Here is a 55276-nt window from a genome sequence, read left to right as displayed (position 1 = left end):
CAGTCGTCTTCTTCCCTCTTTCGCCCCCACCAGCGGGGACCTATGGACATGGGGTCCCCCTAGCGGGCGTGGACCCCCTCTCCACCCTTGCAGGTGGCACCACAACCACTCTGCTCAGAGTTTGCCCCCCCGTGGTGCCCTCTGTCTGGCCCTTTTTCCTAGCCAAGGCACTCTCCAGTAGCAGTTTCTTGGCGTCCAGAGAAATCTCTACAAGAAAAAATAATAGTACCAAACAACACGAAGAAGACGAGGACGACGGAGATGAAGGCAAGCAACTGAAACCGAGGGCTCTGGGGAAGTAGGAAACTCTTGGAAGCAAACGCACTAGTGAACAAGCGACGGCCGATGCCAAGGCCCCTATTTAAAGAAAAATGGACAGCCTAGATTGTGCGGGATCCAATGACTGACGAACGACCGCCTTTGCTACCCCGTTCGCTGACTGACACGTGTCGCCTGCCTCAGGTAGACAAAATGATATCGGGTGAACCAAAGCACCTCCTCACCACGACTCACTAGTCAGCCCAACTATGCTAACTCAGCAGAAGCGCGATCTAGTTCACCCGCGTCCCGTCCTCCCTACGGTGACGACTCAGCAACCTGTAGAGGGCTCAGCCCCCAACTCGTTGATTCAGGGACCCGCGACCAACGCAACCCGAATCCGGCTCTAGGAACCACTTCATGACCCATGGCACCGAATAAAGAAACTCGCTCACAAAGCGACCAAGTCACCAACTCGGGCACCCTTGCGCTTCCTCCTCGACACCCTCAGCCGAAGCCAAGGTCCCAGAAGACACACCCAACATTCACAAGACTGGGGGGCAAACCTCCCCTTCGCCCACCGCGCGCCACGACAAACTCGAAGCCGAAGCCAAGGCCCCCCTCTGTAGGTGCAGCCGAGCCGAGGCCTTGCATGAGCCTCAACCATCCTCGCAGTTCAAAGGCATACCAACGCCACCGCAGGCCACAACGCGCACAAATCCATCGATGCCTCCTGGTACAAGACAACGCACTCCCTTCGGCCGAAGTCGAGGCCCCTTCTATCTCAAACCCCTACCCCGGCCTCAAGAGTGGGGGGCAAATGATGTAGGTGCATTTGGCAGGGCCAATGGCGAGCGTACACGCATCAGGCGGCAAAGCACAGAGCGGAACCAATCGGGTCGCAGGTAGAGCCGAAGTTAGCACCTCGCGCTGGACCAATTAGGGCACACGCTAGGCTGGGATTAGCAGGCCTCGTGGAGCCAATCGCGCGCCCTCACCTAGCACTCCCAAATGACCGCACCCTCGGTAAGGACTGCATCCAGGCCGTCCGAGATCCCCTACCCCCCGACGGCCTCAAGTATAAATGGGAGGCAACCCCCTCCAGGTAAAGGATCGAGCACTCTAGCTCTCTAGCTCACTCTGGAGATTTCTTGCTGTGACCTCGTCTAGGTGTTTGCACCTAGACCTCGTCCACCTCATATCTTCTTGCTAACTTGATCGTCGGAGTCCTCGCCTCGGGTCTTCACCCGGGGCCTCTGACGTTATCCTCCTTGCAGAGCTGAACTTGGGATCCTTATCTACCTCGAATACCAGACATCGTGGACCTCGAGCCTCGGTTCTCAGATCTCCCCCATTTCGGACTTTGCTCCTTGGTCACGCCAGTCCACGGCTTCCTGCACCTTGGATCCCCTCGGGCTTAGGAGTGAATTGACAACATTGACTCGGCCAATTCGAGCATCAACAATGCCATTTGTTACACACTTGACACACTTGACCAATAGACCAAAAGCACCATTGAAACATGGAACATGTCAACCGAAGCCATATGTGATTTGGCATTGGTGCAACACATGCGCATCAAAACCTATACGAGGTTTGTAAAGGTTTTCCTACCTTTCCCTACTTTTTCCTTCAAAACATACACAGCCTTAATGATTGAGGATAAATTTGCTTTCAAAAAAAAAAGATGGGTTTATTAGGTTTAAATTATAGTTGACGGACCGGGATTTCATCAGTATAGATGCAATGGGAGGGCAAATGGGCTGTGTGCAAATTTAAATCAGACTTTTGTTTCGAGTTTGAATTTCTGTTGTTCATTAGGAAGAGTAAGTTTGCAAGTGAAAACGATGTGATCTCCGTTTGTTTATGAATATAAATGTGAAACAAAAAATATCATCCATCCCCCCTACTTTATACTAGAGACAGGAAGTTGGTGCCAACTACGTTAGACTAAAAATACGAATTTTACATTACGTAGAGCGTGCATCATAAATACAAATACATGCAAATCTGAAGCCTAACAAGTCCCAGAGTCCAAAGGAGTGCAACGACTTATCTCAAAGAGTCGAGCCGTATGAACTTTTTTTTTTTTTGATAGAAACGTATGAACTATGAACTTTACTAATTAATCTCTGATGCAAGTCCTCCGTCCAATATCTGATCAAAAGGTGAAATTTACTAGTGCTCTGCTAATAATTCAGTGCAGATTTTATTTAAGTGACCCATCCATCAATTGAACGTCACAAATGTCACATTGCGAGGAAAGAGTTAAAAAGAGTCCACGGTGCCACAAGGAAACACATATGAAGCACTTAACCTACTCCCAAACTTACATATGGATAGATATGGCCAACACAAATAGAAACTTAATCACAGCAAAGTAGAATTTAATTTGCAAATCTACTAGGTGAGGTTCCAGGTCCAAATCTTGAAGACACTGTTGCTGAAGAACCATTTCGAGTAAAAAATATACAAATTGACCAAAAACTGTCCTGCTAGATGATTTTCTCGCCAAGTTTTTGACCGATACATACTGGCACTAGTTGTCGTATCCTAGTCATTTCACCGCCACCGCCACCATCAACCAGACTTGAATAACAAAATTGCTTTTTGATCCAGATAGAAGTAGACAAAATGGTTCGTCTCATGAGTCACGTATGAACCTGCACAAATCAGACGGTTACAAATTCAGACAAAGAACTAGCCAGAAATTGGGTTTATTTTCTTAGCAAATAATGGCGTCTCGTCGATCTAAAATAAAGCATACACTATTAATACGGCCAACAGATATGTGAAAAATCTATATACATTATGTTCAGCAAGTTGTCCTTTTGCAGTCCCAGAAGGCCAGAAATCTTTCTTGATTTGGAACTTTCGAAGGGGGCTGCTCTAATAGGATTGGAGCCACCTCCAATCTCACCCTACATAAAGGATGTTTCCAGGACCTTTTATTTATTTTTGTTTATAATCTCCAATCATTAACATAAAATTCTAGTAACGACGCAAAGCTTGACATTATAAATTGTATGAACTTGGTAATTTCTACTACCAAGAAGTTTTGGTATTTTAAGTTCCTACCAGTAGTTAGTTATCAAAAAAAAAAAATCTCATCAATAAGTCATCAAACAAGTTAATTGTTATATATTTTGAAATCTAAGTATATGTTGCGAATTCTTGTCTTATAGATATAAACAGATTTCGACACACTACATAGGTTTTCAATATGATCAGTTCTTTGCATCCACTTCGCAACAAAGACTTGTGCAGGTAAACTCAAAATGAAGATGATTGGGGGAAATGGAGAAGGATGTTTTATTAGCCTGCAAAGGTCAGGAAAGGGCCAGGGCATTTCAATGAATCAGAACTTATAACAGATGAGTAAGGATTTGCAGTATTATTGGTGTCTGGTGATAATGGTGATGAAATGCACAACTCAATGAAGAGATTCTGATTGTTGCTCTGGAGGAAAGGCATTTTGGTTAGGTGGTCCATATCCTGAATTTGTTGGAGTCTCTTCGCTCATGGGCAGGTAGTGATTACAAACCCCCAATTCCCAAACAGAACCATAATCAACCTTCGGTGTCAACTCTTGAGTTATAACAACCTTTCATGGTAATCAGAAATTCAGAATAGGGGAAGAGGAAGTTAATTTCTTGCCGTCCAACTTAAATACAAAGGGAAATGGAGTAACACCAGGATGGAAACAAGCATTCATGTCTAAATATTGATAAAAAAATTCATGACCAAAAGAAACAAAAATAAGGCAAACCTACATATACTAAATTGCACAATAAACAACCTCCAGAGAAAGCCTTGACTGCAAGAAAAAAGTAAACAGGAAAAAACGGGAAAATATCTCACAAAAGGTAGCACTTAATAACTCCAACCCTTGCAACTCCTCCCCCCTGTGCAAAAAAAAATAAAGAAAGAAAAGGGGCACACAAGGATGGATCTTATTCATGGGTGCGTGGAAGGTCCATGGGCCTGATTTTCTGACAGAAGTGAAGGAAAACTGCCCTACATAAAGAATGGATCTGTGCCAAGAGAATGGACTTGTGGCTTTGCATTAGGCCTGGGAGACTTGGGGGCCATTAGATAATGGCTGAAGTGGCTGAAGTGAATGACATATCTGATAACCAGATTGTATCATGAGATTAACATTTAAGTGATCCATTATGTGGTACTTCTATGCTATCCATATTCAAGGGAACCTGAACCCTAGCTCTCCATTTGGTCAAAGCTCAAAAGAAGGCGTAAATGTGTAATTTATCTATGCCTTTCAAACATAATTACCAAAACCACTGTCTTTGGGAACTTTATAACTATTTAATTACTATAATAGATTTGCTCATTATTTAGATTCATAGAAGCAAAGAAATTTATTTGGTTCTATTGTTTTGGTGCCTTTTTAGGCCTATCCATCGTCTCTACTATGCAGTGATGGGTGGAAAAGCAAATTACCATAATTTTGCCTCTTCTTGCTAATCATTTTCAATAAATTATCATCTAGTTGATAAAAAATACAAGAAAAGAAAAAAGAGATAACATTCTAAAAAAGAGATGCACATAGGCATTCTTACCATGAACCTAAACATGCTCAATGTCCTCTTGGATGATAACTCTATTGAATACAATAAAAGATCCCTTTAAGTTGTTTTATGCTATGGAATGATTATAAGCAAAAAAGAACTAAGGCCCTGTTTGGTTCACGGGAATAGGGGTCTGGTATCGGAATCGGAATGGGCTATTCCGATTCCAACTGTTTGGTTGAGTGGAATCGGAATCCCATTCCCATTCCTGCTGGAATGGCATTCCCCATTTGAGGGAATGGCCATTCCCTGCCCCTCCCTTGGGAATGCAATCCCATTCCTGCTGATTCCAATTTCCATTCCCATTCCTGTCTGAACCAAACAGACTATGGGAATAGACGATTCCAATTCTGATTCCGATTCCAGATGCAAACCAAACGGACCCTAAGAATCATATTTATACAATACTTCTAGCCATGAGATAAAAGTTGAAACATATCTTGTCCAATCAGAAATTAACTGGATCTCACTTCAAGCAAATACAAAACTTAGTATATCCTAGAATAATTCATACAGGGTAAACCTTCACATGTTATCAGCCATTTTCCCCAACAAAAGTACAATCTTAGATCACTTACATCCAAGATACAAGAGGATGATAAAAGCACATTCTCAAGTTGTAATTGAGCAATTGAGGACCAAGGAATAAGGCCTATGGATGCACCTTCACAGTAACAGTGAGGAACAGCATTATGCATCCAACATATATGCCCCCATTTAGATGGGTCAGATATGCTCTGTAGCAGATTCACTAGCTAGAAAAGGGGTTAATGGGAATGACCCCCAGGAAGAAGGATGTTAGACAGCAGGGGACATTGTATCTGTTGTTCCGTACAATAAACTGATTCTTGAGCATAGCTGGCTAGTTTCAGTCTACCTATGCTTACATCTTTTATACTTTATACTCCTCTTTAGGTCGCAAAAGGTTTAGAAAGTAGAAAGCATTGGTCTTGAATGTTATACCAGTACAAATACAACTTACCCACCTAGGGCAGCAAATGGTTTCCATTTACCCAAATTTAAATTTGACCCGCTTATGATTTGATCAAATACGAATCCACCCCCATCCAGTCTGATATGATCCAATTCATTTTGATTTAAATGTATATGCTTATATATACTTAAAATTTATACTTTATCTATTACTAGGAATAGCAATGTCATGGGTTTGGGTCGGGGATCATATTCCCCGTCCCCGACCCCAATCCCCATCGGGGTTAAAATTTGTCCTCCATCCACGAACCCTGACAGAGTCGGGTTCCTTGTGGGGACCTGAATCCCCAAAATTTTTTAATTAACAGTATTTCTTGAAAAATAAATTTACTTAGTATAAAAGAAAATTTTTAAATATAAATAATATTATATATATAATTGGGGTCGGGGCAGGGCAGGGACTTCATTCCCCACCCCCGTCCCCGACCCACCAAAGCAATCCCCATCCCCAACCCCACCAGGTCAGGGAAGTCGGGTACCTGTAGGGGATGGGAAAATTGGCATTCCTATCAAGTTTCATAAAACTTATTTTCAATATGTTTGTTAATGATGTCCCATTCGTTTTATTAATAGCATATAATATTTTGATCATTTTTAGTTTAATTTATTAATACCATTCAATATCCAATTGCAACGCTACTTAGATTAGAATCCAATATACATCTGACAGGTAAGATTTGATTCAAATCTGAATATAAAGGATAAGATTTGGACCTACCTTATATACGATTCAAACCTGATCCATTTACAGTCCTATACCCAGGTATTTATGAAGTGAGTACATCTAGATACTATCTGCTGCTTACTAAGATATGTTCCTTGTACATAAGCAGCGGTCTAGCTCCATTAAATTTTCTTGCTTGATTCTTTCTATGACTCCACTTTGGAACAAAATTGCAAGCTGCAAGGTTTTGCTATGCCATCCCGTTCCTACTTTATTAAGTTCTTTTGCTTTTAGGAAGTCATATTGGAACAACTAGGAGTCCCTAATAAGCCCTGTCACTACCATCAAGCCTTAGTTCTTCATATTAATGGATCAAAGGCAATGTGAATGGCCATCTCTTCAAGTGTACACATTACATCCATCATCAAACCCAGGCTTCCAATTCTTTTGCTTTTAGGAAGTCATATTGCAACAACTAGGAGTCCCTAATAAGCCCTGTCACTACCATCAAGCCTTAGTTCTTCATATTAATGGACCAAAAGCAATGTGAATGGCCATCTCTTCAAGTGTACACATTACATCCATCATCAAACCCAGGCTTCCAAAAAACCAAAATTTTCCCTTAAACCAAACAATTTGTCTAGCCCTGCAAAGTTGCAACTAGCTCTAAACCCTGAATCATGACCTAACTCAGCCTACTCTAATTATTTTTGCCCCAACACTTAACCCGCATGTCAGTGCTAGGCACTTACTCTGCTCCTTTATATACATTCAATCACTACCCCACAACTCACTTTATTTCACAATGAAAATCAGTAGCGCCATTTTCACAAAGTAATCCAGAAATTGAATATCGTAATCTCAATCTTTTAATACTTGGTCTATTTTATATAACTTGGACATTGGAAAAGTTCGGATCCTGACATATGCCAATCACCAACAATATACTCACCATGTCACAGACTCAACTGAATGGTGAATGCAGGTCCTAGTGAATCGAAATAAATAATATCCCTTAAATTTCATCATCCCCTTTTATTTCTTATCTCGACGCAATTACTCTAGCGCTCGTCATTTTGGATATAGAACCAGAAATGTACTTTCTGCTACTACCTGGAAGAGAGGAGGAAAGGAAAAAAATGCGAGAATCTCTTCCTGTTACCGCAGAAAGAAAATTAGAAAGTGCAGGAAAATTTAATTCAAAGCGGCAAGTCCAAGCAAACCCAATATATCACCATCTACATCTAGCCTGTGACCACAATAGAAACTACGCAAAGGATGTGTTACTGCAATACACGAAACTAAAAACAAAGAGCATTATCGATTTCCACATCAACCTCGCCTCCACCGAAACTCAATTGAGGCATTATAAAAAATCATTACGAGCCACCCCAAGTGCCACGAGAACCTAAATGGAAAGAATGGCTTGTTCAAAAAATAAAAAAAAAAGCATAACTCAATTCCTGATACTCTCTGATAAACAACTTAATTATTACGCAGACGAAAAGATGGGAAACAGTAAAGACTGAAGAGAGAGGGAGTAGATGGGATACCAAAATTGCGACCGACGATACAATGCCAGGTCGGTCCATGCTTTTTATCGAACTCCTTCTTGATGTGCTCCGCAATGTCCTTCTCGACACCGTGCTTCTCAAAAGCCTAATCAATCAAAATTCGACGGAAAGATTAGACCAACACGATATACAGAACAAAAGTTAATGATATCAGGGAAAAAAACGAGAAGAGGAAGAAGGTTCCGGAATTTTTGAGGGAGAAAAGAAAAAGAACTAACAGCTAGAGCAGAATCAATCGCCTCCTTCTGCATGTCCTCCTTCATGTCGGCACTCTTGACGATGACTTTCCTGACAACCCCCGTCGCAGATGCCGCCGGCGACTTCTTCTCATCGGAGGAGGGCTTGACGAAGCTAACCCCTCTCCTAGCCTCATCCGTCATTTCACTTTTTCCTTTCTCTGAAACTCTTCCGTGAGGCAGATCAGCCGAGTGCTAGCGGAGCCGAACTCTCTCTCTCTCTCTCTCTCTCTCTCTCTCCCACTTGCCGTGTGTCTGTGTTTATTCTTGAAGACTGTAATGTATGGACGGACCGTCAACAGTAGTGTAGGGCCTGGCTTGACAAGTGACCACATTACTTTAGAATCTGATACAATAGATCTGGATCTAACGACATGACAGTGAGTGTGAATCATTAATAACCGTTGAATTAGAATCTTTTATTTTTTTTTCCATTTTAGAGAGGCTGAGGTATTTGCATCGACCATCCGGATGGAATTTTCTGAAACTCAACCCCAGTTTTTCATCTTTCATTTTCCACAAAGAATGCGAGAAAATTGGTCACTGCTGTGTTTGGTTTGAAGGAAAATGCTTTGCATGCATGGGTGATGGATTTTCCCACATTTTCTTATCAATCTTTTCTTTCAAATCAAACACAGAATAAAGTACGGAGAAGAAAAAGAAAATAAAAAAAATTGCAGAGAAGCTTTCATGATGGGCTACTTTTACCAATTAGTGAATTAGCCAATAAGATGGGGGGGCCCAAACCTTTTTTTTTTCTTGTTCTTGTCGAGGAAAAGAGGGCCCTCTCCTCTCTTAAAGCGTTAGAATATCATATATTGGTCGCAGTAGAACTTATGTCTTTAAAAAACTAAGGCTTCTTTGTTTGCAAATGTATATTTATCCATTTTTTGTTCATGAATGTAAATACGGTTGATACATCTTAACTTTGGTCAAAAATTTAATTATCAAAAAAACATAAAATTGTATTCAAAAAATAACTATAGTAATGCTCTCCTTTTAGAGTGTAAAGTATCAAAAAATACATTTTTGATCTACTAATCATTATTTTTTTATATATCAAACAAACATAAATACTAACCGAGATACATAAATACCCTGATTCAGTGTTTGTATCACAAACAAATGGAGCCTAAATATCAATTATAATTGGGTCTATGCTAAAATCAGCACCTTTCTTTAATCACCAATTTCGTAAAAGAATTTAAAATCGTCACCGTGAGGAGTGCTTGGCAATAGTTTACCATCCATGTGGTGATACAACCCTCCTTTATTCATGTTTGATACAACTTTACCCTTTATCTTTAATTGCATATTCATTGCATTAATTAATCAACATGGTGGTTCTTGGCACTATCATCATTTCTTATGATTAAAATTGTGCGTGTGTCTTCTAAGTGGTAAAGTTATGCACATCTATTTAAGCCTCTTTGTTTACAAATTGTTTATTGATTCGGGTAAGTCTATTTATTCAAGTAAATGTTTAGTGGGTAATACTCACCTGTGTAAATTATTTATCTATGTTCTTTTGGTTTCATAAGTAATATAATCATCTTTTTACTTATAAAAAGCTAATTTTAATTAGGATAAAAATTATTCTATTATATTTTATAAGTATTTCTCCATATAAAAAAGTTATTTATCCATCTCGCACGTAATAGATGAGTAAGTTTTACTTGGACAAATGAAATTCTATTTACCATGGGACTTTCTACTTAATGCAAAAAGCACATCGTAAAGTTGGTAAATGGAAAAGAGACACTCATTGACCAATTTTCCCCTCTTATTTACCGGAATCCAAATAGGGTTCTATTATCATTTAGTATATGTGTGTGGATCGTTGAGCCATGCACAACATTACTGCCATATATACTATAAATCTTGCCCAAGTTCGGGAAAAGCTCTTTGAACAAAAAACACCAATTTTTGCCAATCATACCCCAACTCTTATGATAAAAAAAATTACAAATAAACCATCTAGACCTGGGGCCTTGACAGGCCCAATTCTAAATAACATATTTTTGAATATATAAAAGGAGTCACAGAGGTAGGGTTATCAATAGACATCAAAAAGTCACTCAACCTTGACATCCAATCTGATTATTTTCGATTGGAATGATACTCCATATTTAATTGGATCAGATTTGAAATTTAGAGCTTATATCTATTGAATGATTGGAGTAGACAATATCCGTTCAACAAATATAAATTTTATACTATTGAGGCTCGGTTTGGAAGGAGTACAAATACAAATATGTACAGTACAAATACATACAAAATAATACAAAATATAAGGTTTTGTACTCTACATATTTGTATTTGTACTCCTTCCAAACTAAGCCTGAGTGTTTTACATTTATGTAAAGTTTATTTTTTATGTATTAATTTAAAATTGTTTATTTTATTTATCAATGTAACAGACTGCAATAAAATCTGAATCCAATCTGATACCATGGATCTGATCGGATTTCGGATTGGGTTGAGCTCTAGGCTTTCAATCATGGGATGAGATTTGATCCGATTACCTGTGCAAAGCAATGTTTTTTAACTGTCATTAATCCGAACGGTCAGACCATTCAGATCGAAAACTGTCCAGGCAACCGGTTCCGTTTTACCTCAAACTCGGTCCCTAGTCAAATACCGTTGAATTAGTCAATGAACCATTGACTTGGATGGTTTGACCGTTGAACCTTTCAACCCGGAAAACGTTTTGCTGTTTATTACTTCTGACAAGTTAGAACAAGAATGAAAAGAGAAGAATATCTCTTAGATCTGAGATCTACTAGAGAGAGATATCAGTTGAGGGATGTGTGAGACAGTGAAAGAGATCTGAGAGATCTCACATTTAGAGATCTAGGAGAGCAGTCTAGATGACATATCTACGAGAGAAAGAGAGAGAGAGAGAGGAGACTGAGAGAAATCTTAGATTTACTTTCATCGCCAATTTTCCACCATCGCCGTCGCTATTGCTATTGTAGTTCACCATCACCATCGCCGTCGCCGCTGCAGCCTGCAAGTGACCTCCTCCTCCTCCTCCTCCTCCTCCCCCTCCTCCTCCTCTTCTTCTTCTTCTAAACTCTCTCAACCGTCAACAACTTCTCAAATCTCTCTCATTCTCAAACGGTCAAACCTTATTTCTCTTATATTTATATGCATCTTACCCTAATATTCCAATCTAATAGGTAAGATGACATATCACCTATTAAAATATTTAAACCATTCGAACCATTTGCCTACCCAGAAACCAGTGGCCATAATAGTTCCGTTTCCATGTCAGTTTTTAAAACCTTGGTGCAATGGCTTTAAATCATTGATATTTCTCTGTTCCTTTCTCCAATCTCCGATGTAATGAACAGATTGGTGTCATTTTCGTCAATACCACAAATCAAAAATAATAGAATGCAACACTGTCACTGTTCACCGAATGTAGACAAGGAAGAAATAAGAATTTAAGAAGAAAAAGAAGGGAAAATGCAGGGATGGGGAATGTATATGGCCCTTCAGCAATATTGAAACATGTTTTACTTTGTAGGTGTTCTATGGATGCAAATGGGTTGGATTGATCCGATTGGAATATGAATTCGACTCCATTTTGCCAGTTTCGAATTGGTCTTATAAAATTATTGGACCAAATTGGTTCAGAAAATACAATCTGTCTAGGAAAGAATTCGGATCACCCCCCAACTCTAATCCAAAAAATCTGATTGAATCCATCAATTATATAACATATTTTATAATATTTTTTAAATTCATTTATCAAAATATCTCATGGATTTACTAAAAGCTACCTATAGTTTCTCTTTTACTAAAACACCCCATATAGTTTACAATTAATTTACTTTACCTAATCAATCATTTATTAGATAGGGCTGCTCATGGTTCGGTTAGGGGCTTATTTTTCAAACGGGATCAGTATTATCGGTTTTTGGAAAATTTGTAACTAAAACCGAACCGAAGCTGATCGATTAACCACTTGACCATTTCGGTTAATCATTAGTTTGGTTCGTTGGTTTTTCGATTTTTACATTTATAATCTATATTGTAAAAATATATATAAATATATAGTAAAAAACTGAAAATACATATAAAATATTATATTATAAATAATATATTATATATTATAAATATATATAATGCATATAAATTAATTTATATTATATAGACAATATAAAATATATAAATATATAATATACATAAATATGCATAATATATATGTATACTGATCGGTTCGATTAACCGCCAGTTTTTTTACATTGATTAACCAAAACCAAATTGGAACCTTTGATTTTTTGAAAATACTAAATCAAAAACGAATCGACCAGTTCGATAACCGGAATTTTTTATATGGTTCAGTTTTTTAGATTTTTGATGATCACCCTTACCATTAGATGACAACAAAAATTGAAAGTTTTGACCCTAATGTCTATTTTAATAAATTTACCGAAAGAAAATGAAAATACCATTTTTGCTCCTAATAAGATACAAGTAACCACTCTATTTGGCTCTATTTGTTTTTTTTTTTGTATGAAGAAGTGTTAAGGGTAATTTTGGAATAAACAATCATGGGCCCATGCCCTTAAACACTTTCCACTCAGTTTAAGTGATAATGTTACTATTTTCATATGGCAAAACAAACACTTCTTATTGAAAGGTCGGTTAAGTAAATAGGTTGTAAATTATATGGGTTTTAGTAAAATGAAAACTATATGGTAGGTTTAAGTAAATCCATGAAACTATAGGGATGTTCTTGTAAATATGACCCTATTTTTTATACATTATATATATTTTTTATTTGAAAGACGTTTATGACCCTTTAGAAAACAAACTCATTACAACTTAAAATTGTAATTTCAACTTATAAAATGTAAAATTCTCAACAATACTAGGGGTAAATTGTTGAAACCTCCCCTGAAGTTTGATAATTGCATTCACCTATCCTGAACTTTTTTTGAAATAGTTACAAGTAGACCCCCTCTATAAGAATTCTCTAACAAAGAGGCTGAAAATATCCAAAATACCCATGCTGTTATTTTTTACCAAAATGTTCATTTTCCAAAATTTCTCTTCATGTCAATTATTGCCCCAAGCCATTTCAGTCTCTTTTCCAAAATTGATTTATTTTCTTAATTTGTCCTTCATATCAATCGCTCAAAGGCAAAATTGTAACTTTAAACATTATTTTTTGTCGTTCATAAAATTTGTATTTTTTTTTTTGAAGAAATTAGCCTCAGTAGTAACTGCATGGGTATTTTGGAAATTTTCATGCCTCTTATTGGAGGATTTTAACAAAGGTCTATTTGCAACTGTCACAAAGTTCATGAGAGATGATTGCAATTTCCAAACTTGAGGGGAGGTTTTTGCAACTGCCAGAAACTTAACCAGTCATTCTTGTATGCAATCACATGGTCATCAAAATCCCTTATCTCTTTTACCAATCAAACCTAAGAGCCTCCAACAGATTTTGTTGTGCTCTCTTATCTTTTTGCTACCAGTGACCGACGTTTGTTGCATATTGTAAGTACATAGATTTAAACCCTATGGAGATGGTGTTGTAGACACTGAAGTAAGTGATCACAACTAAATTACATCGCATCACAAGTCTAAATCCCCACACTCAAATATCAGGTAAGCTATGCTAAAGAATACATAACTACAACCGATAGTCTTAAGATAACCCATACAGCATAGTCTCACCCAACAATGAAAATACAACGAGCTGGTGCTCTTGCACTGAGATGCAACGGACCATTACCATAAGCCCATAACGTAAGAATTAGTTGAACTTCAAATGTTAGCACACATATGATTTAATACACTAAAAAAGAAAGCAAAACTCTATTCGTAAAGGAAAAACTAGCTTTTGTTCTATGGGTGGTCTAGAAAAATAGGAACTCCAAAACTTTTAATGATGGTACTACTCCCATTCCAATAATGTTAGATATAGCTCTAAATTTGTTTATGGAAACTTTTGATGGGAATAAATTTAGTACCTCTACCACATCTCAAGTTTTGGAAACAAATTAGGTGGAATGCTCCAAAATATGGTTATATTAAAATAAATTTTGATGCCTCTCGCAATAGTGATGGAAAATGTTCAGTGACCTAAAGTCTAGGGCCATCTTGGTAAGGTTTCAGTGGTCAAAGCATATAAACTTGGTACATGTTCCATGAACCAGGCTTAAGATTGGGCTGCATGGGAAGCCCATGCCCAAACTACAAACTATAGGGAGTTTCCTATCACCATAGAGGGAGATTCGTCTCTTGTCATCTCCTGCCTCAAAAGAAATGTGGATATTCCTTGGAAGCTGAAAGGTAATATCTCAAGCTGCTAGCAGAGGAGAGATCTGTTCGAAGGAGATCTTCATTATCAACATATTTTCAGAGAAGCAAATTAGGCGGTTGACTGGCTGGCTTTGGGAGGCTCTTTCTTCCCTCTTCTTCTTCTTCTTCTTATCTAGATTTTAGCATCTTATCTCTTCCCTCTTCTCTTCTTCTTATTTGTTCTGCTGACTTTTGGGGACATACTACCCCCTGTTGTGTGTAGTACATTTTTGTTTCTCTTCAAAAAAAAAAAATACACTAGCACAATAACTCTCTGTGCTGCAATGATGCATCACCAAAAGTAATATAGACTAGCATTACACAGGCCAGTAGTAATGCATTATTTGAATGTTACAACACAATTATGTAATATGCATCAAGAACTGTGACAATGAACTAGTGCACTGCATTCAATGCCAAGCCCCTGCTCGATTGTGCCCTCAACCTCCATTAAAGCTTCCTTATAGCTCCTTGCAACCGCTCCTCTCCTTCCTTTTTTTTTTCCAAATCCATCAATTTTCTTTTAGGTTGAACTATATTATTGTCTTACCTCCCTACTCACACATATAGGTGTCATTCGGTAGCATGTATATATTCTGGACGGGACCGTTTTGGGCCTGTCCAAGGTAAGATATGGCGTTCTACTATGTGTGGACGGTCCCTGTCCACAAAATAGCGCGGACAGGGACGGGTGGTCGCACCCCAATTTATCGTCCATAGTATTTTCTCATGGATGGTCCACACTATGATGTGGACAGTTTGTGGGAATGTTTCAGTGTAACGCACCTACGTTATATTGGTCAAATTACTCTCATTTATTTAATCTTTTAATAATTTTTAATTTTTAAATTTTTAATATTTTATCAATAAAATAATAATTTTTAATGTTAATTCTAGCACAAGTCCGACAGTTCTCCTTCTCAACTCTTTTTTCATTATTTAAATATTAATTTTTTTATATTTTTATCAATAAAATAATATTTAAAATATTAATTTTTTTATTTTTTTAATATTTAAAATAATATTTTTAATCATTTAAAAAATGCAATTGTTATCTACATATTGATGCCTTTTTTTCAATTTATTTTACCATATAAAATGCAAAACTCATACATTTATGATCAACTGTGTGGATCGCCCATGAAATGTATATGAGATACATGGCATCAAAAAGTCTACACCATACCTACAGAACACCACTATAGATGTGGACTACTTCAGTCCACACAATCTATCCACAATTCAGAACAACTGTGGACTATGGTGTGGTGTGGATTAGTCCCTGCCACAGGGTGTGGTGTGGATCAATCTACTCTCATCAATTTCTCATCCACACTATAGAACATCCCCATAATCTTCATGTTCAAACCACAAAGATTCAGTATAGGTACTTTATTCCTCGTCTCTTTCCTCTTCAACATTTTCTAGGGCTGCAAAGCTTAAATGCTAAAACGCATCTTCAAATAATCACGAGTTCTTAATTTCTAGGGCTTTAAATGCTGAAATGCACCTTATCCGACTCGTGTCTATGGAAATGTTGCCAATTAATGAGGTTGTTGCTAGGCTGCCCTAAACCATTACCATTGATTGCTATTTGCAAAACTTTGAAGGCATAATAGGTAAGTCTACTTTTCCTTCTTCATGCGATGACTTGAATGGGATAGAATAGGGTAGATTTTTAGGGATTAACAGGGTAGCTAGGGTTGTATTTTTTTTTCCCGTTCTATTTAACTTGAATCGAATCAAATTTGAATTGGTCATTAACCTTATTGAATTGAATTCGAATAGGGCAACTCAAATATCCGACAGGTTTGAATCAAATTCAGATAAAGTGAGTTTCTTTTTTTAATCGAATTTGAACATACACCTATCCTAATTCGGTTCGATTCATTTGCATCCCTAGGTGTTTGGTAGCAGAAATGTCTTTCCAACGCATTATTGTGAGGTCATTCATTGCCATGCATGCGTTGAATCTGAATCTCCTACCAACAAAACACATCTCATACATCGTAGGCCCTAGCTTTATGGTGGATTCCAATCTCTTGATGACATGTGCAAGATCGCATCTCCACCCCACAAGGGGCCACCCCATAGCGCATCTCCACCGCGTATTGGGAGCATCTCCTGATGATATACCAGAACCGATAATATCATCATTGGGAGGTGTTCCCAATACATGGTGGGGATGCGCTGTGGGGCATTATGGGGCGGAGATGTGAACTCAAGTTGTGCAGCATCAAATCATGCATTCATTTGCATCCCTATATGGCATATAATGGCACCTAAGTGACATTAAATATTAATATAAAATATGCATTAAATCTGAAACAATTTTATATTGAACCCAAAGAGTAGTCACTCGGAGGGAAAATGGCATTGATACCAAACATAAGAGTCCGGATTGGCACCCTATAGTGATTCCATACCAACCTTTCATCGAGATCGGCTTCAGTCAGTGCAAGGCCTGTTTGAATACCATTCGAACATCCTTTACAGTCTTGCATTGGGAATATCTCCATACTTATGTGCTTTATTTCATGAGGAGATATTCTCAATGCAAGGTTATAATGGTTATTCGAAGGGGCTTTGTATTGACTGAATCCGGTTTCCCCTACATCATATTTGTATCCAATTCCAATAATGTCCCAAGTGGTCACTGCAGCCTCATATTGAGTTCACGGGGAGACCGGATCTGCTCTTCACACCTGACAACCTCACAGCATCTCCCGTATTTATTAATTATTATTCAGGGAGATGTTCCGAATGCACGGTAGATGCGCCTGTGAGACGCCCATGTGTGAGGAGCAGATCCCGCTTCATGTTTGGGATGCACGACTGTAAGAGTTGGTGTGGGGGGAACCAATCCTAACTCCAAACATACACCAACCGCTGGCGCTGTTTGAGAACCTCCGGTGTATTAAACCAAAGAAATAAACATAACAACACGTCCGAATACCGGCAAACACTCATGACTCATCTCGTTTGCAGACGCACACTGAAACCAGCAGAATTGGCTTTTTTTTTTTCCTTTACTTAAGTGCTGTTATGGACATGTTTGCTGGTGCGTGACTCCAAAGTTCCAAATCCCAAAACGCATCACAAGCCAAATGATCATCTTACCTGTTCTGATAACAACTGTCGTAGAGAGGCAGAGACCAGAGAGCCGTATATCCTTCCTGGAAGGGAAATCTTGCGAGTATTTGGGTACAGACAGCTGAGACCGAGAGAGGTTCAACTCCTTTGCCACGTGGCCAATATTTGTGGGAAGCGGGAAGAGGGCAGCGGTACGTAACTTCTTCAGCCTGCAGTGCTCTGCAGTCTGCACTTACCAAAATCCAAAATGATAATGGAGAATAAAATGCTTCGTCTACACGTCAGAGTACACACACTCAAACTCTGGTGGATGGAAGTACGGTCTTACCATATCTCCCGTTTGTGCTGGCGTGGCGTCTGACATGTTTCCCATCCCATGAAAGGTTATGTCAGTTGAGACTTGAGAGAAAAATCCAATTAAAGGAAGGGACCCACCTCGGAGCAGATCCCAATTCGACGGAGGAGGGAGGAGATGGAGAATGAGTGAATTCCTTAGACCATGTGTGCCTCTGTTTGCATGTGACAGCCTCTGGCCAATTATTATTTATTGGTGCATGTGCATCTTTCCAACGCCAACGTGAACTGATTCTCGTTTTTCCATGTGGATATGCATTGCACATTACATCAGCAATGGTCGATTTATTCTCAACTAAAAAAATAAATAAGTGAATAGTGATAGATTCAGAGTGGGACCCATGCACACCGACGTTCTTTGGTTGCTCCATTTAAAATTTTAAATTTTAAAAGAAGCAACTTTTTAACAAGAGAAAACTGAAAAGTAAACAAAAAGAATTGGGCGGTGTTTGTTAGTGTTGCCGGTTTTAAATCGATGCCATATATCATAGTCACAATCACAAATGATGAATTTGCTGTTTGGTAGTAAATCATTTAGAAAATGATTATCAAAATTGGACGTAAAAGAAGAATCATTATTTTTTGTTATTCCTCTTTTGAGGCCAATTCCTATTTTTTTAATGACGTGGTAAGGGAGATAATTACCATAAAATAAAAAACTCCTATCAAACAAATTTATTACAAAATTTTCAGAAATCAGCTGACATGATATTAATGGTATAACAAACAGTTCTTTTGATTTCTGAGAAATCAATTATCTCAAAAAATCAGTGATTTATGAGAAAAGAAGAATTGGCAATGGTACCAAACATCACCTACTGTGCTTTAAAATTAGTTCCAGAAATCACATAATGGTGAAGGGGATTTCTTTTTGCTGATTTTGGAACGATTCTCATCTTGTAAATTGGGGTATTTTTGGCAATGATAATGATTTCTCCTTGCCGATTATTCAGAAATCAGTGATTTCTGAAATCGTAATTTTTGAAAACATCATCAAAATTTGTTGTTTGGTTATGTTTATGCCATGTAAGCTGATTTTTGAGGAATTGACTTTGAGTTTGGAACTGATTTTCAAGGGCCAATTTTTTTTTTTTTTGTATTAGAGTTATTATTCAATGTCATATTGGATGCCATGTCATCCTCAAAAAGTCAGAATCAGAGAAAAAGCAAGAAATCACCAGAAAAGGTGATCTCTGAAAAGGGATGATTTCAATAACCAATTATTGGCTTATTTTCCAGAAATCGACATGATTGGCCAAACAAACAAGAAAAAAATCACTGATTATTCAAATTCTGATATGGATCTTACATGGCTCAGATTCCTGAAAAATCATCATCAATGCCAAACATCACCTGGAATTCCCTAATCAGAATCCAATGTTTATGAATATGCTCTTGGTAACTCACAAAACACCAACCCCCAAATGCCTCTTGAAGATTCAATTAAACTGGTTCAGCTGTTTTGAAATCACTATGGCGATAATTAAGGTAATGTTTGGCATTCATGATGATTTCTTGAAAATCACTACCATGTCAAAGCCACATCAACATTAGAGGAATCGGTGTCGAAATTTCTATTTGGTTGGCTGATTTTGATGATTTTCGGTAAATTGGACAAAAATAGATTCTTGAAATCAACCCTTTTTGGGGATCACCTTTTTTGGTGATTTTCTGGTTTCTAGCTGATCCCAATTTTCTGAGGATGACATAGCATCCAACATGACATTGAATAATAACTCTAATACAAAAAAAAAGAAAGAAAAATCGGCCCTTAAAAATCAGTACCAAACAAACTAAAGTCAATTTCTCAAAAATCAGCTTACATGGCAAAAGTGATACCAAATAACAAATTTAACCAATTTTTGACAAATCGATAAAGAAAAATTATCACTGATGCCAAATATCACCTAAGGTTATATGAAGAGGCAAAGCAGACAGCCGTTCTTGATGTTCAAATTTGGATGACAAACCGAAAACCAAACCAAATAAGCTAGTTTGGTTCAATTAATTCATGTGTCAATTCGGTATGGTTTTTTGTTTCTTTAAAAAATCGGTTTTCAGTTTCAGTTCGGTTTGGTTAAGATTTTCAACCAAATCAAACTAGTGGTTGTATCTAATTAAGTATATTAAATATATAATATTCTATATAAAACTTTATACTTATCAATTCATAATTATTATCTTTTCCAACGGCAAATTCACTAATCCCCATTGTGCTTTACAGCTTTAGGCATATTCTAGTTTTTAATTAATAATAGTAAATTAATTGTCTAAAGACTCTAAACAACCAAAGTATTAAAACCTAGATCAATTATTAATTATTCATTAATTGTTTGTGAAGAATGGGTATAGTCGTTTTAATAATTAATCACCAAATGAGTGTAGTTATAATTGTATTAATTGTTCATTAAGACCTAGATTCATTATTTAAACCTAGAGACTAACAATTAATTATTAAAACCGAACCAAAAACCAAAAGAAATTCAGTAAGGATCGGTTTGGTTCTAAACTCAATTCGGTTGGGAGAGATAGTAAAATCGAATAGTCAATTAGATCATTAGTTCTAACCAAACCAAACCGACCAATTGTACACCCCTAATTGACGATAATTCTTGGGCTAGCCAGATTTTTCGTGAAACATAATTTTTTTTCTAACATAGCAGCTACTTTTTTTCTTTCAAAAATAAACCATTCATATTGAAGACCACCCCCTAGTTAGGTAGGCAAAAGAACTTCATGTATGAAAACCATAATTAACTACAGAAAATGAACTGCCGTCAAGGACATGAACCACCCCTAGAGGAAATGAAAAAAGGAAGTAATCAAGGTCACTAGCTGGAGAAAAATTCAAATACACACACAAAGGTTCAGTAAATAGATTAATTAAAACTGTGCTTAACATGTTATATCTTATAAATACAGAATTGAAGGTGAAGGTTTTACATATTTAGGGGTGTTCTACAACATGAAAAGCCCTTTGTACGATTGACAAGGAACATAGTTTGTGCAACACAAAGCCGCTAGCAGCCATGCTACAGTATTAAATAGTTTGTGTGATAATGAGCAGGTAAATTAATTTAATACAATTCACAAATTCCATTCCAGCACAAGTAATTATGAGATGAAGAACCTTTTTAGAACAACCATGCAAGGTATGTAAAATGAAGCATATTCTCAATCACCCGGTTCAGTTTTGCATCTTTTATTTGCAATTACGATTTGTACTCCTATCCAATACAAATTTGTCTCATTTACACTTATTGACCACAAATTTTGCATCCCAAAAACTGAATCAAAATCTTCACCACCTACCTCTTACCTCAATTTTCCCTAGTGGATACCATCTTGCTTACTACCTCACTCCCAAACAAATAACCCTGCTACCTCTATTCATTCCTCTTTTACTTATCACAAACAAACAAGACAAAGTCAAATCTAAAGCAAAAGTAAACCAGAATTTACACTCAACCTATTTATACTCCCATGCACTTATGCGAGAGCAAGTGAAAGTTGCACTGCAAATAAGGCATAACTTGGGAAGAGTGCAAGTACAAATATATACATTACAAATACAAGGTTTAGTAGGTATTTTCACTCTCTAGTAGATGGAGTTGAGTTAGTACAGCAAGAGGAATTGCCAGGGCCTGTGGGGAGCACTTCAAATCTATTCTAAGAAGGCCTGTGAGTAGAAGGGTGTGGGTAAAAGGTTTGGATTGGCCAGATGTAGGGGTGGAGAACAGGAGAATGATGGAAAGAAACTTTAATATAGAAGAGATTAAGGAGGTTGTGTTTTCTATGGATAGTACAAAAGCTCCAGGGCCGGATGGGTTTACAATGGCATTTTATCAGGATTGTTGGGATATTTTGAAAGATGATCTCTTGCGGGTGTTTGAGGAGTTTTCAGGAGAAGAATTGTCAATCCGGGTGTGAACTCTACATTTATAGCCTTAATTCCCAAAAAGAAAGATGCATCCCACCCGAAGGATTTTAGGCCAATAAGCTTGGTGAATAGCTTGTACAAGATCATTGCAAAAGTGTTGTCTTTGAGGCTGAAAAAGCTAATTCCGGATATCATTGAACACTATCAATGAGCTTTTGTGAGTGGAAGACAAATTATAGATCATATTTTAACTGCTAATGAGAGTATGGAGAACTTTAAGAGGGATAAGAAGAAGGGAGTGATCTGTAAGCAGGACTTGGAAAAGGCTTATGACCTGGTGGACTGGGAGTTCTTGAGTAAAGTTTTAACCAAATTCGGGTTTGGGGCTAGATGGTGCAAGTGGATCATGGGCTGTGTCCGAAATTGTCATTATTCAGTGTTAGTGAATGAGACAGTGGTAGATTTCTTTCTAGCCAGTAGGGGTATAAGACAATGAGACCCCCTTTCTCCTTTCTTGTTCATTTTAATTGCGGAGGTTTGGAGAAATTGATTCACAAAGCAAATTCTAGGGGGCTCATTAGAGACTGGAGGGTTGGGAGGATGGAAACCCCCCTCATACATTTACAATTTGCTGATGACACGATTCTGTTTTGTGAAGGTGGTAATATGAGGTTTATTAGGAATTTAAAGTAGGTGATACAACTGTTTGAGCAACTGTCCAATTTGAAGGTTAACCTTGGGAAAAGCTGTGTAGTGGGGGTGAATTTGGAGGAGGGAGAGATCAGGGAGAGTGCTGAAGTTCTGGGGTGTGAAGTCACGGGGTGGCCTCTGAACTATTTAGGATTACCATTAGGTGATAATCCCAAGAGAGAGAGCTTCTAGAATCCGGTGATGGAAAGGTTTGAAAAAAGATTGGTATCTTGGAAAAAGATTACCTCTCTCTTGGCGGGAGAATTACATTAATTAAGGCCACGCTTGCTAAATTACCCATCTTCTTCATGTCGATGTTTAAAATCCCAGTGAAGATTGCTAACAGATTAGAGAAGTTAATGAGAGATTTCCTATGGGAGCCGGGAGAAGAGAAGAGGGATCATAGAGTTAGCTGGGAAATAGTGTGCAAAAGTAAGTCGTGTGGTGGTTTGGGGCTGGGGAGTATTAGGAGAAGAAATATGACTCTGCTGGGAAAGTGGTTGTGGAGGTTTCCTATGGAGAAGGAGAAACTATGGGCTAGAATAGTGGCAAGTATTCATGGGCTGGAGCACAACGGATGGGACGCCGGAATCAGAGCTAAGATCACAAGCAATTCTCCTTGGAAAGCCATTCATGACCTGCTACCAGTTTTCATTCCTAATATCAGGTATGACTTGAATTCCGGTAACTCCATAAAATTTTGGGAACAAACCTGGGTGGGGAGCGCTCCTCTAAAAGATCAGTTTCCGTCTTTGTACGCTCTTTCTGATTTGAAAAATGAGCTGATCTCGTCTTTCACCACCTCGTCCTCTTCCACTTCTGGGATTGGGTGGAACTTGGGTATAAGAAGGGATTTGAGGGATTCAGACTTCGACTATATTTCGAGCCTTCTTGCACTTCTTGATAATGTTGTCTTAGACCCCACTAGGGCAGATTCTAGAATTTGGACACCTAACCCCAATGACATTTTCTCATGTGCTTCGTTCTTCAAAGTCTTAAGCCAGTCCACCAGTCCTACCTAGTTCCCTTTTCCTGTTGGTGAGGTTTGGTGCAAAGCTATACCTCCTAAGGTTGGTAGTTTTTGTTGGGAAGCCTATCTGGAAAGAATCAACACTGGTGATCTACTCCAAAAGAAGAGACCCAATACTTGCTTGTCACCTCAGTGGTGTGTTCTATGTAAAGCAGATGGGGAGACTGGTTTTCACCAAATGGTGTCGTGCCACTTCGCGAGGTCATTGTGGGATTGGGCTTTCTCCTTATTTGGATGCAGCTGGAATCCCCCATCAGACATGCAGGGCCTTTTTGCCCCCTCCTTCAGGTGGCGGTTAAAAAGGGGAAGGACAATGTGGAGAAGACTAAGGGCTGCAATATGTTGGACACTATGGGAAGAAAGGAACTTCAAGATATTCTCAGAAACTCAGAGAGGGACAGCAGATTTGAGGGCTATCATACAGTTTAGGGCGGTATAGTGGTTGAAATCTCTGGAAATATTCACAGATTACACTGTGGATGACATGTTGAAGAAGTGGGGTGAAATTGCAAGTTGCACACAGACCAAGTCAGTAATGAGCGTGACTTGAACAACCCCCCCCCCCCACCTAGTGGATTCTTGAAATTAAACTTTGATGGATGCAGTAGGGGAAACCCAGGACAATCAGGGATCGGGGGTGTTTTAGAAATGAAAATGGGGTCATCTCTGCTATGTTCTCAGGCCCAATTGGAGTGGGTGACTCCCTTAGAGCTGAGATATGTGCAGTTATGAAAGGAGCCCGAAAAACGAAGGAATTGAACATCAAGAAACTTATAATTAAAGGGGATTCAGAGGTGGTGATAGGGTGGCTGACCAAACAACAAAATGATCTTTGGAAGTATAACAATGAGAAGCGGAAATTCAAATGGCTGGTGCGGGAAATGGAAGTTAAGACATTGGATTAAGAGATCAACTAATTCCCTAGCTGACAGTTTAGCAAAACAAGGGGCAGAAAGGGATTCCTTGTTTTGGGCTAAGTTGTAATGTTAGTGTCATTGTATCTTTGTATTTTCTTCTTTCCTTTCTTGAAGTTCTTTGTGACTCTTGAAAGATAAGTGTGTTTGTCTTCCACTTGTAAATTTTTTTGATGAATTAATAAAAGTATTATTGATCAAAAAAAATATAAGGTTTACAAATACCATATGAAGTTTTGCACTAACATATTTGTATTTGCACTATTCCCAAATACAACTGGGTACAAAACCAAAAGCAAAAAGAAAAAAGCCACTTCTTTTGCACAATTTATTAGCAATGCAAAGAATATATTACAACTGGGTTCAGTTTTTCAGTTTTGGCAGAGCAATGCTCACCTCTAGTGCTAAATATGCTGGATGTAAAATCCTTATCCAGTTCCTTCCAAGTCCACCAAATGTCAGGACCAGCATTGGGAAATGGTCTCTTTTCAAGGAAAGCTAATTCTTTGTATCATTGCATGATTCACGAATACAAATAAAAAAGGAAAATGGAAAATGAATTGGAGAGAATGGAGATGCATAGTCTGCAGGGTGCCTTATTGGTCTTGGTCAAATTCCTAACTTAAAAAAAAAAATGTATACATCAATATTATAATACACAATTGGTAATTTTGCTCCAGCCAAGCAACTTGTATGATAATGAAGTTCTTGTAATACAAGAAAACAGAAACCACTTTTTAAATTATAGTCATACACAAAAAATAGGTATAAAAATATCATCCCATATTTTTATTATATATACCTAAATATAAATTACTTAGCAAATATGCACAATTAGAAGGTTCTGTAAGATCCTTATCAGAAGACAAGCTTTCTTTAGCTTCTACTTCAAATTAAAATTAAAGATCAATATACCTGCCACAGATTGGTACTGCATCAAACCAGAATTAGGGGTGCAACTTGGGTGGGCCCAACCCAAGCCCAAGCTGGTCCAACTATACACGTGTGTATATATATATGTGTGTAAATAAAAGTATAAAGTGGGTTCATCGACTAGCCTGAGCCCGGCCCGGGTCTGAGCCCAAGTGCATCATATTATAGTGTGGGTTGGGTCGAGTTGGGAAAGTCAGGCTTGACCTCAGGCTCGGTCCAGGCTCAGGCTTTAAGCCCAAATTTTAGGGCCAGGCCTGGGTTGACCATAAACCCGGCCCAACCCGCCCAACTTGCACCCCGAACCGGGATAACCACCTAGAAACTTCTTTCTCCAAGCATAATAAAAAAGATACACAAGGATAAAAAAATCGGACTCTTCAAATAGAACAATGGCCTAGGTGGGTACTTCACAATTTTCGTTGCCATGCCATCATCAAACTCTTTCCCCCATGTATTTGCTGCCTAAAAATCACTTTACATATGATTGTAAGTGAGAATTTAGTATAAACTAGAAGTTCATAAGATCTATGTTTTCTTCTGGCTATGCTTCATCATCAGAATCCCGCACAACCTTGTTCATTTTTGCCCGCTTGGTTTTAAGACTGATATTTTGATCTTCATCAGATGCAGAATCTTCAGGAGCCATAGAACTATTAGATTCAGGTGATAAAGCCTTCTTAGACCCATTTTCTTCATCAGACGATACATTCTGGGACTCGGTGGAAATAGCAGGATTAGGCTCAGGTTCCAGTGCATCTTGTTCTTTAGTTATCTTCTTTGTATATAGTATCTTAAAGTCTCTTGCAGTGCTCCGCTTAGCGTGTCTCAACAAATTAACTTTGCTCACCTTGCTGAGTTGGATGAGATATTTCTCATAATCCTCTATCTGGAAAATCAGGTCAGGAATGCATCTATTCTCTCTTTTAATCTTACTGATAATTCCTTTGTTGCGTTCATTCTCTTGTTGATTCTGCAAGTTAATAATAACAAACTCAATAACAAAGAAAACTTTGAAAATTGAGATGATATAAAAATGTGTGTAGTTGATAATTGATAAAGGTTAGCAATGCCTGAAATTTGCAATGTCCATACCCTTTGTATTAGTGCAACAAAGTCATACAGTGGACCTGTGAGCTTTTTGCAAGTTACTTCTGCGTGTTTCTGGAATTTAAGCCCAGGTGGAAGCTGCTTGCAACCTTTAGGAGCAATTCGTAGTTTTGACATACGAGCCAAATGCTTGTAAAACCTTGCAGCCAATCTTAATAACTGCTCTGCTTGAGAATCTACATATTAAAGCAATGCATTTATAAACATCTGATATATCTACAATCTATCTAGGAACAAACTGTTTAATGGCCATTTTTATATTTATTAAGAGAAAATTAGGATGTCTTTGTAGATAAAAATAAACATATATTTAATAAATTGTGGGTACACATGATGATTGCTAAAAAGGAATTCTTGGTGGGAACTGGTAACAGAAATTTCCAATACAAACCATATCAGGAGACGATTGCTCGAGAATATTAGTGTAAAAGGAAATGTAAAAAATGTTACAAGGGTCAAGGGGCAGGGAGTTCGCACTAGCCCAAGTGAGATGATTGGCTCATTTTGGAAAACTCATTCTTTTTTCTTTCATCATAATTAATAAAATTTATGGTTGTTACTGATTAAAAAAATCTATACAATCAATGGCTCGTATTCTAAAAAGATATATATAAATGTTTATCTAGAATGATTCTCTTTATAAGTAGAATAAATGACAGTCTCTAGTAAATGAATTATATGTTAACTCATACTAGCTTCTCCAATCATAACGTACATTTTTTAGGAATTTTAAAGAATGTTGCACACAAATTATGTATAATAACTTGATTCCTGGTACATTTTAAGTGATGAAGAGGATGTAGAGAACATAAATAGAGCTGTAAGTGACTAGGCATGGGCAAATGTATACCTAAAAGTAGCTTCCGAAAAAGGCTGTAACAAGGAAGACAAAATATGTGGAAAAAAATATAGAGAAACAATAGTAATATCTCAAGCTGAAAAAATAAAAATCAGCAGTCTTGGGACTGGCCTATGCCATACCCTGTCATATGATGCTCAAATGCAAGGGGATTTTATATGCAAACATACCATTGAGGTTCATTGCCACAAAACAAGAAAATAAATTCACCAGAGCTTCAGATCTTGAGTATATAGCTTCTTCCAATATTAGACCAGGTGCCTTCTGCCCTTGCTGAACAAGGCAAGTGCTTCCTTGAGTTCTGTCATAGAGTGCCTTCAGTTTCATTACAGCACAATCCAAGTCAGCAATGGTTGAATCAATTAGCTGTAGTAAGAGAGAAGCTATTGTAGTTCTTGTTGAATGGTTTATGATAGGATAAGCATCAGATGTCTCCACTGGATCACACTCTTCTGATCCCATGACTTTTAAGAGTTCAGAAGCCATCTCCTGGGCTAAAATGAAATCATTTGGTGGCGAGTTTAAACAGATGGCAAGTGTAAATAAAGCTTTTGCAGCTCCAGAGTGCACTATAGTATTGCTTTTGCAGATAGAAATAGCCCAAGCTGCATGATAGTCCCTTAGCTTGCATGGTAGTTTCTTCCCAATCATCAATATCATATCAAAGAGAACCTACCATGAAAGATGGATTTTGTTCTAGAAATGAAAAGAAATAAAGAGGAAAACTCCAGCAACAAGTAGACAACTACCATTTGTGACAGAGATGGAGCTTTTTTTAACATTTACCTCAGATGTTCGAAAAAGTGAAAGTGCAAGAAACTCAGAGCACAGTGGCTTTATCTTTTCCTCAATCAACAATTCTCTGCTTTTGGTTTGTTGATCTTCAATGCCTGAGGCTAGCTTAGAGTCATTATTAGGGTCATCGTGCATGCAATTTTCCAAATCATCCTTAGGTGTGGATACAGACACCAAGTCCTCAAATAAACCAGTCAATGAATGTCCCTGCAAACTTAACATGATCAACTCCTTCAAGCAAATCAAGGCTAAGTAGATCTGTTCCTCTCTATCTTCTGCAACTTTCCTTCCCTTGGTTTCTTTTTTTGGATCCATACCCAACTTTCTCCCTGACTTGAGCAACCATACCAATTTCAGCAATGGAGGTCCCAGCACCTTGATGTCCCCATAGATCAAAGTTTTTAATTGATCATCCTTTGCAATGGAAGTTAAAGATTGTATTTGACAAAGAGAAGTCTTCAACACAAAGTGTATCAGTTTAGAACAGCTATTTAATGTCTTGCATGATGACTGACTGTGGCTCTGGGAAACTTCACTAGCATTGGAGCCTTCAATATTATATAACTTCAGTGCTGTTAGTAACAGCTGGTAGATACTTGAAGTTGCCAAGAAAGGTTTTCTTTCTAGAGACAACTTTAAGGGGCCAAAACGACACCCTTTAGCATCAGTCCTATCTGCAGCATCATTAGCAGTGGTCCTTGGTGTACCCTTTTTAATACCATTACCTTGCTTTGTTGCACATACATCCTTTTCCAGGGAGTCGTACAAATCAACAAACTCAATCACTTCCTTTTCAAGATCCAGTTTTTCGGCATCTGTTGCACTCTCCACCTCTGTTGCAATGGCATTTAGCACCACTTCCATGATTCCTAATAAAATCAAAGCACATTGCCTACCATTCTCTTCTTCAAGACATTTAGAGCCCGTATCCTGGATCTGACCTAAAATATCTGATCTGACATGAAAAGTAACAGATGTTAATAAAAAGTAGCAAGATTATGAAAATGCATGTCCGACATTTTACAATAATCTTTTGTACAAGTTCCATCATTCACAATATCTGTCAACAATTTTTACCTATTTAAATAAAATAGCTAAGAAATTCTTATTTTTATCAGAACTAGGTATATGGCAAACAATCAAAGGTTATTGTTCTCAAAAAAAAAAAAACTCCAAATAATATTTCCCTTGCTTTTTCATTTGCTTCCTAGGTTTCCCTAATGAAACCTCAACATAAAGAAAAGAAAGGTTCAGGACCTCCTCAAGCTGCTTTTACCAGAAACTTCTAACAACTGCAATTAGACTTCAAATAAACTTAAAATAAGGGAATAGACAATGTAAGATTGATGGATTCTCAAACCTTCCAAATGGCCATTTCTCAAAAGCTTCCGGATCTTTGATAAAGCAATACGAAATGATTCGGCTGGCAAAGTTCTTCCTGCCTGCAGTAGTTCAAAAGATTGGTTCGGGTACAAAAAATTGTATTGACATTTTTTTCGCATAGTTAGAATGAATAGCTCCTTTCAATTAAATGACAAAAATACCTCATGCTCTTGAGAAAGGGAGAAGCCAAAACAAGTCCATGACCTCTCTGATTGGCAATCAATTTTACCATGTGGCTGAAACAGAAGAATCCAAGAGATACAAGAGAGAAGACAATCCAGAGGTTCTTCAAGGAAAACTTTGCCACCCTCTGATTTAAAACAACTGCTAATACTTAGTTTGATTTCTGTTTCCTGCCAATACCATGCTTCAATTTCAAGTGTCAGGAAATTTATGGAAGAAGGAAATCAGAACTTAATACCCAAAAAGGCTAGGTATGTTTTTTAATCTTTTTCTTTTCTTTTCCTTTTTTCGGGATTCTTTTAAAGATCAAGGAAGCTATACTGCCACAATGAATTTTCAGGAAAATGGCTTAGCTAGTGAACTTGATACCTCACTGTAAAAGCGAAGGAAGTGGGGCAAAAGAAAATCAAAGACAGGCCCTGACATGACTGGGTCCATCAACACAAGCTTCACAAGCCCCTGGTACATGACCTCTTTAATTGTTGCCTGGTTACAACAACCCAACAATAATAAGCACGAACAAAGAGTACCAATCTAGACGAATATAGAAGAATGGAAATAAGATAACAGCCAACCTCCTGAGAAAGGCATCTCCTAAGCAAACCACTCAGCTCTTGAAATAGACCTGCTCCCATCCCATGAGAAATTTCAGCCTGCTGACTGCAACTGGCTTGGCTGGATGACTCTTGAAAAGGATCCAAGCCATCTCTCTTTGTTTGAGTAGCCACCAAAATCAAACCGATGATGGCATTAGTAGCAGCAATACGAACTGCATCTTCCCGTCTAAACATAGCCTTCCGCACAACCAAAATAGTATAGTCCTGTAGCATGTGCATCCAAGAAACAAACATCAACAGCCTTTGCAAGGCAGGAAAAACCATCAACTTGGAAATTGAAATGTTCATGGAACAGACAAGTTTGTTCATAAATTTTGAATTAAATATTGAAACTTGTATCTTATCTTTGCAATCCATTATCCATCAACATTGAAGGGGTATCCCATGATCCATCCTTTTTTTTGGTGGGGGAGACAAGGTCTTTTTACAGGTTCAAACTGAAATTCAAGATATATTTAACTAGCAGTATGTTAACATTTTGGGCATTGTATTTATAACAATGTCATATAAAGGAAAGTTTAGGTTGGAAATAATTGCAACTTACAAGGGATGCAATAAAAATATTCAAAAAGGATTGCCTAAACTTGTAAGGTTTTCTTTTTTTATTTTTTTTTCCTTTCTCCTCTCTTGTCAATCAGTAACAAACAATATGACTTTATTGAAAACAAAAAAAAAATTAAAAATCAAAATAACCACAAGTCAAAAAATAAGTAGCATCTAATTCCAGGATATACACTTCTGTTTCACCCCTCAGTGAAGAAGGTTGACCTTAGTTGCCAAGGCATCTATGCGGTTTTGGACAACAGCAGGGCACCTGGGTGATTAGAATTTCATAAAATAAAAATAGTAATTTCATATCCAAAACTAACTAAATTTTGGATGGTTAGTTTTATATACCATTCAGCATGCATATTAATTGAAAAAAAAAATAGCAATTTTCTTTATTAAGAACATTAAGTTTCCACTCAATAGATGGAAAATCATATCTAGGATAATAGTATTTAAAATTTGTTAATTCCAATGTTTTCAAAAATAATACTAATACAATAAGTATTTACTGAAATGATTTCATATCAAATTAGCAACTAAAGAAGGCTATAATTTTTTTCATAAGTATAATTTCATTTCTCAAAAGGAAAAAAGAGATACTCTCAAGGATCCATTGTTTTGTTTGATGTAAGAGAAAGAGAGAGAGGGGGGATAGAGGAAAAAAATGAAGCATCTTTATGCTCCTTTTTTTCTTTCTTTTTCTCTTCTAAAGACCCTTGGATCTTTTAAATTTCAACAGTACAACTTTAAAACAAAATATTAATGAAAATTGTGGTTTATAATAGAATGTATGAATACATGTATTAGTAAGATGTAGCAATATGAATGATATTATAATAGGGTACCTGCCTTACCATTTCTGTTGCCTAAGCGTGCAGCTAGTTGACAAGGCAGGTGCATTGTTGCTACAAGTCAAGACATTCAGGCAAGGCACACAATCAAGGGTGCCTAATCACAAATATGCCCTGACAACTTGACCATACAATTTGCTGACCCCAAATGGGAGTATTCTAAGTCACCTTTTATTGTAATGCTCCTAAGACTCAATCTTTTTTTTATCAGCAAAAGATAATTATTTTATTAAAATTAATTAAAGCTGTAGCATTACAATATGTGACTATGATGTCATCCCCAAGATTTTTCAAGCTACAGTTACAGAGGATTCCAAAACAATGCTAATAGGTTCTCAGCAGCCCAAAGTACCTCAGTTTACAATTTTGCCCAAAACAAGCCAGGTCTATCAACTCCTTGCTTTCCCAATGTATCTGCCATTATGTTTGGAGCCCTTCTGATCCACCCAAAAGAAGAGTTGAATTTCTTTGCCAAGGTATTAATCTCCCTGAAAGCATATCTGTATTTCCATGGAACTGATCTGAAGTTCTTGGACCAAGAGATTACTAACTGAGAATCTCCTTCAACTTCCAATTCCCTTACTCCAACTTGTACTGCAAATCTTAACCCATGTAAGAGAGCCATCACTTAAGCCTGTACTGAATCTCCAAAACCAATTGGTCCTGAAAATTATGCCACCACCACTCCTTCATGGTTTCTAAAAACACCTCCTATTCCTGCCCTTCCTGGATTACCCAGTGAGCTACCATCGAAATTCAGCTTCAGTTTATTAAGGAGGTTTCCAAATCATTCTTACACTTTTTAAACCTAGAAAGAGAGATAAAAATTCAGCCTGTCTCACTGATCTTCATGTGTAACCAAGAACAATAGAACAATCATCCCCCCGCCCCCAATAGGGCATCCCAAAAGATGCCACTGTTACTGGACCTAGATTACAAGAGCATATACTGAAATAGAATTTGATAAACTTACCAATTGAAAGGAAACTTTAGCTTGTGAATTGATTCTAGGTACTCTCAAGATTTCTTTAATTTTCATATCTTTTCCTTTAAATAGTCAACTTTCCAAAGGAGATATATATCACCACTTCCAAAGAGCTCTCCAATCCATTGAATCATCAAAAAACAAAGGTAACATGGAAAAAAAACCAGCGATGCAAGTAATATCCTTATTGTGATTTAATTTTTCACAAAAGCTCCTTTTTACTCCATAAAATGAAATTTGCAACTTAATAAGCTTGCTTAAATCATAAAATGATAACTTCCTCTTGCTATTGCAAACCACTATCATATTTAGCTTTTGAAGGATCAAAAAATTAAAGAACTATTACCTGAAGCTCACGGCTAAGTTTGATGAGAGGCAATAATGCAACAATGAGAGAAGTTGCAACTTTTCCATGCATGAAGGTAAAATAGTCCAGCAGTTCCTTAAGACGTGCAACATGTTCCAACATGGGGTAAGGGTAGCTTTGAACCAGACATCTGAGCAATCTGCATAGAATGATACAGACTTGTAATATCAATTAATATAGTAACCACAATGAGCACGAAACTCGAATAAAACATGCATTAACTTAAAATGCAATTACTTGATGATTGCCATGCTTTGTTCAGGCTTCGAAGAAAGGATACGGAATTTGCATTGCTCAATAATCTGCAAAACATTAACTAAATTAAACACCAGAAGTTTACTTTAACATAAATACTACATGATATCTAACCTCAACAGGAAAAGTAGAAATCATAGTCCCTTTTCTACAAGATGCATGTGTGTTAATTTCTAACTTGATTTGTCATGTAAGGAATCAATCTTAGTTGTCAAGGCATTGTCTAGGTGAAAGGGCATTTTTTTTGGATAGCCTTGTGTAATTGCCTTATTTCTATATATTGGGAGTGCAAAAGGGCATCAAAAAAAGACTAATGTTTATTATAGAGCCATTAAATGGACTTTACTCCTTTTGTCCTTTTCTTAAATCATTTGTAATTACCCCTTTGTCTTTTTAACTGTGACCAAATCTGCCCCTTCATTTTTGTCTCATTGCAACTAATACGATTGCATATTCTCTCCTTGCATTCAAAATTAAAGGGCTATATCCCTCCATATGTTTGCTTTCTCTTGATCTTTGGTTTAGAACACATGCATATTCTCTTTATATCTACCTCTTGTGTTAACAAAATAGAGACTATTTCCTAGTTTTTCATGAGCTATGTAATGTGATTTTAGTTCTACTTCTAATTTCCGATCCTTTCATTTTAGACCACTTATAATGTTTTCTGGTTGCTATGCCAAATAGGGAAACAAATTAATTCATAAAAAGGGAAACAACTAAAACCGCCCAAATTTGTATATAGAAAAATATCACCTAGGCCACACCTGGGAAGGTGGGCAGGTACTTAGTTGATTATGCAACAATACACTCCCTTGTTGTCCAACCTTAACTTAGCACCTTGACAACTAAGATATCAATTGTCAAAGTTTTTCACCTTTCTGCAATAGAAATCACCCAGAAACCTGTACCTCAATCACCATATTGATCAAGAAGAAGAAATTGAAGAATGGAAGATCATTTTACACAAGGAAAGAGAATAAGAAACCAACAACCATGCTATCATAATATTTATGTATGAGATGGGCCTTATCAATAAAATATGGGTCAAGATCCAAGAGGAGGTACCTAAGCATATGGGTGTGCAGTCTGGAAAGGGATTGAGAAAGCCTATGAGGAGTTTTAAAAGGAATCAGCTATAACATAGGGGAGGGATCAAGAGTTCGTTTTTGGAGGGGTAAATGATTTGATGACCTTCCACTGATGGAGAAGTTTCCAAGCTTCCAGCGTTATTTTGGGGGCAGACCAAAAAAAAGAAGAATGTTGCTGAATAGCACTAACTGTATATTTTTTTTGATAGGCCAAAACTTTTAAATTGCTGGATAACTTAAAAGTTAAAACTAAATGCAAGTTAATTTAACCAAAGGAGAAGAAGAAGAGGGAGAAAAGAAGGAAAAGCAAACCAATTTTTCAACCCTTGACAATGTACTTGTACATATTTTCAGTCATTTCAGGATGTTATACCAACCAAGGTTCAAAATTTTGATGCAATATGCTCTGTATTGGGCGTATTGTATCGTTGGGGTCCCAATACACCTGTTTACAGGTGTTTCAAGAACCCCCTTTTTTAATAAAAAAAATATCCTTAAAAACCAATTTTTGAAAAAAAAAACACAAACATGCATGGTTTTTAGTACCGATACACCTCTGCCAATACAGAAGGGCGTATCGATACTTTGAACCTTGATACCAACCTCATTCCGTGCCATGTCATGGACCTCAAACAGAGTCTTTAGTATCTGAATACTAAGCTCCTCAATGCCCATCAAACCATTCAAATCACCAGCTTCATTGTGACTCTCTTCCACTGATTCCAGCAAAACAAAGCCAAATTCTACAATGCTAGGTACAATGTGCTCCCTTCCATAGTTGCTCTCATTAATCTACAATACAGGAAAGAACAATGCATGCAAAGTTTTAATGGTCATGTATAGAAATTAGGACTGCATTGTTTTTTGAATGCATTAAGTCAGAAAACATTATGTATGCAAAGTTAATGGTCATATAAATAAATCAGGTAAACATTGTTAAATGCAATTATTCAGAAAACATGTAATGCAACCATGGCATGTAATATAGGGAACCACCCCATTTAGTTCATGTGGTTAACAATTCATTATTTTAAGGTTATCCAATAGGTAATATTACATTATTATGTGGCATCAGCAGTTTATCACCAAGTATTCAAGTCTGCAAAAGTGCACTATAATGCCAACTTCTAGCAACCAAGGCCAGGATAAAATCATGAATAAATATTAAGTTACATGAGGTAATATAAATTAGGGTAGAAGAAGATAATTAAGGAATAAATTTGGATATTTAAGCCTTGCCACTTGGAGCATCATCAGCATGTTACAGTAAGTTCAATACCATCAAGGATTGCATGGTGTCCAACTGCTGGAGCGGCTAGAGAACTCAACCCAACAGTTTGACCCAACCGATTCAACCTTTCAAACCATCACCCAGCCATGATTCTGGGTCCAATTCTAGTAAAACCTGGAATTTGTTCTGTTAGAGTTAGCGGAATAAGGGTAGATTAATCAACTCACCTTTGTTAAGTTATGTGCTTATGTGGCAATCTTATTAGAGACTTTCTATCCCATACTTAAGTGGGGGCAGTTTAGTCTTTGTACAATTAATTAGAGCCTAATCACTATTAAGAGGTCGACTGATAGGATTTAGTCTATCAGGTTCGACAGTTCTTTCATCTTCTTCTTCTTCTTCTTCTCTTCTTCTTCTTCTCCTCTTTCTTCTTCTCCTTACTGGCTTGGACTACTGTAGCAGCAGTAGAAACATGGTATCAGAGCGGGGTTCGTGACCTGCTTCAGTTCGTGACAACTTCAGTTCGTGCTTCAGTTCTCTCCTTTTCTTTTCTGGGCTGTCAATGGAGAAAACTGGTTCGTCCTAGGCCTGAAACATCTCAGCTCTTCTTTCTCTTTGGTGCGCAGAACCTCCTTTCTTAGGAAAACGACTTCAGCAGTGAATGATTGGCTGAAGCTCTCAAAAAAGGTTGGTTATCTCTTCTCTTTATGCTGTTGGTATTTCTGGGTTGAAAATCTTCAAGAACCTGCGATGACTGATCAGAACCTAGAGAACTAGGTTGGTTGTTGCCCTGGTTCTTGGAAAAAATTCCAAGAACAGGCTGTGTTTACAGTGACCGAATGGTGTAAGGGCTGCTGCAGGTGGCCGAATGGTGTAGGGGCTACTGTAGGTGGCCAAATGGTGCAAGGTGTAATGCAGTGGCACTAGTTGAGTTCTCTTTGGTCTTGTAGTGCCCTCTTAAAAGTGTTAGACAGGTCTGTACCGTGTGTGACAGCTATGGCTGTGTGGTGGTGTTTCTGATGCACAATCTCTGTTGAGTAAGTTGTAAGAGAACTTGCATGTGGTTAATAAGTGCTGAATTAATATCGGTGTGGTTTGTGGTTTTGTGAAATCAGTAGTGGTGTGGACAAGAACAAAGGCTTGTCATCTATCATTGTGTTTATGGACTGCTATAGGTTCTGGAACATCAAACTCCTGACAGCAGCACTTAGTTGGTGACTGGGAATTCAGATTAGAGGCAACATTGAAAGAGTATCATGGCAGCAATGGGAGATGGTTGTAGTGATCAGAAACCTAGTGTGGTGGTTTCCTCTAACTATCTAGGTGTACAGATGACCTCAATTAAACTGAATGGTGAGAACTATGTTCCATGGACCAAGTCAGTGGAAGTTTTTCTCAAGGCAAAGAGGAAAGTGAAGCATGTGAAAGAAGATAAACCACCGGCTGACTCTCCAAGGTTTGATGATTGGGAACAGGAAGATGCTCAAATCATGATATGGCTATGGAATAGTATGGAACCCAAAATAAGTGCCAACTTCATGTTCTTGGATACAGCTAAGGACATATGGGAATATGCCAAGAAGTTGTATTATGGGCAAGATAATACTACAAGGATATATCAGCTCTATCAGGAGTACTTTGATCTGCAACAAGGAAATAAAACCCTAGAAGAGTACTATGCTAGTATGAAGAACCTCAGAAATGAACTCAACGTCTATCATCCTCTCACTCCAGATGTTAAGGTTCAACAACAACAAAGGGAACAACTAGATGTCACAAGGTTCTTAGTGGGGTTGAAATCAGAGCATGAACCAATTAGGGCCCAAATATTGGGGGGCTCTACCCTTCCTACACTTGAGGAAGTGTTTGCACGGCTTCGTAGGATTTCTTTGGGACAGACAGAGAATCCCACACAGTCTGATAGATCAGCATTTGTGACAGCCAGAGGAGGTGGACGTGGTACAAAAGGGGGAAGACATGCCTCCCGAGGAGGTAGTGGTGGTTCCATATTTGGTCGTGGTGGTGGTCGTGACTCAGGGGGAGGCTGTGGCAAAGGAAAAAGCAACTCTACAAGGAAATGTATCCATTGTGGCAGGGAAGGACATTCGGCAAATTTCTGTTATGATCTCCATGGCCCTCCCTCTACATGGGCCAATCATGCTATAGCTAGTGGGGTTGATGTTAGTGATAATCAACAGGCAGACCTAACTCCTTCCACATCTACATCTGTTTCCGGGAGGGAGATGGTGAGTGTACCGCGTGATGAGTATGAGCGGTTCCTTTAGTCTACTTCACAGCACACTACTGCTACTCTTGCCCACTCAGGTATAGCTTGCCTGTCATCTAAAACCTCTCCCTGGATTATTGACTCTGGAGCCTTTGATCACATGACCGGGACTCCAGGTGTGTTCTCTTCTCTCTCTGAAACTTCCACATCTAAAATTGTTACCCTTGTCAATGGTTCCTCCTCTCCCATCTGTGGTGTTGGCAATGTTGACATGGCTTCTCTTTCTTTATCATTTGTTCTATATGTCCCTAAGTTTCCATTCAATCTTATGTCTGTTAGTAAATTAACCAAGACTCTTAACTGTCCTGTTACTTTTTTCCCTTTCTCTTGTGTTTTTCAGGATCTCAAGACGGGGAAGAAGATTGGTGGGGGGCATGAAGCTGGTGGATTGTATTATCTTGACGGTGGTGGATCGTCAGTTGCACTTCAGACTTCACTCACTCATCTACAGTGGCATTGTCGACTAGGACATCCTTCTCTCAAGGCACTCAAGATACTAGTTCCGTCTTTGAGTCATTTGTCGGTGTTACAGTGTGAGTCATGTCAGTTTGGGAAACATCGTTGTGTTTCCTTCAGTCCTAGAGTTGAAAGTCGTATGTTGAGTCATTTTGCTTTAGTTCATTCAGATGTTTGGGGCCCAGTCAAAATAGAGTCTTATAATGGTTACAAGTATTTTGCCACTTTTATTGATGATTGTTCAAGGATGACATGGATTTACTTAATGAAAGAAAGAAGTGAATTATTTTCCATTTTTCAAAATTTCATGCTGAAATACGTACACAATTTGATGTTCCAATCAAAGTTCTTCGTTCAGATAATGGTCGGGAATACTTTCTTACTTCGTTTCAACATAATGGCATCATTCATCAAACCTCATGTGCATCCACTCCTCAACAAAATGGGGTGGCTGAACGAAAGAACCGTCAGCTCCTTGAAACTGCTCGATCCATTCTTCATTATATGAGTGTTCCTAAACAGTTTTGGAGTGATGATGTCCTTACAGCGTGTTTCCTCATTAATCGGATGCCCTCCTTCATTCTTCATGGTCAGTCTCCCTTCTCTATCTTGTTCCCTACTTTGTCTCCATTTCCATTAACACCTCGTATCTTTGGCTGTGTGTGCTTTGTTCACAATCTGAGTCCTGGAATAGACAAGCTAGATGCACGCTCCATTAAATGTGTCTTTCTTGGATACTCTCGAACTCAAAAAGGGTACAAGTGTTATAATCCCATTACTCGAAAGTGCTATGGCTGTCCTGATGTCACCTTATTTTAGTTTGTCCCCTTCTTCTCAGGAACTGAAGCATCTTCGTCTCCACCTTTACTTCCTCTTCCTCTTCCGGTCAGTGATCCCATTCCGGGTGTTCCTATTGGAGTTGACTCGTCACCTCATCCAGTGCAGATCCCTACTAAACAGCCACCAATTAGCAAGTGTATACACATCGAACGACACCGGCCCCTCCTCCAGCTTCTACCTTGTCCGCGGATCCTGTCGTTGCTCCTGTTGCTGAACCCTCATTACTTGATCTACCCATTGCCTTACGGAAAGGTAAACGTAGTTCTACTCTCCATCCCATTTCCAATTGTGTTTCAGTATCTCGCCTTTCCGCCTCACATCGCCAGTTTGTTTCAATATTTTCATCTATTTCCATACCTAACAATGTCCAAGAAGCTCTTAGTTCACCTGGGTGGAGGCAGGCAATGGAGGAGGAACTCTCTACTCTTCAGCATACTCACACGTGCATGTGCATACATGAATTGATACGTGCATGTGCATGCATGCACTAGGCGCACAACAGACAAAGACCCGGTCAAAGTGGATAGCAAAAGGAGACCCGGTCATATTAGCCCTTAGTTTGTGGATAAGCCATAGCCATTCGGTTTTAGTTCTATTAAAATAGATAGGTCTTCAATTCTGTTTTCTAGATAAGTGCATTCTATTTTTTTGTTGATAAGCTCCTAAGATTATGGGGCGGCAGTTCCTATTCCTACTCCTAGTTTCTAGCACAATAAGGCTATAAATATAGCCTGAATGAATAGAATAAGGCATTGGCTTTTCCTACAACCGAACTCTCTCTCTCTCTCTCTCTCTCCTTATTCTAGATTCCTTCTTCCCCTTGCTAGAGAACTTGTACGTATCATTGGTATTAGAGCCGGTTCGACCATGGACACCCGTGGAAAGACCAACGCGGAATTCCGCAATGAAGTCAATGAAACCTTAACACGACATGAGTCGAGCTTCGACCAAGTGAACACTGTCTTACAAGCAGTGTTAACCGAACTCCAAGACCTTTGAGCCTCACGAACCACTCCCAATACCACTCCCGAGACCAACCCTTTCGCCCATGAAGAATCCTCACACCCCCATACTTCCCGTTCCAGCTCCACCCATGACCACCCTCATCAACACGTCAAGCTGTCATTCCCAAAATTTAATGGGGATGATCCGAGCGGTTGGATTTACAAGGCGGAGCAGTATTTTGAATTTCAAAATATTATCCCGGACCAACAAGTGCAGCTAGCTTCCTTCCATTTGGAAGGCATCGCCTTGCAATGGCAGAGGTGGTTGACAAAGTATCGCGGACCGCTCACATGGGAAGAATTCTCCAAGGCTATGTTACAACGGTTCGGCCCCACTGACTACGAGGACCCATCGGAAGCGTTAACTCGCCTGAAGCAAACCATCACTGTGACAGCTTATCAAGAAGCCTTCGAAAGGCTCTCCCACCGAGTGGACGGCCTGCCCGAGAGTTTTCTCATTGGCTGTTTCATTGCAGGACTTCGTGATGACATCCGTTTAGATGTGAAGATCAAGCAGCGCCGAACCTTGATAGAGGCGATTGGGGTGGCCCGATTAATTGAGGAACGAAATCACTTGCAGCGGAAAGCTAACCAGCCGGTTCGATCCCCATCAGCCATGATATCCCAAAAAGGGTCACCCAGTCCCATGGCCGGTGTACTCGGGCCTCTACCTACCTCGCACACGAACCAGGTTTCCAGTGCTCCTCCCTCAACATTCCAGCGACTCACCAACCAGGAGGCGCGAGAACGTCGTGAGAAAGGGTTGTGTTACTACTGTGATGAGAAGTTCACCCCCGGCTACCGTTGTGCACACCCACAACTATTCATGATCGAGGATCCAGAACCGGTGGACGTGGAGACTGTCGAACCAGAGGAAGAAAACCAAGAAGCCATCCCTGAAATCTCCTTCCATGCTATTGCAGGGGCTGAGCACCCGCAAACCATACGTGTTCTTGGTAAGCTGAAAAACAAGAACGTGACAGTACTAATTGATGGCGGCAGCACCCACAACTTCATTGACCAGGCCATCGTCTCCAAGTTCGGGTTGCCAGTGAACCGAGACAAGAAATTTCAAGTTATGGTGGCCAACCGTGAAAAGATCAAGTGCATGGGGCAGTGTCGAGCTCTCACTCTCGCCATTCAAGGACACCCCATTACCGCTGACTACCATGTTCTTCCAGTCGCGGCATGCCAGTTGGTATTGGGAGTACAATGGCTAGAGATGCTTGGACCCGTCGAGATGGATTAAAAACAACTGACCTTGAAATTCAAGAAGGAGGGACTCTCTTGCACCTTCCAAGGATTGGGACGAGCCAGGATCGAAGCCTTAACCAACAAGGAATGCAACGGGTTACAAGGTACGGGATTTTTTTTTCAAATAGTTCCTTCACACAGCAGCGGCCAACCAAGTTTCTTCCCACCTGAGATGGACCAACTCCTAACCGAGTTTTCCCATGTGTTTGAGCTGCCCACAAACCTGCCTCCTAAACAACTTCATGACCATCGGATTGCACTGCTTCCCGACAAAGGACCGGTTAGTGTGAGGCCATATCAATACCCGTATTACCAGAAGACCGAAATAGAGAAGATGGTGAAGGAGCTTCTGCAGTCAGGGCTGATAAGGCCAAGCAACAGACCATTCTCATCACCGGTTTTGCTAGTGAAGAAGGCTGATGGAGCTTGGCGGTTTTGCGTGGATTACGGAGCACTGAACGACATCACTGTTAAAAACAAGTACCCCATTCCTGTGATTGATGAATTATTAGATGAGCTCCACGGGACCAAATTCTACTCCAAACTGGATCTACGGTCGAGATACCATCAGATTCGAGTACAAGAAGAAGACGTTCCCAAAACGGCTTTCCGGACACATGAAGGGCATTATGAGTTCTTAGTGATGCCGTTCGGCTTGACGAATGCACCTGCAACTTTTCAAAGCCTCATGAACGACCTCTTCCGCCCATATCTCCGAAAATTTATTTTGGTCTTCTTCGATGACATTCTGGTTTATTCAAAATCATGGGAAGACCACCTATCTCATTTGAGAATTGTTCTAACAATATTATCATCTAACAAATTATTTGCAAAAATGTCAAAATGTCAATTTGGTGTTTCGCAGGTCGAGTACTTGGGTCATGTGATTTCAGAGCAAGGAGTGTCAGTTGATCCAGCCAAAATACAAGCTGTTCTCGCATCGCCTACACCGACATCGGCAAAGGGGGTCCGTGGCTTTCTCGGGTTAGCAGGATACTACCGAAAGTTCATCCGCAACTTCAGAAGCATTGCAGCTCCCCTGACCCAACTGTTGACCAAGGGAGGATTTCAATGGAACAAGGCAGCAGAGCTGGCTTTTCAGCAGTTGAAGGCACTCACTTCACCGCCAATCCTATGTCTCCCGGATTTTTCCCAACGTTTTGTGATTGAATGCGATGCGAGTGGAACTGGGATTGGTGCAATCCTCACCCAGCAAAACCGACTGGTGGCCTACTTCAGTGAAGCATTGAAAGGTTCAAGCCTTGGCGTTATCCACCTATGAGAAAAAGATGTTAGCTATTGTCAAAGCAATTAAGAAATGGCGCCCATATCTGCTTGGAAAACCTTTCACAGTCCGCACCGACCAAAAAAGTCTTAAATATTTACTCGAGCAGAGGATAACCACATTGGCACAAACGCGGTGGTTGCCAAAGATACTGGGGTACGACTATGAAATCGAGTATAAGAAAGGAGCTGAGAATCAAGGTGCGGATTCCTTGTCGCGTATGGCTGAATTTCAATTTTTGTCCATCTCTATACCACATGCGGACTGGTGGCCGACGCTACAGGAAGAGGTCAAACAAGACACCTTTTATGAAGAATTGATGAAGAAGCGACCCTCCCACAAGTTGCTTCAACGAGATGGAGTATGGTTCAAGGGGGACAAAATTTATTTGAGCCCCGCCTCCACCTTGATTTCAAAGGTGATGGCGGACTGCCACTCATCCCCAATAGAGGAGCACTTTGGGTTTCATAAGACCCTCTCTCGCATCAAGCACAGCTTCCTTTGGCCTCACATGCGTCGAACGGTGAAGGAATTTTTGCAGCAATGTGACGTATGTCAGTGCTTCAAAACAGATTGCATGAGACCAACGGGATTGCTTCAGCCGCTACCGATACCTACTCAAATGTGGACAGACACCATGGACTTTATCGAAGGATTGCCTCCTTCCAACGGGTATACGGTTATCATGGTAATTGTGGATCGGTTGACAAAATATGCCCACTTCATTCCCTTAAAACACCCATTCAATGCCACGACAGTCGCTAAGGCATTTGTTGCCAACGTTGTCCGCCTACACGAAGTTCCAACATCCATTGTTAGCGACCGTGACAAGGTATTCATCAGCTCATTTTGGCAGACACTTTTTCAGATGCATGGGACGAAATTGTGTATGAGCTCAAGTTACCACCCCCAAACCGACGAGCAAACCAAAGTTGTTAACCGAACGTTGGAGCAATATCTACGATGCTTTGCAGGTGACTAGCCGCGGAAATGGTTAGAGTGGATTCCTTGGGCAGAATACAGCTACAACACCTCCACTCACTCTTCCACCAAAATGACACCCTTCAAAGCAATCTACGGAATCCCACCCCCAAGTCTGCTGACCTCTGTACCAGGTACTGCTCGAGTAGGGGCAGTTGATGAATACTTGCGTGACTGGAACATCATCCTGCGCGAGTTACAACATAACCTCCAGGTAGCTCGAAACCGGATGAAATGTCAAGCGGACCAGCACCGACATGAAGCCTCGTTCGTCGCAGGTGATTTCGTGTATGTGAAATTGCAGCCTTACTAGCAGACTTCGGTGGCGTTTCAATGTTCCATGAAGCTCGCCCCACGTTACTTTGGGCCATACCAAATCATTGAGAAGATCGGTCCAGTGGCCTATCGGTTAGCCTTACCTCCCGGCTCTCAAATCCACAATGTGTTTCATGTCAGTTTGCTACGGAAGCACTTGGGACCAATCACCCCAACTTCCACCCAGCTTCCCCCAATCTCGGATACTTTGACCATCCTACCCCAACCGGAAGCAATCTTGGATCGTCGTATTATTCACAAGGGCAAATACCGTCCAAAATCCGAAATCTTGGTCAAATGGGTTGGGGCACCTGTCGAGGACGCAACCTGGGAAAATGAATGGCGCTTCACCAAATCATATCCCGACTTCCTTGTGGACAAGGATCCTTCAGGGGGGGAGGAAATGATACGTGCATGTGCATACATGAAATGATACGTGCATGTGCATGCATGCACTAGGTGCACAGCAGCCGAAGACCCGGTCAAAGTGGATAGCAGCAGGAGACCCGGTAATATTAGCCCTTAGTTTGTGGATAAGCCTTAGCCATTCGGTTTTAATTCTGTTAAAATAGATAAGTCTTCAATTCTGTTTTCTAGATAAGTGCATTCTGTTTTTTTGTTGATAAGCTCCTAAGATTATGGGGCGGCAGTTCCTATTCCTACTCCTAGTTTCTAGCACAATAAGGCTATAAATATAGCCTGAATGAATGGAATAAGGCATTGGCTTTTCCTACAACCGAACTCTCTCTCTCTCTCTCTCTTCTCCTTATTCTAGATCCTTCTTCCCCTTGCTAGAGAACTTGTACGTATCATACGCTTGATAGTCTATAAGCACAGGTGGAATTTCCACAATCATGTCCAATCCACCTGTGCCACATGCCCATGCCTTTGGATACCAAAATGATGTGTCCATGTGGGCATATCATGTTCATATTTTGAACCTTGTTTGCCCCTTATAAAGAAGTCTATTTTGCTGGCGTACACAGGCATCAACAAACATAATCTTTTTCCCTCTATACTAAAATACCAATGTGGTAAACCGTAAACTATTTAAAGTTTAAATGCAATGGTAGAAAACATATCCATGTCAAACACACTGTGGGTGGAGCAAATTACCGTATAAGGGAAACATTTATTATGCAGGGCTTAGAATTGCTTGAGTGCAAAGAAAGGGAAAAGCAAGTGGAAATTACAGCTCTTGTCACTGCTTTTTGTACTCTGTTAACAGTATGGAGGCTTTCTTCCTTCAAATTATCCGGTAGCCATTTACAATCTCTGCAAGTTTAAGGGTGGAGTTACAACTTACAAAATATACCATAAAGAGGAAAAGTCCTTCCAGAAATAAATCGATGAACTACAATACCACATGTAGAAAGTCATGACGAATAATTTATATACCCATTAATCAATTAGTTCTCTGAGCTTAAACCAAAGTAACGCAAACGAAACACAGGATTATCAAATCCAGATGCCAGAGTCCTTAACTATTACCTGGAGAACTTGTATTCACGGTAAGATGAAAGCACGGCCGTTTTCAGAATTCCAATGGAACTCGCATTAAACCTCCGTACCCTTGCAACCGAAAGAAGAACAATGACTGTAAAATGGTTAACAGCTCTGAGATCCGACTTTACAAGTCCCAAAACCTCCTGTCCCAGTGAAGGATCCTGCTTCACTGCAAAATTTACATGTAACAGGACTGTCCCTTCAACCTGCCTAACTATGGAATTTACATTTGAACCCATTTTGGTCCCGAAGAACCCTACAATCCCTTGTATAACGTCCTTCTTACTAAACCCTTTGGAAGCCAATACAAGGAGCTGGTAAATAAGTGATGGCAAGTCTTGCAAATCCACTCCCTTCATTCCAGCAAAAACTTTTCCGAAAAACTCCATTGCCTGAACCTTGACTAGAAATGAAAATTCACGGAGGAGAGAAACAATCTTTACCAGCAAGACCTTTGACCAGTCAGTTGTGAGGATGCGGTCAAGTACTGAATTGACATAACCAGGAGCGATTTCAATCTCATTTGACGATCGAATCAAGTCAAGGGATTGAGGAAGGAGATCGAGAAGTTGCGCATCGTCGGGATCAGCAATTTGGGGTAAACCGGAAACAATTACATCCACGATGGAAGTGAGATCTTTCCTTGGAATGCTCTCGATGTGGAGAGCAAAGAGACTAATGATCTTCGATGAGTTCCGGTCCCGAGGAATCTTACGGGAGTCGAAAAGACGGACATATGCTAGGATGAGAGATGAGAGGAGGGAAGAGAGAGAGGAGCTATGAGGAGCTGAAGAGATGAGAGACACGACGGAAGAGACGTACTCGGTAACGGAGACAGAAGGAGAAGGGGAGTTGCAGCGTGAGTGGAGGAAAGAGACGATTATAGGATGAGAAGTGGAACATTGGAAGAAAGGCGGTAGGGGTGCGCAGGTTTGGTGATATTGTTGCGCCAGGCGCACGATATCGTCATCGGTTAGCGGTAGTCGTCGGTTGGAGGGATCTTCTTCTCCGGTGATGGTCATATTAGAGAAAAAGGAAGGTATGGAGTGAGGGCGCCGGGCGGGGTTGCAGAAATGCCGTGCAGAGAGGCTGGCGCCTTCATTTAAATTAAATGGGTCGTAAACATTTTCGTCGCGCAATCGCGCGGGAGAACTTCGAGGGAAATTGGGATTTGCTCCTCACATAGAGCACCTCACAGACCTGTCCCACCGTGTTTTGGAGACATCTCCCCACGAATAACAACACAAATTACGGGAGAAATGTTCCCGATGTGCGACTGGAGGCGCTGTGAGGTTGGTGCGAGTAGCAAATCCGGATTCCCTCGAACTTCAGACGACCCAGATTTCCTATTCACTTTTCCCATCCACTCTCTTCTTTATTTTTTTTTGGGTCCGAGTCCGACTATGATATGAAAAATAAAATCTGTACTGCTGCCACGTATACATATTTAAAAGTCTTTAACTTATCTGTTACCCGAATACTCTGTTACATTCTTATCTTCTTCCGGTAATTCAAGATATAAATTGTGGGAATCAGATTCAGGACACAGTAAACAATTTGTTATAGACTTCCAAACACAAGAGAACCTTCTCCTGTTCTATTTCATGACAAAACTAGCGTAGTTGAGACAACTATTAAGGTGATGCGAAGCCTTAGATCCTTGAAGGACCCATTATTAATTCCCATCTTTTGTTATCTCCTTCCCAACGACAATTAGATCTAAAATACAAGAATTTAGACCTAGACTAGAATCTAGTAATGATCATGCTCTTGCAAATAATACAGATGTATTTCTCCTGTATCCTCTTAGAGCACTTGTCTGACAGACAAGAGCCCAGCAAGAAAAACGAAAAAAAAAAAAATCTCAAAGCCAATTCTTTGAATCATTGAACTACCAGGCGGAGAGAGAGAGAGAGAGTAACACTGCAGAACATGATACCCAGTCAAATGGATATTTGCAACATGCATTTTTCTCCCCATATCCAAGTCCCTTTTCAGACACAATGCGCTCAGATCGTCACCTAATGACGCTTTAGTTCCTCCCAACCAAACGAATGTTATTCTATCAGAAAAATCCCATTAATCAGCAAACTCAGACTTGCAATGCAGCCACTGAGGATAAAGAGATCCCATATGCTTGGAACTTGAAATGAAGATCCGAATCACGCAAGAATGAAAGAATAATGAACATATATAAATTGATAGAGAAATAAAACCAAACAGGATAAACCCATCAAAGTAAAAGATCTGCAAGAGCAAAATTAAGAAAAGAAAGGAAGAGAGACAATGCTTACCATTAGATTTGACAGGGTGAGGGAGCAAGAGGATGAGGATCACTTGAAGAAGCACAAGGGTGACGAGGTGACACCGAAGAGAAACCATCGTTATCAGCGATGATTCAACAGGGGTAGTGAGCTAAAAGATATCAGGGAGAATGATGATTAGTACTTTTTCATAAGTTAACGTCTTTCTTATAATGAATTTCTTTTTTCAAATGTGATTTTAATTATTGCTTTTGAAACCGGTTACTTGCGATAACCCATATTCACGTAAACGAAAAATCGAAATTTGATTGGGCCATCTCATCTGATGTGATATGGAAAAGTTACTTTTTCCATATCATAGATTTTCCCTTTTTTTTGATAAAAATAATAAATCAATAACGAAAAAGAAGTGGCAACAGACAACGAGAGTATTACATCCCCAAATGCTAGCACAAGAAATACACTTTAAAAAGAAAGGCAAAGAAGTAAGAAAAGAAAGGTTGGAATGAGCATAATTAGTAAGCCAATTTTTCCTTTCCCGATAGGTATGCCCGCATTCAACATTGCTATCCATCATCTCGATCAAAGACCTGTAGCTTTCAATGATCCTTCTCAGTCTCCATGGAAGATCCACTTGGTTCTTCAAATTGTCAATAACTAATTTTGAATCGCCCTCAATGATGATGGATTTTTCATGGAAATTGAGAACAAGATTGTGAACTTCCCAAGCAGCCCAAGCTTCAGCTAGATTAATAGTTGTAACTCCTATTCCAAAGGCTTTGAAATCCAAAATCTGGCCAATGTGGTTTTTGGCCACACAAGCAATGGTGCATCGGTTGTTAATGCAAGAAGCATCAAAGTTTAATTTGATAACATCCTCTTTTGGATTTACCCACTTGACATGGATGATCTGTTTACTGGGTTCAATCATTGAGTCCCAACCAAAACTTTAAATTGATTCCATAAACAAGTTTTTAGCTCTCTCTCAATGATTATAAGAGGGGGGATTGCATTATTATTGAAAGTCTTGTTATTTTGGTTCTTCCAAATATGCCACAGTAAAACAACAATTTTTTTTCTTTCACAAATGGACTCTTAGGACACTCAACATTAGCATCCAAAGAATTTCACCATTCAATCACCGAATTGTTGTTCTCTGAAGGAATTGGAATAAAATCTCTCGTGATGAGCCATATTTGTCTAATAAAATGGCACTTAAGGAAAATATGAACAAAATTCTCTTCATCCCCACAAAACCCACAGCAACAGTCAATATCAAAACCTCTTTTTCTAAGAACTACCTTGGAAGGAAGTTTGTTGTTGAGCAATAGGTATAAAAAGACTTTAATCTTGGGAGCAATTTTCAGACTCCAAACCTTATTGATTTCCTTTGTCACCCTAGTAGAGTTACCATACATCCAGCAGGCCTCATTGTATACCGATTTGATTGAGAAGTTTCCATTTGAGTTAGGTCTCCATATTAGCCTACCCACTCTATACCCGTCATGAATTAGCCACACATCTCCCAATTCATAATAGAAATGTGTGACTCCAATTCACGGCGGGTAGAGAGTGGATAAGAAATCTCGAGTGACGGCAATCGAAATGTCAATTACAAAAATATCCTCTATATTTTGTGTATAACAAAGATACCCCTAATTTGCAACCGCTTTACTTGAGAGACCATCACCCATCACTGAGTAATAAGGTGAACGTCATCGTCAAAGCCAGGAAGCTTAAGAATATTTTCATTTGATACAATATGGTATTTGATATAGAACCAAAGACCCCTAAGTCAGTGATAAATACCTCGGCCTGAACTTTCATTTGTGGCAAAGGTCTCATGAATCAATTAGCTAAACAGTAGAGGTAATTTAAGAAAGTTGCCCTATATTAAAATAAGGAAGTCTATAATTTATCCTTATTTTATTTTATTTTTTTAATTTTTTTAATCTATGTCATTTTCAAAACTACCAAGTAGAAACTCTACTTTTCCCAAAAGAAATCTTCATAAAATCTCTCTCCCTCTCTTTCTTCCACATGTTCCAATAACCCAAATAATCTAATATCCTAAACAACCTCCCCACTATCCCCAATTTTATCATAAGTTATTTCTAATTTAGTAAAGAATTTATGTCCTAAATTATCTCTAATTCTCCCCCACTTTGTTATCTAAATCTATCTAAAGAAAGTTTGAATTAAAAAATTTAAGAATTATTTGAATATCTTAACAAAATTATATAATAACTTTAAAATATTTATTAAAAAGACAACAAATAATTATAATCAATTTAATAACATTTATATTAATAATAACTAGCAAAGGGGCCCCTGCGTTGTAGGGGTTTGTGAAAGATAAAGTATTTTCTTGCTAAGTTTCCAGGTAATTTGACGTACAATTTAGGTGTAGCCTTCCTTTATTTTATATTTTATTTGATGTTTATAAAATGGAAAATTTGGTTTTCACTTATTAATAAATTAAAGTTGTTGGGCGCCAACTCTTTTGCAATCGTAGACTAATTTTCAAGTTATTTTGTGAAATAAAATAACACAAAATCACATTAATATTTGATATAAGATAAATTTCTTGTTATGAAACCTCTGAACTGAACCCATAATCCCATAAATACACAAAGAATTTTATGGTTTCTTTCTTCATTAATATGCTGAATTTGTTCATCGATGTGAAAATCTTGGATATTTCTTCTCCTGTGAAAACTAGTAAGGTAACTTAAGGGCTTTTATAGCTTGATTTCTTAAATCTCTATGTGAGATTTCAGTGACGAAGTCCAGTGTTTCAAGGAAGTGGTTGTGTGGAGCACGACCCTCTGTTTTGCTTTTCTTCACTTATCAAATGGGTTGTAAAGAAATAGGGTTACGTGTTATCAGATTTCTTTCCCATGCTTCCCTAATCTACATAAAAAGGTTTTTCTAGGTTTGTTTATATAGATGGCTTCGGCTGGATCTTCGTACTGGTGCTATAGATGCAATCGATTTGTTAGGATTTCGACTTGAGAAACTATTGTTTGCCCTGATTGTGATGAGGGATTTATTGGGGAAATCATTGAGCCCCTTGATCTGCACAAGAAACCGATAGGTGCTGGCGTTCAGAGTACGAATCTAGGGTTCCACCGCAAACGAAGGAACACTGGTGGATCGTTTACCTTTTAACCCCGTTATTGTCCACCGAGGTTTCCATGGCGACACTGAAGGCGGTGGTGGAAAGAGGGGAAACTTTGAGCTTTACTACGATGATGGCTCTAGTTAAGGACTCCATATACTACCCGTAAGCATTTCGGATTTCTTGATGGGTTCAAGCTTTAACTGTTTTCTCAAACAGCTGGCTTAGATTGAGATCAACAGAGTAGGGCACTGTGAACATCCCTTGCTGTCAAAGGTTGTCATTGAGTCCATGCCAACCATTGAGATTATCAACAACCATGCTGTCACTGAGTCTCACTGTGTTGTCTGCATGTAGCCCTTTGAACTTGCACAAGTGACGGCAAGAACCACCCGCCATTAGTGCAAGCAAGCAAAACTGAAGCGAAACCCATGGCAAGAGGACCAAAGACCGAATATTAATCCCCCAAAGCTCTGCTAAACCAAACACAAACTGCAAAGAGAATAGAAACAAATAGAAACCCTAACCCTCTGCAAGACCAAGAAACAAAGAGAATGAGAGGGGGAGAGAGGGAGAGCGGGAGAGCGGGAGAAACAAAGAGAAGAGAGAGAGAGAGGGTGCAAATTTTTGCATCCTAAATGCAGAGGATGTGAATTGTTTCTGAGAAGCTGAATCTCCTCACACGTTGGAAGGGGAGTCACGTGCAAAATAATAAATTATCCTCACACGCTCACTTTATAATCCGCACGTGGAGATACCATTCGCTCAACGCTGAATGCATTCACGTATCTCCATTCCGTATTAATATATAGATATAAGATTATATATTTTTACAAAATTTATCACAAAATGATGTACAAACAATACAAATTATGATTTTCTAGATTATTCAATCTAAATATTATTCAAATAATAAAATATAACATAAAAAATGAAATATTATTTAAACATTTCAATACCAAAAAATTAATTTAATATTTCAAATCAATTAATAATATAATTTAAATAGTTACTGGATAACTTTTAATTATAATAAATAGATTAAGATTTTAAATATATAGTTAAATAACTAAGTATTTTAAATAATTAAATGTTTAACATAATTAGATTTTAAATAATTAAAATAACAAAATTATGTATTAATAGCCCTACAATTTTATGGATTATTGAATTCAACAAGTAATTAATGTTTTAAAATTTAAATAATGATATTATTTTAATAAATAAATAAATAAATAAATAATATTGTACATAACTAATTTCATTTATACCAATTAATAATTCTAGAAAACAACTTTCAAAAAATATTGTTTATTAATAATAATTTCAAAAACCTAACCTTTATTTATTATATATTTATCCATACTAAAATTAATATTTATTGTATTTCAGTAATTATTTATTGTTTTTTGTGATAAACATATTTTCAATAGTTATGTGTAAATATATTTTTGTTTTGTTATTTAATATAAATTTTTCAATAATTATTGGAGTTTAAAATATTATTATTTAACTTATAAAATTAATTTATTATGTATTTTTGCTATAAATATTTTAATAATTATTGGAGATTAAACTATTGTTCACGGGTTGGTTCGGTTCAGGTGTAGGTTGTTTGGCCAACCAAATCAACCTAGTCAGGTTGGGGGGTTGGTCACTCATGTTATATTGGTTTGAGTCAATTTTGGGTTCGGTCGGTCAGTTCAAAAGATTTAAACTTAAAAAAATTAAATTTAACAATTAAGTTTAAATTTTAAAAAATTACAATGGCATTATTAAAAAAATAAATTTATGATATAAACTATTTTAGCCTAAGAATGTTGGAATTTTTCCAGTTTATCGTATTAAAGAAATATATTTTAAAATATAAAGTATTAATATATATCTATGGCCGACTCGTTCAATTTTAGTTAGTTTATAAATGGCTAAAGTGAAACTGATCCAATCCACTTGGGTTGATAAATTGTTGAACCAAAGTAGATTGTAAATGCTAGAAATCAGGTTGGTCAGTTTCATTAGTTTGATTCGGAATGACAACAGGGTGGGGTGTGGACAAGGAGCCTCTCCTCATTCCCATCCCTGCAAAAATCCCCATCCACGTCCCTGTCCCCATCCCTGCTAACGGGGACAAAGTTATCCCCACCCCATCTCCACGGGGATCCCCACCCCTCGTGATTCTTTATAATGTAAACCATTATGTTTTTGTTTTTTATTTTATTTAAAAATAAAAATAAAATAATTAAAATTTACAATCATATTAGAAAATATCCAAATATATTCAACCATATTTTTAAATATATTAACATATAGACGTATTACTCCCAATTTTAGTGCAATTTTGTCTTAATAGACCAATTCACTTTCAATTATACACTCCAAGGTTTTCAATGACCCAAAAGTTGAACCATCTCCCAGCAAATGATCTGAAATTCTTGTGGAAACCCCCACATGAAGGATGGTATAAAGTTAACATAGACAAGGAACAACGTGTTAATGGTTCTTCTTCCTATGGAGTGGTCATCAGAAACACTGAAGGTTGTTTTATGTTGGCATTTTTTTTTTTCAATGTACAGAGAACCAGACCATGCATTAATTGACCCATGGTGATGTAATAGTTTAGAGGCCACCCATTGGCTAGTTTTTTACACACAACGGGTTTGAGGGGTATGATTGAACCAGGCTGGGGCAGCCTGTCATAGTTCAACCGGTCTAACTGCCCTATTTGGTCCAGTTTTATAAACATTGTTACATTGTTTTTCATTTTTTTTTTTGGCGGGGGGTTATCAGCTATGCAAGGAGAAGTTGTTGCTATTATTGGAAGAATGGTCCAAATATGCATGTATGCATATGCAAGTATTTATGTATGTATGCATGCATGTATATATGCATATATGTATGCATGTATGTATGTATGTTTAAAAAAAGGGAAAGTTTCACTTTAGTACCTTGAACTTTGGGGGTACTATCAAGTTAGTACCCAAACTTTTAAGCGTGTCATTGCAGTACCTAAATGTTCAAAAAGTATCAAGTTGGTCCCTACTGTTAATTGATCGTCAGTTATTTGTTGAAAATGCCAAAATTACCTTTGAAAAGGATACACTATTCATTGTCTTATGCCTTCAGACTGAACTAGTTGAGGTGTTTGAGATTCTAGACCAACGAAGTCATTGTCTTATACCTTTAGATCTAAAATACATTATTGTCTAGTTATTTCTTTACTTCCAGTTATTGTTTCCCTCTATCATATTTCATGGTTTTTCTCTCTTCCCATTTAAAGATAATTGGTTCAACATCAAGGTAGAAAACAATGAACAATGTCTTCTTTTGAAGGGTAGTTTTGACATTTTCAATAGATAACTGATGGTCGGTTAACAGCATGGACCAACTTAGCACTTTTTGAAAGTTTAAATACTACAGTGACACATTTGGAAGTTCGAGTACTAACTTGACACTACCTCAAAAATTCAAAGCAAGGTTCAAAATATCAATATGCCTGATATGCCGTTAGGGGTGTATTGGGCGAATCGATGCTTTTTTTTTTACTTTTTTTTTATTTTTTTCTGAAACCGATTCAGGAGGGCCGATTTAGGGTTGCTCTACTCCCTGAACTGGTCAGACCCCCGAACACCCACTATAGGAGCGTATCGAAAGGGTCCTGGAATGATAATTTCAACCTTGATTCAAAGTACTAAAATAGAATTTTCCCTTAAAAAATCTAAAAACACCTGTAAATAGATGCATTGGACCCCAAAAGATATATACGATATGCTCAGTATGAGACATATCACATTGATACTTTAAACAATGGTCGGGCGTTTAAAGTTCATAAAAATAGAGATCTTTAACAACGCCATCCTTGAATCAGATTGCTTTAAACTTATTAGTGGAATCTTTAAATGATATTTAGCATGGCCGAAAAGATGTGTTATTTTTAATTAAGGATATTTTGCATATGTATAGTGGTTTGGATAAATTCGAATTGCTCCTCTACATAGCATTCCTCACACCAATTTCAAAACACCTGTGGTCCTTGCATTTAAATTACTATAGGTTGGTGGATGCATTTATGATTTATGTTTAGATAGCGAAAGGTAGTTAGTCTTGTCCCGTGGTTGATAATGGTGTTGATTAGATGTTGTGATCGATTCTGTTATTTTTGTT

General features: G+C 38.5%; 3 protein-coding genes across 3 annotated transcripts; 1 reads left to right on the top strand and 2 right to left on the bottom strand.

Moving 5' to 3' along the window:
• Positions 1 to 2445: 2445 nt before the first annotated feature.
• Positions 2446 to 8571, bottom strand: LOC104598908 (uncharacterized). Its single transcript, XM_010261198.3, has 3 exons — positions 8297 to 8571; positions 8058 to 8163; positions 2446 to 2921 (listed from the first exon to the last, which is right to left on the bottom strand). Exons 1-3 carry the CDS (start codon positions 8456 to 8458, stop codon positions 2839 to 2841), a joined length of 351 nt encoding a protein of 116 aa, XP_010259500.1. The 5' UTR covers positions 8459 to 8571; the 3' UTR covers positions 2446 to 2838.
• Positions 8572 to 25889: 17318 nt separating this feature from the next.
• LOC104598909 (fanconi anemia group I-like protein) lies at positions 25890 to 47073 on the bottom strand. The gene is made up of 13 exons (XM_010261199.3): positions 45716 to 47073; positions 45418 to 45499; positions 35175 to 35363; positions 33463 to 33527; positions 33205 to 33364; positions 30432 to 30677; positions 30226 to 30342; positions 29835 to 30026; positions 29651 to 29732; positions 28282 to 29240; positions 27666 to 28167; positions 26622 to 26812; positions 25890 to 26499 (listed from the first exon to the last, which is right to left on the bottom strand). Exons 1-13 carry the CDS (start codon positions 46750 to 46752, stop codon positions 26071 to 26073), a joined length of 4251 nt encoding a protein of 1416 aa, XP_010259501.1. The 5' UTR covers positions 46753 to 47073; the 3' UTR covers positions 25890 to 26070.
• LOC148801797 (uncharacterized) lies at positions 35385 to 38913 on the top strand. Its single transcript, XM_088902218.1, has 2 exons — positions 35385 to 38205; positions 38430 to 38913. The coding sequence occupies exon 1, from the start codon at positions 37059 to 37061 to the stop codon at positions 38085 to 38087; it is 1029 nt and encodes a 342-aa protein (XP_088758344.1). The 5' UTR covers positions 35385 to 37058; the 3' UTR covers positions 38088 to 38205; positions 38430 to 38913.
• Positions 47074 to 55276: the final 8203 nt, after the last annotated feature.

Source organism: Nelumbo nucifera, chromosome 3 (genome assembly GCF_055504915.1).
Source record: "Nelumbo nucifera cultivar China Antique chromosome 3, China Antique-T2T, whole genome shotgun sequence".
NCBI classification, from domain to species: domain Eukaryota; kingdom Viridiplantae; phylum Streptophyta; class Magnoliopsida; order Proteales; family Nelumbonaceae; genus Nelumbo; species Nelumbo nucifera.
The sequence above is the reverse complement of the archived record's forward strand: the minus strand, read 5'-3'. Positions and strand labels throughout refer to the sequence as shown.

What these genes read in the sequence shown, in the direction of transcription:
- LOC148801797 (XM_088902218.1), top strand. Translation starts at nt 37,059, where the DNA reads ATGGCAGCAATGGGAGATGGTTGTAGTGATCAGAAACCTAGTGTGGTG.
- LOC104598908 (XM_010261198.3), bottom strand. Translation starts at nt 8,458, where the DNA reads ATGACGGATGAGGCTAGGAGAGGGGTTAGCTTCGTCAAGCCCTCCTCC. An exon ending in CGATTGATTCTGCTCTAGCT is followed by an intron (nt 8,164 to 8,296) that starts GTTAGTTCTTTT and finishes TTGATTGATTAG; the next exon opens with GCTTTTGAGAAGCACGGTGT. An exon ending in TATCGTCGGTCGCAATTTTG is followed by an intron (nt 2,922 to 8,057) that starts GTATCCCATCTA and finishes TGATTTGTGCAG; the next exon opens with GTTCATACGTGACTCATGAG.
- LOC104598909 (XM_010261199.3), bottom strand. Translation starts at nt 46,752, where the DNA reads ATGACCATCACCGGAGAAGAAGATCCCTCCAACCGACGACTACCGCTA. An exon ending in CAAAGCATGGCAATCATCAA is followed by an intron (nt 33,365 to 33,462) that starts GTAATTGCATTT and finishes CATTCTATGCAG; the next exon opens with ATTGCTCAGATGTCTGGTTC. An exon ending in AACTTAGCCGTGAGCTTCAG is followed by an intron (nt 30,678 to 33,204) that starts GTAATAGTTCTT and finishes CACATGCTACAG; the next exon opens with GACTATACTATTTTGGTTGT.